At 38.7% G+C, this 68,509-nt stretch overlaps 9 protein-coding genes and 1 non-coding gene across 13 annotated transcripts; 8 read left to right on the top strand and 2 right to left on the bottom strand.

Annotated features, from left to right (window-relative positions):
• Window positions 1-6,412: 6,412 nt before the first annotated feature.
• LOC126610718 (uncharacterized) lies at window positions 6,413-6,886 on the top strand. The gene has a single exon (XM_050278834.1). The coding sequence runs from the start codon at window positions 6,413-6,415 to the stop codon at window positions 6,884-6,886; it is 474 nt and encodes a 157-aa protein (XP_050134791.1).
• Window positions 6,887-13,940: 7,054 nt separating this feature from the next.
• On the top strand, window positions 13,941-17,188 carry LOC126609616 (proline dehydrogenase 2, mitochondrial-like). The gene is made up of 4 exons (XM_050277469.1): window positions 13,941-14,599; window positions 15,751-16,396; window positions 16,488-16,728; window positions 16,832-17,188. Exons 1-4 carry the CDS (start codon window positions 14,060-14,062, stop codon window positions 16,869-16,871), a joined length of 1,467 nt encoding a protein of 488 aa, XP_050133426.1. The 5' UTR covers window positions 13,941-14,059; the 3' UTR covers window positions 16,872-17,188.
• A 790-nt stretch (window positions 17,189-17,978) lies between these two features.
• Window positions 17,979-31,671, bottom strand: LOC126609615 (probable inactive ATP-dependent zinc metalloprotease FTSHI 3, chloroplastic). 2 transcript variants are annotated; one of them, XM_050277467.1, is made up of 6 exons: window positions 31,529-31,671; window positions 30,264-31,410; window positions 20,786-21,109; window positions 19,912-20,212; window positions 19,631-19,827; window positions 17,979-18,370 (listed from the first exon to the last, which is right to left on the bottom strand). In XM_050277467.1, the coding sequence occupies exons 2-5, from the start codon at window positions 31,380-31,382 to the stop codon at window positions 19,631-19,633; spliced, it is 1,941 nt and encodes a 646-aa protein (XP_050133424.1). In that variant the 5' UTR covers window positions 31,383-31,410; window positions 31,529-31,671; the 3' UTR covers window positions 17,979-18,370. The 2 variants fall into 2 exon arrangements, with proteins under 2 accessions (XP_050133424.1, XP_050133425.1); XM_050277468.1 differs by having other exon boundaries at window positions 17,979-18,343; window positions 30,264-31,659.
• Window positions 31,672-33,433: 1,762 nt separating this feature from the next.
• Window positions 33,434-38,313, top strand: LOC126609619 (uncharacterized). The gene is made up of 9 exons (XM_050277472.1): window positions 33,434-33,698; window positions 34,638-34,858; window positions 34,996-35,191; window positions 36,180-36,350; window positions 36,432-36,548; window positions 37,341-37,538; window positions 37,629-37,688; window positions 37,781-37,879; window positions 38,005-38,313. The coding sequence occupies exons 2-9, from the start codon at window positions 34,719-34,721 to the stop codon at window positions 38,095-38,097; spliced, it is 1,074 nt and encodes a 357-aa protein (XP_050133429.1). The 5' UTR covers window positions 33,434-33,698; window positions 34,638-34,718; the 3' UTR covers window positions 38,098-38,313.
• Window positions 38,314-38,396: 83 nt separating this feature from the next.
• Window positions 38,397-38,515, top strand: LOC126612680 (5S ribosomal RNA). Its single transcript, XR_007619247.1, has one exon. It is a non-coding gene; the product is annotated as a 5S ribosomal RNA (ribosomal RNA).
• A 5,244-nt stretch (window positions 38,516-43,759) lies between these two features.
• Window positions 43,760-46,619, top strand: LOC126609618 (S-adenosylmethionine decarboxylase proenzyme-like). Of its 2 annotated transcripts, XM_050277470.1 has the most exons (4): window positions 43,760-43,930; window positions 44,052-44,134; window positions 44,801-44,955; window positions 45,050-46,619. In XM_050277470.1, exon 4 carries the CDS (start codon window positions 45,228-45,230, stop codon window positions 46,350-46,352), a length of 1,125 nt encoding a protein of 374 aa, XP_050133427.1. In that variant the 5' UTR covers window positions 43,760-43,930; window positions 44,052-44,134; window positions 44,801-44,955; window positions 45,050-45,227; the 3' UTR covers window positions 46,353-46,619. The 2 variants fall into 2 exon arrangements, with proteins under 2 accessions (XP_050133427.1, XP_050133428.1); XM_050277471.1 differs by lacking the exon at window positions 44,052-44,134.
• A 526-nt stretch (window positions 46,620-47,145) lies between these two features.
• On the bottom strand, window positions 47,146-50,746 carry LOC126609620 (uncharacterized). 2 transcript variants are annotated; one of them, XM_050277473.1, is made up of 9 exons: window positions 50,299-50,746; window positions 49,825-49,917; window positions 49,579-49,728; window positions 49,168-49,242; window positions 48,920-49,036; window positions 48,670-48,816; window positions 48,382-48,479; window positions 47,739-47,952; window positions 47,146-47,473 (listed from the first exon to the last, which is right to left on the bottom strand). In XM_050277473.1, exons 1-9 carry the CDS (start codon window positions 50,381-50,383, stop codon window positions 47,388-47,390), a joined length of 1,065 nt encoding a protein of 354 aa, XP_050133430.1. In that variant the 5' UTR covers window positions 50,384-50,746; the 3' UTR covers window positions 47,146-47,387. The 2 variants fall into 2 exon arrangements, with proteins under 2 accessions (XP_050133430.1, XP_050133432.1); XM_050277475.1 differs by having other exon boundaries at window positions 49,579-49,725.
• Window positions 50,747-52,162: 1,416 nt separating this feature from the next.
• On the top strand, window positions 52,163-52,971 carry LOC126609591 (stress-induced protein KIN2-like). The gene is made up of 2 exons (XM_050277442.1): window positions 52,163-52,307; window positions 52,532-52,971. Exons 1-2 carry the CDS (start codon window positions 52,248-52,250, stop codon window positions 52,673-52,675), a joined length of 204 nt encoding a protein of 67 aa, XP_050133399.1. The 5' UTR covers window positions 52,163-52,247; the 3' UTR covers window positions 52,676-52,971.
• A 1,199-nt stretch (window positions 52,972-54,170) lies between these two features.
• LOC126609592 (stress-induced protein KIN2-like) lies at window positions 54,171-54,994 on the top strand. Its single transcript, XM_050277444.1, has 2 exons — window positions 54,171-54,330; window positions 54,555-54,994. Exons 1-2 carry the CDS (start codon window positions 54,271-54,273, stop codon window positions 54,696-54,698), a joined length of 204 nt encoding a protein of 67 aa, XP_050133401.1. The 5' UTR covers window positions 54,171-54,270; the 3' UTR covers window positions 54,699-54,994.
• Window positions 54,995-63,122: 8,128 nt separating this feature from the next.
• On the top strand, window positions 63,123-65,374 carry LOC126611899 (pentatricopeptide repeat-containing protein At3g02490, mitochondrial-like). The gene has a single exon (XM_050280216.1). It carries the CDS (start codon window positions 63,209-63,211, stop codon window positions 65,195-65,197), a length of 1,989 nt encoding a protein of 662 aa, XP_050136173.1. The 5' UTR covers window positions 63,123-63,208; the 3' UTR covers window positions 65,198-65,374.
• The last annotated feature ends 3,135 nt before the right edge of the window (window positions 65,375-68,509 follow it).

Below are 68,509 nucleotides of genomic sequence, written 5' to 3'. Positions count from 1 at the left end.
ACACAACATCAACAAATTTTACTCCTCGGCCGACGAGTTGGCACGCCCCGCATACAACCGAAGGACGTAGTTAGCTTACTAATGTTCTGATCATCTAACTAGGTTTTTTCTTCAAAGACGACTTGACGAGCAATCCCGACAAGTGGAACAAACAGTAGGCCATAAAATGAACCGTTTGCTTGAAGCAATACAAAGCACTGGAGAGACCTATACCCAATTGCTTGAACTAATAGTTAGTAAAGTCTTTGAAGAGAAACCTGTTGATCAGGCTCCGCAGCTTCCATTTAAAAGTAATTCCCTACAGGCCGAAGTGGTGTCTACTCGGCCTAAGACCATTGACTTAGAAAAAATGGGAGGATCGAGTAGTAGGTCAGATGGATCCGACCAGAGAATGGAAGCAACACCCGTCGATATGACAGAGGTCCAACGGATGATCGATTCGGCCATGAAAAAGGGGCCGAAGTTCCCTAAATTCATCCATCTGTGTCCAGCTTATGTGGAAAGGTTCGAATATCCTAAAGGTTTCAAAATTCCAGATTTTAGCCTTTTCACTGGAGAATCGTCCTTATCCTCGTTAGAACATGTGGCTCGTTTCACCACGCAATGCGGAGATGTTAATAGTGACTTTAACAAGCTGCGGCTGTTCAACTTTTCGTTGACCGGCTCAGCATTTGCCTGGTATATCAACCTCCCACCTAATTTTGTCCAAAGTTGGGAGGAGTTGGTCGAGAAATTTCACGAGCAGTTTTATCGACCAAGGATGGAAATGTCAGTTTCTTCATTAGCAAGGATGGCTCAAACATCTGATGAGTCACCAATGGATTATCTTACCAGATTTAAATTGGCCAGGAATTGGTGCCGAGTGCCTTTACCCGAAGTCGAGTTTGTTAAACTTGCTCTAAACGGCCTCGATGTAGAATACAAAAAGAAATTCTTGGGGGTAAACTTTCGGGATATGTATGAACTAGCCCAACATGTCGAGCAATATGATTATTTGCCCCGAGAAGAGAAGATCTTGAAATCCCCATCCCGATGGACGATTTACAAAAACCCCACGGTCAGTTACGCATCGACCGAAGACGAGGAGTCTCAATATGTCAACGTGGACGTGGCCGAGATAGTAATAGATAAACCATACGTATGCAAGGCATTGCCTCAAATTAATTCCAAGGATGCCAAAACCCACTCGGCCACGGAAAGAACAGCGAAAACATCGAAAGTTTACACTTTTGATATTACAAAGGCCGAAGAAATCTTTGATCAATTACTACCAGCGAAGATCATCAAACTTCGGCCAGGGCATAACATTCCCAAGGCTGAAGAGCTTAAAGGAAAGACATATTGCAAATATCATAACTTAACCAAGCATGCCACAAACAATTATGTCATATTTCGTGATAATATCCAGAGCTGGATTGACAAAGGCAAGTTAAAGTTTCCTGAAAAACGCATGACGGTTGATACAGATCCATTCCCTTCAGCAACAGTTGGCATGGTAGACGCCCGTTTGCCCAATAGCAAAGGGAAAGAAAAGGTCGGGTTTTCCCCAGTACAACACATTCTAAAGAAAGGTTCCCAGCCTCGACTCAAGATCGACCTATTTTCCAATGCGCCACCTACCGAGCTCTCAGGACCGGCCATAGTTGAATCCATGTCAGACTCCAGCGAAGAAGAAGATGACGGGCCGATAGTTTTGTGCAGCAATTGTAAGGCACGCGTTGTTTTAACCGAGCCCAATGAGAAACTGCCTCAGACGTCGACGCCGACGTCACGACAACAATCGACGACCACGACGACACCTTCAAAGGAACCTACCTCGATCAGACGACGCCTTGATTTCGACGTACAGTTTTATAACGAGGATTATTATTCACGTAATTCCAGTAGCTCAAGCTCATCAACGAATCCAAAAACTTTCAGGCCGCGTGACCAACGTTGGTATAGCTATAATTCTCCCACCGGCATGTATACCGCGCTTTCCAAATCTTAGAAATGTCGACGTCAGCGTATAGATTGCTTGGCTCGATGGTAAGCGGCCCAGTCTGTTTCGGCCACTAAATGGCAGCCGAAAGAGACGACAGGGAGCGGAGATGATCGGCCAACCCCAACAATCATTGCTGAGTTACAGGGGCAGAAGGAAACCAATCGCGACTTCGAAACTACCATTGAAGAGTCCGAGAAGCGTATCAAACTTCTTCTTCGGCCTGGGGAGATGAAAACTCGCTTCAAGCAATTTAAGAAAGAGGCCGAAAGCCAACTGCCCTCGTTACCTTTGAGAGAACCATTAATCAGAGTTTTTCGGAATCTGCACCCCCCATTCCTCGACGAATCTTTGGAGTACATGAAAGAGTTTCATAAAAAATATTCTGCTAACAATTTGTATGGTTTGCCCAATACATGCCAAGAAGCTCTTAACCTGGCATTAACTTGCCCCGATACTGAGCAGATTATCCAAAAAACCACTGATCCAGTGATAAAAGCTAGATTCCAGCACATTCGAGAAGCTAGGGTTCTCGGCATCAAGGTCGACCCATACACGGACATTGACATAGCCGAACTCCCTTTTTCTCTCGAAGACCTTCAACACATTCGATATCACTTCGAAATCTTTTCGACCGTATCCTTATTCGGTTTAACGATCGATGAAAAAGATCGGGTGGCACGTCTGGATGCCTACCTGGATACTAGGAATACCCGGATCACCTATGAAGAACGAGTTCGTAAGATGCGGCAGGAGCAGAGTCAGACACCAGATGCATGCAAGCTCGACGACGATAGTCAAAAGGACACAGTGCCGGATTATATGGCACAAGCGCAAGAGCATGTTAAGACACACAACAATCAGGCCGAGAATGCTCTAACACACAATGCTATAGTCATCACCAACCCGGAAGATGACGACCAGGATCCAATGGGCCATTCCGTCCTTGAAAATATGGAAATCAGCATGGTCCATGTTCTACTTGCTGAATTTCAGCTGACTACACACCAACCAAGTTCCTTGGATGGTGATGTGGTTGCCGAGGAAGCAACACAAGTTGATTCATCACTACCACTGAAGATGAGTCAGCAAATGGCGACGATAAACTCAAAACAGCCTTGGACATCTTGTTTCCTCGTTCTTCCTCGACTAATCTTCAGCATTTAAAACCGTTGTATGTCACGGCCCATATTGAAGGCTACCCAATCTCCAAAATTTTTGTCGATTGCGGAGCAACGGTCAATATCATGCCTGTATCCGTCATGAAAGCATTATGACGATCCAACGACGAACTCGTTCCTTCAGGAATAACCATGAGCAGCTTTGGCGGTAACAAGTCTTAGACCAAAGAAGTACTCCCTCTCGAGGTCAACATCGCAGGTCGCAACCACATGACCGCATTTTTTATCGTCGACTCCAAGACCGAATATAATGCTTTGCTTGGTAGGGATTGGATTCATGAAGCAAATTGCATTCCTTCTTCTTTATACCAAGTTCTCATTTTTTTGGATGGTAAATCGGTCGTGGTCCACCCAGTTGATACTCAGCCGTTTGAAACCAACATGATTTAGGCCCGCTATTATGATGATCACGTCAGCTATATTACCCTACATGGTTTTAATGAAGATGGACGGCTGACTCGAATCTCAGTCTAGAAAGCCATCGAGGTAGACACTGAGACGGTTCACCAGGATTCGGTGAGACTCGGTTTGGCCAATTTACTCCCCATCACTGATGACTGACATCAAAAGTGAGAAGCGACGGGCCGCGGTTTCATCTACTATGGAATGTCTGCTGGCCCATTGGTATGCTATTTCCAAGCACCCACATTCGGGCATTAACTTAATCGAATTTTTGGCCGAGGAAGATAACGGCCCGGTACTATCGTTAGATAAAGTTCAGGTCGCACCGGCCGAACTCAAAGACAGTCGACCCCAAGTTAAGGATCCTCTAGAGGAAATAAACGTTGGAACAGCCGACGACCCTCGACCGTTATTTATTAGCGCGTTATTACCCCATACCATGAAAGTTGAACTCCGTCAATTACTTCACGAGTTTAAAGATTGTTTTGCTTTGAGTTATCATGAGATGCCAGGTCTCGATCGGACCCTAGTTGAACATGAACTACGCATCAAAGCTGGCTGCAAGCCTTTCTGCCAGCCCCATCACCGGTTCTCAACTGAAGTACAGCTCGACATAAAGGATGAACTAGTTCAACTTTTACAGGCTGGGTTTATTCGGACCGCTCGATAGGTCGAGTGGCTAGCCAATATCGTCCTAGTATTAAAGAAAAATGGCACACTCCGTATCTGCATCGATTTTTGTAACCTGAACCTGGCAACGCCCAAAGATGAGTACCCGATGCCCATCTTCGATTTGTTAATTGACTCCGCAGCACATCACGAGATTCTATCGTTCATGGATGGGCATGCCGGTTATAACCAGATTTTCATCGTCGAGGCGGATGTCCACAAGACTGCATTTCGGTGTCCCGGGGCACTTGGCACTTACGAATGGGTCGTCATGCCCTTCGACCTCAAGAACGCCAGGGTTACATACCAACGAGCTATGAACAGTATTTTCCATGATTTAATTGGTACCATCGTCGAAGTCTATATTGACGATGTAGTTGTCAAATCAACACGACGACGGACGTATTTGGATAACCTACGTCAGGCATTCTTGCGCATGTACCGGCACAATCTGAAGATGAATCCCGCCAAATGTGCTTTCGGTGTATCAGCGGGGAATTTTTTAGGATTCCTCGTCCATTACCGTGGGATTGAGGTGGACGATAACAAGGCTCGTGCAATCATTAATGCTCCACCACCGACGACCAAGAAACAATTACAGTCGTTGCTTGGTAAGATCAACTTTCTCCGATGATTCATTGCTAACTTGGTCGGGAAAATGAAAGCCTTTTCCACACTTTTGAAACTCAAGGAATCTGACACCTTCGAATGGCGTGCCAAGCATCAAGAGGCATTCACGCAAATTAAAGTCTCTCTAACGACTCCACCCGTCCTTATCCCATCACGACGGGGTCAACCTCTTAAGCTATATATCTCGACGGTCGAAGAATCCATTGGTTGCCTTCTCGCCCAAGATAATGACGCCGGGTGAGAACAAGCCATTTTTTACCTTAGTCGGAACTTCAACCCACCAGAGATTAATTACTCAGCTGTTGAGAAGCTCTGCCTGGCTTTATTTTTCGTTGCATCGAAACTACGACACTATATGCTCCCGTCAGTCACACAGGTCATCACCCAAACCGATGTCATCCGTTACATGCTCACTTGGCCGATCGTCAAGGGCCGAATCGGTAAATGGACGATGGCCATTTCCAAATTCAGCTTGCAATATGTACCCCAGAAAGTTGTCAAAGGTCAAGCCCTAGCCGATTTTTTGGCTCACCACCCTTCCCCGTACAAATTCGAGGGTAATAACGTTGACATCAATCTGATACAAACATGGGATAATTATTGGGCGATGTACTTTGATGTGTCCAGTACGTCAGTCTCGGCTGGCGTTAGGATCATTATTCAATCCCCCACTCATAATCGTTGGTATTTCTCTCTCAAGCTCGATTTCGATTGTACAAATAATCAGGCCAAATACGAAGCCCTTGTTATCAGCCTCGGCGTGCTGCACAATTTACGAGCAACTCGTGTCTTTGTGCTTGGTGACTCCGAACTTGTCATTAATCAACTCAACAGGACTTTTCGTTGCATGAGTTGTACTCTGGCACCTTTCAGCATGATTGCCAGTTATTTGGCTGAATCCTTCAATAGAATAACTTTTAAACACATTTCCCGAGTCCATAACACTGACGCCGATAAATTGGCTCAAATAGCCTCCGGAGCCCAACTCATAGGGGGTAAATTAGGCCGAGAAATACCTGTATTACGACAGGAACATTCAACCTTGATTAATCGGCAAGTTCTCCAACACGATTGCATGATTCGTACACGAGTCATGTCTTTGCCGTCGTTGTTAGAACGTAAAGACATTATCGAGGTTTGTGCCGTTGAAGAATCACCCGACGATTGGAGAATGACGATTATGCGATATATTAATAACCTCATGGAAAAACACGACTGACGGACAAGGGTTCATGCCACAAATTATGTATTATACCAGAATGAGTTATATGGAAAAGGTGAGGACGGGTTACTATTACTGTGCCTCGGCCCGTAAGAAGCTGCTCAAGTAATGGCAGAAGTGCACGAATGAATTTGTGGAGCCCACCAATCTGGACGAAAAATGCGTTGGTTACTTCGACGGCACAGCTACTTCTGGTCGAGTATTCTGAAAGATTGTATTGAGTACGTAAAAGGTTGTGTACAGTGTCAAATCCATGGGCCAATATAGAGAGTACCGGCCGAATCATTACATTCGGTCACCAAACCATGGTCGTTTCGAGGATAGGCCATGGATGTTATCGGTAAAATCACACAATCCTCTGGTGCAGCCAAACATGCGTGGATACTTGTTGCAACGGACTACTTCACCAAATGGGTCGAAGCCAAGTCATATGCCGAGCTAACGTCTAAGGAAGTTTGTAGTTTTGTTGAAGAAAACATTGTGACTAGATTCGGCGTGCCAGAAACAATCATAACAGATAACGGTACGGTTTTTACATCTGACCGATTTAAGGACTATACGGTAAATCTAAAGATTCGACTCGAGCAATCTACGCCATACTACCCGCAGGCGAATGGACAGGCCGAATTAAGTAATAAAGTTCTTATTGGTATTTTCGAAAAAATGATAAAGGAAAGGCCAGACATGTGGCATTTAAGGATAAACGAAGCATTATGGGCTTATCGAACCTCTCCACGGACAACCACCGGAACGACCCCGTACGCGTTGACTTACGGACACGACGCAATGCTGCCTGTCTAGCTAAGTGTAAACTCGTTGCGAATAATTAAACAGAGTAGTTTGTTCAGTGCCGAATACAATCAAGCCATGAGACAAGAACTAGAAGATTTGGAATACGCCCAGCTTGATGCTTATAATCTATTAGCAGCTCAAAAGAAAATCGCTGAGCGTGCATATAATCAACGAGTTAGAAAAAAAATGTTCGGCGAAGGAGAATTGGTTTGGCAAACCGTACTACCCGTAGGAACTAAAAACCCCAGGTTCAGCAAATGGTCGCCGAATTGGGAATGGCCATTCATTATTCATAAAGTCCTCAGCAATGGGGCATATCGTCTTAAAGATGGAACTGGTATTATTCACAAGTTGCTAATCAATGGAAAGTTTTTAAAGAAATACTACCCAGTCACATGGGAGATGCAAGAATAAAAGCTCATTTTATTTCATTAAGTTCATTTCATTGATAGGTCGGTTTACAATCAAATAACTCTAGGGTGATGAAGGAAGAAGAGTTCCAAGAATGGCCTTCAGCTCCAACCACCTCACCTCGCCCATTATGACCTCAGCTTGCCGGTTCTTCTTGTCCATCTTCAGCTGCTCGACTCGCTTCACGTTCGCCGCGTATTCGGTCAAGCAAGATTTGATGCCCGACTCAAAGTCCCTAACAAGCTCAGAAGCAATGGCTGACCTTTGTTTTGCTAGTTCGGCCATTTGACGGTCAATGTCAGCCAGAGCCTCTTTTTCGCCTTTAAAGCGTCGATCTTTGGACGAAGAGTGTCTTGAACAGCTGTTGCAGCTTTCAAGTCATCGTCAGCCCGAAAAGCGTTCTAAAAAATACTGAATGCTTCCCAGGTTCGTTTCAAGGATGATATAGCCTGAACGATAGCTTCGGCGCTCAGTTGACCATCAACTCTAAGGTCGTTTAGGCATGCACCCAACAAATCAAGACCTTTACGCTCGAAGACTTGTGAAGCTGAAAGAGACAAAACTTCTTGCAACCGAACAAAAGCAGTTGATTCGGCAGGTTCAGTCGTAGTTGCCGAAAAACCAGCCGCTCTAGAAGTGCTTGAGAGAAAAGCATCAAACTCGACTTCCCATGAAGGTTGCACATGAAAACAGTTTAAGCGCAAAGAAGATCACAAAAGAATATAGCAAGAAGGTTTTTGTTTTAAACCTGCCGAGATGAGACTTCAGCCATGTCTTCGGGTTCATTGCTCGAACCTAAATAACTTAATGGCCGAGCCCAATGTTTTAGACTGCTTCTTAATTCACGCAGCCGATGAAGGTTATCTACGTTCGATGGCCACTAAGGTGGCCAGGAAATATAGATAACACCTTTCGACGTATAAAATTTTCGGTGAAATGAATAACTGGGCACCTGACATTTAATATTTTCTCGTTTCAGACTTGTTATAACAAATTGACAATAAAAAATATTCGAGATTTACAAAAGTCGAGGTCACTTCTTGAGGATGGATGCCTAGGTCTTGGTCCTGATGGTGAATTGGAGTTTCTGACGTCGCTTCCGGCTCGACCATAGGCCGAGTTTAGATTCTTTCCCAACCCAAAAGTCATGTACATGTGTCATTGGGAGATATTCAGCCCATGGGCCGCACGGTCGAAGTTGGCCATATCCTATCAGAAATTGGGAATGTGGACGAATCCTGTTATGAGAAGGAGTTTCGACGGGATCAGGCTGCTGAGATTGAATACGGTCTGATAACGAGTTATGTTCAAAGTCCTAGTAGGAATAGGATTGGCCGAGATAAGGTTGGATCATGAGAAGGAGTTCTAATTTGAGAGTGATTGGAATTCAATACAGGTTGGCTGCTATAAATAGGGAGGGAAGACATCGAAACAAGCCCCTCAAATTCAACACACAAATTACCCTGCGCATTCTCTCGCTCTACGCGAAACCTCTCAACAGCCTGGAGATTTTTTTTGTTTTCCTCTTTTCACCGACATACCTTCAGTTTGGATAAACAGCATTGTGAAGGCAACTGGCGAACATCTTCAGTTTGGATAAACAGCACTGTCACCATAGAATCAGCCCACCGTGGAGCATCTTCAGTTTGGATAAACAACACTGCAACAGGGCCGACCGATTATCTATCCAAGTCTCGGTCAAGAAGGATTTTCGAATCCTTATCGGCAGAGGTCATCTCGTTAGCCTTCTCGGTGAAGCAAGGTGTTACAAGTTATTATACTCGATACATTGAACACCGAGTCGTTTATGATTGGTTATTCGCAAATAGGATTTAGAGTTCGGCATTCTGACGGCCGAACCACTTTCACAATCAAGACATATATTCGTTTTGAATATTTGTGTCCCTATACTCTAGTGTCGATTCGGCGTGCTTATACTCTCACGAATATAATCATAGTGACCGAATCCGGCGCTGACGATTTGTGAACTTCGCAGAACTAGTAGTTTTGTCTTCAAGCTCTAGAACCTGAATGCCGATAGTGTTCCTTCCTCGGCCGCAGTCGCAAGATCGAAAAGTCAGCAGCGCACCCAACGCAACATCAACAAATTTTACTCCTCGGTCGAGCTCAGCCGACGAGTTGGCACGCCCTGCATACAACCGAAGGACGTAGTTAGCTTACTAAGTACTCGGCCTACGCGCCACGTAAGCTTGGTAGTTTTTAGGGTCAACGGTTTTATTGTGGAACCTCAACTTTTTTCATGGTATCAGAATAGATTGTCCTCGTGTGAAGTCAAACGGCCACACGCACTCCACGTCACTCTGTTGTGTTATCTACGTTTTAGGCTTGTAAATTCGCCACAAGTGAGGGGGCATATTGAGAATGAATCTCACATTAATAAGAAAATGGCCCTTACATGTGCTTACAAATAGTTTGGCCCAGAGAGAGGGAAAGAAAAAAGTTGCATACTTGCATGATAAATTCACACTCTACAATTCGAATGGAAGTTGCGTGATTTTGGTAAAAGAAATGAAATAATTCTTGCTTGATCGATTCATTGGAGTGGGTTCCTCCCTTATTGTTCTTGACGACGTAGGTGATGGTAGTTTCGCGGAGTGACTGAGAAGTCGTTACTGCCTCATCAAGATGGAGATGATTCGTCAAGGAGCAGATGCGTGAAACTGAAGAGAGAAACAAGCTTGTTTTCGGTTAGCCCCCAGACTAATTAAACTAGCTTTTCGGGGGTTCTAATTATCCTGTATCAGCCATATAAAATTTGATTGACCCGTTAATTAAGCGGGTGGTTTTTAAGTACTTTCATATTCTTAATCTTATTCAATGCTTTATACAGCATGCAAAATGAGGCTTTAGTAAATTGTACGAGTGCTGATTTAATAGATTGTCTTTGAAACTTTAACATTACGTGTCAAACGAGGCCTTAATGAATTGTAAAAGTGCTTAACTTAGATAATATGAGCAGTAGTGCATTAGACTGTCTTTGGAACTTTCATTTTCAAGACATTTTTCTTAGTCTCTCCGATTACGTGCGAGAGAGAGAAAGATGATGGAGGACACGAAACACTGACGTGGACGTTTGATCATTACCCAATAATCTAGGAGCCACTAATTAATCTAACATAGGATACGTTGAGATTTTCGAACAAGGTGCATATATAACATGTTATATACTAGCAAGACACTTCGAAAAATAAAACTTTCTTTCAATGTTATAATCATGTGATGTTCCGCTTCTTATTTTGAACACATTGAAATAATCTCTTAAATACTTCATAGAGTGTGTTTGTCATGGTCGACAGCTTTAGCTATTATACAACACTAAACAATCAATTATGGATGGATAAGAGTAGAAACTTATTATACCAGCTTCATAAGAACAATAATTATATACATTTATACATTTGATTTTGTATTAAAAAAATAATTGTATTGATATGGAAAAGCGAGAGGTTGGATGAAATCTTAAAATACATTTAAACAAATTGATTTGATATTTAAGTGGGGTTTTGTTTTCTTGCTTCTTGTGATAGATACATGATGGGATTTATTTAGAACAAGTAATCTTTAAATATTTAAGGTGGAGAAAAAACCAGTATAATACAACTTTTGAGGGTTTCAAATGGCCCCATAAGAACAATTTAAAAGTCTCCAACGTATGCTGAAATAGTGGCAGTCATTTTCCGAGTTGCATTGACAGAGAATTCAAGGACAATTGAAGCTGGCTCCTCTTATGTTGTATTGGGATATAATTTTTAATCTGTTATATACACGTAATATGAACGGCAAGGAGGCAAGTTATGCTGTTCATAATATTTTTTATTTTAATACGACGACGGTACTCGGGATGACCACGGGGTGGTTTGGCGAAATTACACAATAAGTTAGTAATGATTAGGTACAAAATTCGTCTTTAATTAAACTCAGACTTGAAACTTCTCATTTATACGTGCAGCCATTAAGTTGTGAAGAGATTATTTTGCACAATAACTTGGGTAAGAATATAATACTTGGCTACTTAAAGAATGAGCATGATTTCCTACTCAAAATTGTTCGTTATCAATTCATAGGACTTCGTTTTTAGGATTAGAACTGTTCATATTAGAATCACTTAATAAAGATTGCATCTGAAAAAAAAATTAATTAAAACTAAGGTCGCTTAGTCATAGAACAGTACAAAACAGATAAACAGAATTAGTAAAAGTATTACAAACCGTCTATGTATTTGCTACAATAAATTAACTCAACCATCTTAATTTTAATTCCATTTTTGCATATTTAATCTTTACATAATGATTTATAATAGGGACACTTTGGATGCGGTCCCTAGCTATCAATATTATTTGATTGAAACCTTATTAGTTTTTAGTTTTTGATTGAGGTTCCTGATATTAATGTAATAATGTAAGTTACTATATTTTTTTAATTAAAAATTAAAAATTGAAATTTGTAATTGTTTATATTAATGAGATTTTAAATAAAACCCATAATTTATGGGATTAAAAATAATAAAATATAAATTATTCTCTCTATTATATTGTGTGTGTGTGTGTATACATATATGTATGGGTACATTAACCAAAATTAACAAAAAAAGTTATTGTACCAAAACATGGATACATTCTCAAATCAACGAAAAAGAATGTACCCATATAAGTTTAAACATGGATTAAAAAATTTGAATGGATTTTATATTAAAAAAGGGTACATTTTACATATAACAAATTGATATATTTGAGAATGGGTACATTTAAGATTAAAAAAATTGAAAAATTATATGAATGGGTACATTTAAGATTAAAAAATTGAGAATCTTTTTATATATAAAAAAAACTAATAGGTACAAACTTAATTTAATTTAATTTTTTATTATTTTGGAAATGTTTGAATTGAAAATTAATTAGAAGTTTAATAGAGGTGTGAGTATTAAACCCTAAATTAATTACTAATTTTTATATTAAAAAAATTATATAATAAACATGTAAATTCATTATCACATTAATGCTAGGGACTTGAATCAAAATTTGAGAACTAATAAGGTGTTAGTCAATGAACAGTAAAAACTAGGGACCGGATACTAATTTTTCCTTTATAATATGAACAGCTCTTATCATATACATAAAACTTTGTGATTCAAACAATAAGAGTTTTGAGTAGGATTTCCTATTCATCCTTAAGTAGTATAATATACACAAAAGTCTGTTATTCAAGCACGAAGAGTTTTGAGTATAATTTCATACTCATTGTTAAGTAATGATCAAGAATTGTTCAAATATATAATATAGTGGGTGAGATTTAGATGCCCTTCCTTTTTGGCCAATCAACATCGAATAATTATTTCGTACATGTTATGTAGCAAATCTGCAATGAAGTTTATCACGTATAGTTCATCGAAGCACAATAATTGAACACAGTATGAACAGCCTGGTTAAGAGAAGGAATAATTGAATATAAAAATCAGTTAGGCCGGTTGGCTTAATCGCTCTACTTCTCATAACTCAGCTCATGCATTTTTGCTATATGTATAAATGATAGAATTTGAGAAATCTCTTAGACTTTCTAGCGAGTGTATCCATCATTTTGCATTTGAATTCAATTTTCTCTAAATTAGTATAAAATATCATTTTGTAAAACTAAAGCACACAAAACTAAAATACGCTCTACATCCTCTCCTTTGTCCGCTCCTCTCAGTTGAGAAATTTTTAATTGTGAATGAAACACGAGTGGTATACCATGTGTTTTTATGTAAGTGGTGGAAAAATTTATCTTTTAAGTTATTAATTTTTTAACACACATATCTTATCATTTGTATAATGACACGTAGTGTACCACTCCATGTACCGGTCACATTGAAAAATCTCTCATCTTGGCTCTCTCTTTTCGAAGAAAGAGAGAGAAAGAGAAAGAGAGAGAGAGGTGAACATCGTGTTATAGTTTCTTTTTAACTAGCAAAAAAAAAAAGTTAGTATTCAAGTTTTCGGCTTCTAAACTTCCCAAAACGTATTTTGTTTTATGTTTTCAGTCCGCTATAAAACTGAAAATTGTTGCCGAACAAGCTGTTAGGTATTTAAGTTATTTCAGTTCTCTTTCCTATGATTTAGGTAAAATGGAGTTAGGTTTACACATTGCAAGAAGTTCGCATGGAGATAATCACCTACATTTAAGACTAGCTTAATTGCGAGGATATCATTTCCGGATCCTCTTAGTGAGAATCTTGAGGATTCATAAATCTGTTCATCGTATATCATGCAGTTAGTTTTTGTCAGATATTGTTTGTATTTAATTTTAAATAAAAATATTTAAAATAATTTATGATTACATAATGTACAATGAATATGATTCATGAATTCTCAAAATCGTCAAAAAATGATCCGGTGATGATCCGGATTCGTTCTTGGTAATCCTACTAGTTACTAGCCAAGTCAATCGTACTTATCTTTTTAGACCCTAATTATAGGGAAAGGGGAAACAAAGATCCTACTTTCCACCTGAGAAAAATTCTACCAAAAAATAAAATGAAAATAAAAATAGATGAGGATTCCGTGGAGCCACGTATGATCCAATCTGACAGGATTTACTCGACACCAGGTCACACCTCACCGTAAAAACTCTGAACTGCCTATATAATTAACAAGCTTCAGGTATAAGAACAATTCTAGAGAGAGGGGGAGGGAGTGCTAGAGAGAGAGAGGAGAGATTTAGGATCAAGAGAGCCAGAGAATTAGTGAATTACTCGAGACACACACCGACCATTGAATGGCAAACCGTGTAATCCCAGGAGCATCAAAACTCCTGAAAAATGTCAGGCCACTTAACTCCGCCTCCTCCACCACCATATCCGCCATTTCCCAGCCAATCGGCTTTGCCGAAAAAGCACCACACCCCACAGCCACCACCATCGACGCCGACCCCAGCCTTTCCAGCTTTGATGACGCGGACAAGCTCTTTGCCTCGGTCTCCACGTCGCGGCTGTTGAGGGCGGCTCTGAACCTCCATATGGTGGCGGTGGAACCGATGGTGGATGTTGGAATGTGGGTCATGCGTTCCAAGCTCATGCAGACTCCCTTGATCAAAGACGTGATCTTGGGGATGATACGGTCCACGATTTATGACCACTTTTGCGCCGGCGAAGACGCCGTCGCCGCCGGAAAGTCGGTGCTGGAGCTCAACGAAGCGGGGCTGAGAGGGATGCTGGTTTACGCTTTGGAGTACGCCGGTGACAACGAGGCATGTGACAAGAACTTGCAAGGCTTCTTAGACACCGCTGAATCCACCAAATCCCTGCCACCTTCTTCGGTAAGTAGTTCTCCACATCACCCCATAATAAAAAGATTTAAGATTCGATTTGTTGACTTTTCTTTGATCATATCGAAATTCTGTTTTTCTTTTCTCCTTTTTAAAAAGAGAAATGCTAAAAAAACTCTTCTAAAGTTCGACTCATGATTTAATCGTTCGAAACCCTTTTTTAAGGGAATTTTAATGAAATACTTCGGGACTATTCATTTTTAATAAAAAAATTATATTTTTACATTTCTTTGATATTATTTACTATACTTTTATTTTTTATTTTTCATTAAAACTAAAGTTTTTATTTAATTTTTTGTTAGTTTTTTTAGCTTAAAAATGAAGTTCATTAACCAATTTACTGCGTGTTTATAACAATAAACTGTGACGCGGGCCCTTCGTAGAGCATGATGTATACCCAAAAATTCCAGTGTTCTGAGTCAAAATTCTAACCTTTAGAGTTTAATTTTTCTTATGTAAAATAAGACTTAAGCTGATTTAGTAATGGTCTAATGATATTCTTTTTCACGTACAAATAAGGGATATTAGGTTTAGTTCTTACCAAATACGAGTTTAAACCGCATTATTATTAACCGTAAGGTTTAATTCACCCCCTCTTCTTAGTATATGTAATACCGTTTGTTAAAAAAAATATAATAAGACTTAATGGTTAAAATATTCCGTTACTAAATGTTAATATTGTTTCGACATGGTATACGATCAAAAAGTCTGAATCCATACCGTTGACATGTAGGATTGCGGGTCCTACTTTCTTGCTTATGCCATTTGGTTCTTTGCATGCAGCACCAAGTTGGTTTTTACTTGTGCCACTTAGTTCTTTACATGCACCACCGAGTTGTTTGGCCAACCTTGAATCTTCCATCTAGGTCTAGGGCTGTTTACATTTGATTTGGCTTCCTAGTTGCTGCCGACAAATCTTCCAACATCAATCAAACATTTACTAATTGAATCTTGATTAGTGCAATTTGCAGACCATGTGAAAGCTTGGTACGCCAATTGAGTTTGATTCTGACAGTGACTTGTCAAAAAAGCACTTTCAAGCAAAGCAGTTCTTGTTGTGATTTGTTTTTCTTCACCACTTGCTCGTGAAGTTTATTTGCGATGCTAACTGAAACTGAAAGTGATGTTTTGGCTTGTAACAGGTGAGCTTTATCATTGTGAAAATTACTGCAATTTGCCCCACCAATCTGCTTCGGCGAGTGAGTGACTTGCTGAGATGGCAACTGCAAGATCCGTCTTTCAATCTTCCATGGAAGCGAGATACGTTTCCCATTTTCTCGGAATCGAGCCCTCTCTACCATACCCTCGAAAAGCCGGAGCCCTTGACCCCGGAAGAAGAGCGTGATCTTGAATTAGTCCACCAGAGACTACTAAAACTGTCCCAAAAGTGCGCAGAAGCCAATGTGCCTCTATCCGTCGATGCAGAGTACACTTCAATTCAACCGGCCATCGATTACTTGACCTACTCCTCTGCGATCATCTACAACAAGGATGATAACCCAATTGTTTACGGGACGATTCAAGCTTACTTGAAAGATGCAAAGGAAAGATTGTTGCTGGCAACAAAGGCTGCAGATAAGATGGGTGTTTCAATGGGGTTCAAAGTGGTCAGGGGAGCTTATATGTCAAGTGAAGGAAAATTAGCTTCTTCCTTGGGCTATAAGTCTCCTATCCACGATTGCATTGAGGACACGCACGCATGCTACAACGATTGTGCTTCGTTCATGCTCGAGAGGATTGCAAATGGCTCTGATGCAGTTGTTCTTGCAACCCATAATGTTGAATCAGGTAAATAAAACTTGCAGAAAAGCTCCACTACATTGGTTTAGAGTTTTGTATCGGTGGTATGTCTGACGTGAAATGTTGAATGCAAATGTAGGGAGACTGGCAATGGCAAAAGCACATGAAATAGGGGTCGGGAAGGTGCACCAGAAGCTCGAATTTGCGCAACTGTACGGAATGGCAGAATCGCTCTCCTTCGGCCTGAAAAATTCAGGGTTTCAAGTAAGCAAGTACATGCCATTCGGACCGATACAGTTGGTGCTGCCGTACCTGTTAAGAAGGGCTGAAGAGAACAGGGGACTCCTATCCGCTTCATCTCAAGACAGACTACTCACAAGGTAAATTCAAAATCGGATAAAAACTCGTATATTCGCAGCGTAGAAGGTCAGTAAAAGATCAGTTTTATTCTAACGCCGGTTTGAACTCTTCCTTTGAATACAGGGAGGAGCTGATGAGGAGACTTAAAGCGGCAATCATCTAACGCGAAAACAACGGCTTTGTGGAACAGCAAGCTTGCTGATCCATCAACAATCTTGTAAATAGGATGATCTGTAATTGTGGTGGATTGCTCGTAAGTTAGTTGAATTAAAATGTGCATATAGGAATTAGGAAATCTGGGTTCTGTTTTCCGCATTACATTAGGTTGTTCTACTGGGCAACAGATCCATTTCTGCTTCCTAGGTCTACTTCCATGGCAATCCACCACAATCGCCGGCGCCCTATCGACCACGTTTAAGATCGTGTGGCTTCCTTCAACAGAAGGAATATGAATAAAATGTTCATGTTGCTTCCAAATTACTCAATGTGTCTGGATGACGTTTGAATAACTAGGAGTAACTAAAGGAGAACTTGGGTAAGTGTCACATCCCGACCCTAGCTCCCACCACATCTTGGGCTCAACTCTACCGAAACACGATATTGTTCGTTTTGGGTCTCGATCATGTCCTCACGGTTTTGTTTCTGGGAACTCACACGAGAACTTCCCAGTGAATCACCCATCCTGGGATTGCTCTTGCGCGAACTAGCTTAACTTCAGAGTTCCGATGAAACCCGAAGCCAGTGAGTTCCCAAAAAGCCTCGTGCTAGGTAAAGATGTGAATATACATTTAAGGCTTACATGATCCACTCTCCTGAGAGGTGTGGGATGTTACAGTAAGGCTGTTCTCTCTCACACGGGTGGGACCAGCGTAGAGTCGAGCAAAACTAAAATACACGAAATACATGAATCCCATGATTTTGGTCGGAAATGTCACGTGGTCATTCTGATCTAAATCTGCAAATTGCAATATAAAAACACATCCTTGACTCAAATTCCCAAATACTTGCAATCAAAGACATTTAAGAGTGCCTTGCGGTGGTCATCAATCAACATCTTTTCTCAGATCAACATGGGGAACGCATGGGCGGTGGGGTCTCAAGTTTCCAAACAATAAAATATTCCATTTATTTAAGGGAACTTTAACGAAAACCTTCCGATACTGTTCACTTTAACTAAAAACCACATTTTTACACTAAAAAGTCAATCATGGTACTATTCACTTTATCCTTTATTTTGTCTTTATCATTAAAACTCAAAATTTTCAAGCCCTTTTCATTAGTTTTCTTTTTATTTAATTCTTTTTTATTGTCAATAATTATAATCATGTAGATATCGTAGTTTAATACATTGGAATGATACAGCAATGTGCTTCAACCAATATTATGGGTACGGGTGAATCCAAAAATGCAACCCTCATGCTGCCTCTAACCTGGAAACATAGTTCATGTGTATCATCACGGTATGCTTTGAAATATCTGGGCATCGGGAATCTACTCGATACCTGATCGCCTCTTCGAAGTTCATGACAGTGCAAGTAAGATCCTGTATCGGCTGTCCAACTCGTAGCAGTAATATCGTTTCTCATACAGCGCCGGACCTGCATCTGAGAAGCCTCGTCGTGTAGATTCAGACTTCTGGGAAACGGTCATGGTATCATTTCACTATCACACAGGAAAACGAAACAAAATTGAGTTGAAAGACATGAGAGAGTCCAAGAGAATCTTAACATCATGACAAAATGGCATATTAGTGGGTGTCAAACTCAAAATCACACATATTATTCCAATAAACTGGGAAACTATAGGCCTGCTCGTAGTTTAGGTTGCTGACAAGATTAGCAATACATCCTAGTTGGAAAATGACATCCCGCCAACCATCATTTAATGGATTCCATGATTCCCATGATATAAGCAAGATTTACATAAACATATCAAATTATCCAAGCTTTTTAGCTTAAAATGGTTCCTGAGATTGTCATAACTCCTCACATTGGTCCCTGAGATTTAAAATCAATAGAAGCGGTCGTTGAGATTGTCCACCGTCAATCATTTTGTTCCTTCTATGAAAAAATCTCCTTTAAATTGAAGAAACCACTAGTTCAAGGGGAGGAGTTGATTTGACAAAAATACCCTCGATTTAATGGAGATTTCTCACGAAAGGACCAAAATGATTGATGGTGGACAATCTCAGAGACCACTTCTATCGGTTTTAAATATGAGGGGCCATTTGGATAAAATGCCAATTATCAATGCATGTACAGTATCTTTACAGTCTCACAGAATCTGATATCATAACTAAAAAACAAGAGCAATTTAACAATGGAACCTTGTACAAGGAACAGAAGATGTAAAATTGCAAAATCAAGACAGCTAATGATTCTCGAAAATATGAAGATAACAGATTACGGAACCAAGAAAATGTGGACAAGTTAGTGTTACTATTACTTATTCCACCTTAAGTGTGACCACTGAAGTTGGAATAGATTTGCGTGGATGAGGATTTGATTCAGTATGAACTGCTGTCGAACATCTTATAAGTCGACGATTTTCCATGAACTACAAGTCTGGACATTTCTACCAATATCGATTGGTGTCAACCTAAAATTGAAATTTGCTCCTGTGAACTATTTTTCCTGTATACAAACTTGAGCTTCTATAGACAAGGCATGACTATAGCTATGAACTTTCACTCATATGGATATAGATGACACTGAACTCGCCAGATCATGACGGAACAAAGTTTAGAGCACGGATATAGATGGTAAGTTCAGCTTTCATATATGGGATACCAAAAACTAACCATTTCAAATTAATTGACTTTATATATTAGATGATAATAACGAATATAAATCAAAATTGCTAACTTGTCAAAAATTTGTATTGTATCATTCATATCACTATCACTAGAACGTATGGACATACTCAGCTCAGAGTTTGATATCCTAGAGGCCCTTGCACTCCGTCTTGCCTTGTGTTCTTTCCCATCAGAGAAGGCATCCACGGGAACATTTTCCCAAGCTCCTTGCTTATTGTACTCGGCCTAAGTTGCTTATCATTAATTCCAAATTTTGCTCTTTCAATTGCTTCCATTACATCTTCTCTGGCCACAGTTTCACCACCTGCAACAGACCATAGATTAATAGGAAGTTGAGATCTGTGTACAATTTCAGAAAACCAAAAGATAATTTGGATGTACTGTATACCCCTACGAGCAGCAAGTAAAGCAGCTTCATTGACGATGTTTGCAAGATCAGCACCTACAAAACCTGGTGTCAGTGAAGCAATGAGATCGCAAATAAGATTAGTGTCTTCCTCCAAAGGAACTCCTCTCAAATGTACAGCCAATATCTTTCTCCTTCCTTCTTCATCTGGTTCTCCTACAACTATTTTTCTTGAGAAGCGGCCTGGCCTACAAAGGGCAGAATCCAATACTTCGGGCCTGTTTGTTGCTGCAACAACAATCACCTTTGAGTCTGACTCAAATCCATCCATTTCCGTCAGCAACTACAAGAACAGAAAAAAAAATTCAATGAAAAAACATTATCGAATTGATATTAAAATAAATTTCAAACATACATGACAGTTGACAAGATGTTCACTGAAATCCATATCTAAGATCTACCGATACAATAATGTGGTTATCCTTAATACTGCCTTCTACTATTGTACATAACAGCAGAATCGAAACAATAAGCTAATTTAACGTGTTGATACTTGATAGCTATTTAGACTTGAAAATTGAAAACAAAACTAAGGACATTAAAGGAAATACTCAATGTTCTAAGATTGAAGGTGAAAGTATAAGCTAAACGCACAGTAAATAAGCAAGAAAAGTTGGCAAGATTTTAGAGGGGACCAATATTATTTTCCCATCAAACAAAATCAAACAGGAGAGAACAAAAGAGTCTTCCCAACTACAGTGATTTGACAATTTTCAAAAAGTTTGGAAATACAAATAATGGCCCACAGATGAAATTATATACTAACAATTCCAGAAGACATTCAGAATGTGACCGCTTAAACTTTGAATGGATGTGAGAAATGCAGGATTGAAGCCAGAATTGAACCTTATATTACCTGATTCAATGTTTGGTCACGCTCATCATTGAAACTTCTGCCACGCTTCGTTCCAACTGCATCAAGCTCATCAATGAATACAATTGAAGGTGAATGTTTCCTTGCCATATTGAAAAGGTCTCTAATGCGAGCTGCTCCTCTTCCAACAAACATCTCCACAAATTCACTGGCAGAAACACTGAAAAATGGTACACCTGCTTCTCCAGCCACTGCACGGGCAAGTAATGTTTTCCCTGTTCCTGGAGGACCAACCAGCAATACACCTCTGGGTAACTTTGCTCCTAGTTTGTTGTAGTTAATAGCTCCTTGCAAGCATAAAACTATCTACAAACAAGAGAGATGTCAAGAAAATAAAGGAAGAAAATTGAATAAATAATTAAATAATAAGAATATATTTCAGTGCCTTTGTTTGTAATCACGTATACAAACAGGTCGTAAAATCCACTAAGGTAACAAACATCATAGTTCTGAGAGGCAATAATAAACTTTAGAAGGACATAAAGCTTAAAGAGATCCCGTTATACAAGACTTATGTTATTCACTTACTTGTCTAACACCTCTGAATAAAACGAGAAACATCCACAAGATTATATCTCAATAAAAGATATGCACCCTGAAAGGCTCATCGCCATGTGTGATCGGACTTGTTGCAAGCCTTGGGATACCTTCCCAGCACTGTTCTAGATACAAATTTCGATTCATGATGTGAACCAGCCTTTATATTTAACAGAAATGCACAACTTTCTCCGTAGTATATATATTTTGTTCAAACCCTTGGTGTTTCAAGCTCATGGAGATCAGAACACTCCAACAACAAGCAAAAGATGCACTGTTTTGGCTGTGATGCTCTATCTTTCTATCTAAGAACTGATAAATATGTCTTCCTAGTGTTTATAACTTGTATCAGTAAGTGTTTAAGCCAAAAGCTTCCAGGCTTTCACGGAGTACATAATTGTAGCAAGCAGAGTGATGGATATCCACAGTACCGTGATAAGAAAAGTAAGTTACCTCATTATCAACTACATAATCAAGTTAGCAATGCAAAAAAGTGTCAACAACAACAACAACAACAACAAAGCCTTTTCCCACTAAGTGGGGTCGGCTATATGAATCCTAGAACGCCATTGCGCTCGGTTTTGTGTCATGTCCTCCGTTAGATCCAAGTACTCTAAGTCTTTTCTTAGAGTCTCTTCCAAAGTTGTCCTAGGTCTTCCTCTACCCCTTCGGCCCTGAACCTCTGTCCCGTAGTCACATCTTCGAACCGGAGCGTCAGTCGGCCTTCTTTGCACATGTTCAAAATCACCGGAGCCGATTTTCTCTCATCTTTCCTACAATTTCGGCTACTCCTACTTTACCTCGGATATCCTCATTCCCAATCTTATCCTTTCTCGTGTGCCCACACATCCCACGAAGCATCCTCATCTCCGCTACACCCATTTTGTGTACGTGTTGATGCTTCACCACCCAACATTCTGTGCCATACAACATCGCTAGCCTTATTGCCGTCCTATAAAATTTTCCCTTGAGCTTCAGTGGCCTACGACGGTCACACAACACGCCGGATGCACTATTTCCATCCAGCTCGTATTCTATGGTTGAGATCTCCATCTAATTCTCCGTTCTCTTGCAAGATAGATCCTAGGTAGCGAAAACGATCGCTTTTTGTGATCTTCGCTAGATTGCTCCGGTCATTAGTGTGGATAAGTATATAAATGGATAGAGATAGGAAAGCAAACACAAGATGTACGTGGTTCACCCAGATTGGCTACGTCCACGGAATAGAAGAGTTCTCATTAATTGTGAAGGGTTTACACAAGTACATAGGTTCAAGCTCTCATTTAGTGAGTACAAGTGAATGATTTAGTACAAATGACATTAGGAAATATTGTGGGAGAATGATCTCGTAATCACGAAACTTCTAAGTATCGGAGTGTGGTGTCGTCTTGACTTGCCTTATCTGTCTCATAGGTAGATGTGGCATCTTCTCTGGAAGTACTCTTCCTCCATCCAGGGGTGGTATCTTTAACTGGTGGAGATGCACAAGGTAATGTATCAATTTCACTTGAAGCTTACTTGTAGTTTTAGGCTTGGTCAAGCGCGATACAAACCATGTAGTAGGAGTCCCCCAAGTCGCCGAGCTAGGGGGTCTGCTGAAAGAGGTGACAGACAAGGTAAGCAATCAGAGCTCCGACTGATTGTTCACTTTCTCCCCATCTTGCAGCAGCATGAAGGATAAAGAGAAGAAAAATGAGAAGAGATGATATGAGATACTTTTGCTTTTGAAGAAGTAACTTTCCACAGGCTTATTCTTAAACTGAGCTGGAGGGTTTTCTGGTTTTCTCCAGAGTATAAGACCGACTGAAGAATTTGAGGGTCAAAACAAGTCCATCAAATCTAGAGTACGTTCCACCCTGCTGATATGGGATACTTTTGCTTTTGACAGAGTAATGAATGTATCGGCACGTGTGCTGTTACGCTTGTCTCCACATGCTTCCTTGTATCCTTCGCACTTGCCCTATCTGTTCTTCAAGCAGATGCGGAATCTTCCCTGGAAACATAAGGTGTTGAAGATGAGTACTCGAGAGCAATGCCAGGTAAGTAATCAGGTAAGGGTTCCAGGCAGTCAGTTCCTGGCTGGAAGCTTGATTCCAAGTGCTGACTGATTGCTCTCTTTCTCCTTGTCTTGCAGGTAAAAACAAGGCCAAAAGAAAAGACAGAGAAAAAGCATGATATGGGATACTCTTGCTTTTAACCCTGATGATATGAGATATTCTTGCTCTAGTATAGCTTGTTTGCAGAGGTATTATCGGGGGGAAAGAAAGCTGAATATTTCGAAAGGCTTCGTTGGGAGTGCCCTCTCAGATATGATGAAGGGTTGAGCATTTTTGCAGGTCTGCCTGTCCGTTGGGGATGGAGGTCGACATATATAGGAGTCTCCCTAACAACAAGTAGTAATGCTATTCCTTTACCCTGCTTGGTCATAGCACGGTAGTGGGAGCTGCCAGTTTCACATGTTTTAACTCTGTCAGAGCACTTTGAAAAAGTGGTCTGTGGTATCTGGCTCTCGAGATTCGGAGAACGATGCCTCTTCGATTTTTGAGAAAGCAATCATGCTGGGAGTATGACTCTCGAGATTCGGAGAGCAGTGTCTCTTCGATTTTTGAGGAAGTAATCATGTTGGGAGTCTGGCTCTCGAGATTCGGAGGGCGGTGCCTCTTCGATTTTGGAGCAAGCAATCTTGTTGGGAGTGTTGTCTCGAATGTGAGTAAAGGTTGGGCATGTTTGCTAGTCTACCTTGCCACGAAGCACAAAGGTTGACACACAGGGACTTTCCAATTATCCAGCAATGGTACTGTTCCTTTACCTTCTCTTCGATTTTGAGAAAGTAGTCATGTTGGGAGTCTAGCTCTCGAGATTCGGAGGACGGTGCCTCTTCGATTTTGGAGCAAGCAATCTTATTGGGAGTGTTTTCTCGAATGTGAGTAAAGGTTGGGCATGTTTGCTAGTCTACCTTGCCACGAAGCACAGAGGTTGACACACAGGGACTTTCCAATTATCCAGCAGTGGTACTGTTCCTTTACAGTTGTGGGTAATAATATGGTAGCTAGACCTTCAAAATTTATGTGTCTAAACTTTTGTTAGTGCTGTTTCTTTGCTATTCTTTTACCTTTCTTGGTCAGAGCGATGTAGTGGGAGCTGCAAGCTTCACGTGCTCAACTTTGGCAGAGAACTTTGGCAAAGTTATTTGTGGTACCCATGAGCTATTGTTGCGTGTGGGAAGTGGGTGATTGAACAGTAAGATTCATGTGCTTTCTACTTCACCAGAAGTCTTCGACAGAATGCCCATAATTTCTGCAAAGCTGAGTGTGCGTGTGACAGGTGCTGACAAGGCTAGAAAAGTAGGTGCCTCTTCGATTTCTGAGATCGGCCCTCGTGGTCTCTGAGCAGCCCAGCTTTTGAGAAAGCGAGCGCCTCTTCGATTGATTTGGAGAACGATGCCTCATCGATTTTTGAAAAAGCAATCATGCTGGGGGTCTGGCTCTTGAGATTCGGGGAGCAGTGTCTCTTCGATTTTTGAGAAAGTAATCATGTTGGGAGTCTGGCTCTCGAGATTCGGAGGGCGGTGCCTCTTCGATTTTGGAGCAAGCAATCTTGTTGGGAGTGTTTTCTCGAATGTGAGTAAAGGTTGGGCATGTTTGCTAGTCTACCTTGCCACGAAGCACAGAGGTTGACACACAGGGACTTTCCAATTATCCAGCAATGGTACTGTTCCTTTACCCTCTCTTCGATTTTTAAGAAAGTAATCATGTTGGGAGTCTGGCTCTCGAGATTCGGAGGACGGTGCCTTTTCGATTTTGGAGCAAGCAATCTTATTGGGAGTGTTTTCTCGAATGTGAGTAAAGGTTGGGCATGTTTGCTAGTCTACCTTGCCACGAAGCACAGAGGTTGACACACAGGGACTTTCCAATTATCCAGCAGTGGTACTGTTCCTTTACCCTTGTGGGTAATAATATGGTAGCTAGACCTTCAAAATTTATGGGTCTAAACTTTGTTAGTGCTGTTTCTTTGCTATTCTTTTACCCTTCTTGGTCAGAGCGATGTAGTGGGAGCTGCAAGCTTCACGTGCTCAACTTTGGCAGAGAACTTTGGCAAAGTTATCTGTGGTACCCATGAGCTATTGTTGCGTGTGGGAAGTGGGTGATTGAACAGTAAGATTCATGTGTTTTCTACTTCCCCAGAAGTCTTTGACAGAATGCCCATAATTTCCGCAAAACTGAGTGTGCGTGTGACAGGTGCTGACAAGGCTGGAAAAGGCTGGAAAAGTAGGTGCCTCTTCGATTTCTGATATTGGCCCTCGTGGTCTCTGGGGAGCCCAGCTTTTGAGAAAGCGAGCGCCTCTTCGATTTTTGAGATCGGCCTTCGTGGTCTTTGAGCAGCCCAACTTTTGAGAAAGCAAACGCCTCTTCGATTTCTGAGATCAACCCTCGTGATCTCTAAGCAGCCCAGCTTTTGAGAAAGCAAACGCCTCTTCGATTTCTGAGCAGGCGCCTCTTCGATTTCTGAAGCTTCGTCGAGTGCAGATTTTTATAGGGGCTGGCATTAAGTTCCAAAGCACACTTGAATCTCCACCAGTAGAAGCTTCATTCTTGCACTTCTAAGATCTTGATTTGTCCGACCTCTTCTCTCTTCAACACCTTTGAAAATGTCTGGCCCCTCCGACCGTCGTTTTGACTTGAACCTTGTTGAAGAGGCAGCCCCGCCTTCTCCAGACAACATATGGCGCCCATCCTTCGTCTCCCCTACTGGTCCTCTTACCGTTGGGGATTCCGTGATGAAGAATGATATGACCGCTGCGGTGGTGGCCAGGAACCTTCTCACTCCCAAAGATAACAGACTACTTTCCAAACGGTCTGATGAGTTAGCTGTTAAGGATTCGCTGGCTCTCAGTGTTCAGTGTGCAGGTTCTGTGTCTAATATGGCCCAACGCCTATTTGCTCGAACCCGCCAAGTTGAATCATTGGCGGCTGAAGTGATGAGTCTCAAACAGGAGATTAGAGGGCTCAAGCATGAGAATAAACAGTTGCACCGGCTCGCACATGACTATGCTACAAACATGAAGAGGAAGCTTGACCAGATGAAGGAAACTGATGGTCAGGTTTTACTTGATCATCAGAGATTTGTGGGTTTGTTCCAAAGGCATTTAATGCCTTCGTCTTCTGGGGCTGTACCGCGTAATGAAGCTCCAAATGATCAACCTCTGATGCCTCCTCCTTCTAGGGTTCTGTCCAGTACTGAGGCTCCAAATGATCCCCCTCCGGTGCCTTCTCTTTCTGGGGCTCTACCGACTGCTGAGACTTCTCCTAAGCAACCTTTGTGAAGGCTCCCTCTTGTGTGCTTATTTTGACTCATGTATATGTACATATTTGTAGCTTATCGGGGATATCAATAAATAAGCTTTCCTTCATTTCAACGTATTGTGTTAAATACACCAAAGCCTTCTTCGCTAAGTTCTTTGAATTTTCTTTTGTTAAAGCTTGTATGTTGAAGCTTTCTGAGTGGAGCATGTAGGTTGGGGTAGTGTTCCCTTAATTTCCCGAGTGAGGAAAACTTCTCGGTTGGAGACTTGGAAAATCCAAGTCACTGAGTGGGATCGGCTATATGAATCTTAGAACGCCATTGTGCTCGATCCTGTGTCATGTCCTTCGTTAGATCCAAGTACTTTAAGTCTTTTCTTAGAGTCTCTTCCAAAGTTTTCCTAGGTCTTCCTCTACCCCTTCGACCCTGAACCTCTGTCCCATAGTCGCATCTTCTAATCGGAACGTCAGTAGGCCTTCTTTGCACATGTCCAAACCACCGTAACCGATTTTCTCTCATCTTTCCTTCAATTTCGGCTACTCCTACTTTACCCCGGATATCCTCATTCCTAATCTTATCCTTTCTTGTGTGCCCACACATCCAACGAAGCATCCTCATCTCCGCTACACCCATTTTGTGTACGTGTTGATGTTTCACCGCCCAACATTCTGTGCCATACAGCATCGCCGGCCTTATTGCCGTCCTATAAAATTTTCCCTTGAGCTTCAGTGGCATACGGCGGTCACACAACACGCCGGATGCACTCTTCCACTTCATTCATCCAGCTTGTATTCTATGGTTGAGATCTCCATCTAATTCTCCGTTCTTTTGCAAGATAGATCCTAGGTAACGAAAACGGTCGCTCTTTGGTATTTCTTGATCTCCGATCCTCACCCCTAACTCGTTTTGGCCTCCATTTGCACTGAACTTGCACTCCATATATTCTATCTTTGATCGGCTTAGGCGAAGACCTTTAGATTCCAACACTTCTCTCCAAAGGTTAAGCTTTGCATTTACCCCTTCCTGAGTTTCATCTATCAACACTATATCGTCTGCGAAAAGCATACACCAAGGAATATCATCTTGAATATGTCGTGTTAACTCATCCATTACCAACGCAAAAAGGTAAGGACTTAAGGATGAGCCTTGATGTAATCCTACAGTTATGGGAAAGCTTTCGGTTTGTCCTTCATGAGTTCTTACGGCAGTCTTTGCTCCTTCATACATATCCTTTATAGCTTGGATATATGCTACTCGTACTCCTTTCTTCTCTAAAATCCTCCAAAGAATGTCTCTTGGGACCCTATCATACGCTTTTTCCAAATCTATAAAGACCATGTGTAAATCCTTTTTCCCATCTCTATATATTTCCATCAATCTTCGTAAGAGATAGATTGCCTCCATGGTTGAGCGCCCTGGCATGAACCCGAATTGGTTGTCCGAAACCCGTGTCTCTTGCCTCAATCTATGCTCAATGACTCTCTCCCAGAGCTTCATTGTATGACTCATTAGCTTAATACCCCTATAGTTCATGCAATTTTGTACGTCGCCCTTATTCTTGTAGATAGGCACCAAAGTGCTCATTCGCCACTCATTTGGCATCTTCTTCGTTTTCAAAATCCTATTGAAAAGGTCAGTGAGCCATGTTATACCTGTCTCTCCCAAAAGTTTCCACACTTCGATTGGTATATCGTCTGGGCCTATTGCTTTTTTATGCTTCATCTTCTTCAAAGCTACAACCACTTCTTCCTTCCGGATTCGACGATAAAAAGAGTAGTTTCTACACTCTTCTGAGTTACTCAACTCCCCTAAAGAATCACTCATTTCATGTCCTTCATTGAAAAGATTATGAAAATAACCTCTCCATCTGTCTTTAACCGCGTTCTCTGTAGCAAGAACCTTTCCATCCTCATCCTTGATGCACCTCACTTGGTTTAGGTCCCTTGTCTTCTTTTCCCTTGCTCTAGATAGTTTATAGATATCCAACTCTCCTTCTTTGGTATCTAGTCGTTTATACATATCGTCGTAAGCCGCTAACTTAGCTTCTCTGACAGCTTTCTTCGCCTCTTGCTTCGCTTTTCTATACCTTTCACCATTTTCATCAGTCCTCTCCTTGTATAAGGCTTTACAACATTCCTTCTTAGCCTTCACCTTTGTTTGTACCTCCTCATTCCACCACCAAGATTCCTTTTGGTGTGGGGCAAAGCCCTTGGACTCTCCTAATACCTCTTTTGCTACTTTTCGGATACAACTAGCCATGGAATCCCACATTTGGCTAGCTTCCCCCTCTCTATCCCATACACATTGGGTGATTACCTTCTCTTTGAAAATGGCTTGTTTTTCTTCTTTTAGATTCCACCATCTAGTCCTTGGGCACTTCCAAGTCTTGTTCTTTTGTCTTACTCTTTTGATATGTACATCCATCACCAACAAGCGATGTTGATTAGCCACGCTCTCTCCTGGTATAACTTTGCAATCCTTACAAGTTATACGATCCCCTTTCCTCATTAGGAGAAAATCTATTTGTGTTTTTGACGACCCACTCTTGTAGGTGATCACATGTTCTTCTCTCTTCTTAAAGAAGGTGTTGGCTAAGAAGAGATCATATGCCATTGCAAAATCCAAGATAGCTTCCCCATCCTCGTTTCTCTCCCCAAAACCATGGCCACCATGAAAACCTCCATAGTTGCCTGTCTCCCTGCCCACGTGTCCATTTAAATCTCCTCCTATAAATAACTTCTCCGTCTGAGCAATTCCTTGCACCAAGTCTCCAAGATCTTCCCAAAATTTCTCCTTCGAACTCGTATCCAACCCTACTTGAGGTGCGTACGCACTAATCACATTGATAAGTTCTTGTCCTATTACAATCTTGATTGCCATGATTCTATCTCCTACCCTCTTGACATCTACAACATCTTGTACCAAGGTCTTGTCCACGATGATGCCAACACCGTTTCTCGTTCTATTTGTGCCCGAATACCAAAGTTTAAACCCTGAGTTTTCTAGATCCTTTGCCTTACTACCAACCCACTTAGTTTCTTGTAGGCACATAATATTTATCCTTCTCCTCACCATAACTTCCACTACTTCCATAGATTTTCCCGTTAAGGTTCCTATATTCCACATTCCTAAACGCATTTTGCTCTCTTGAACTCTACCCTTCTGTCCTAGCTTCTTCACCCTCCCCCGTCTAATAGGATTTAAGTACTTCTTTTGTGTGTCCCGGGTAAAGTTGATAGGAGCATATGCTCCCAAACAACTTTGAGTGGAGTCGTTCGAAAAGAAGTTTCTATGGCCCCCTTGCTCATTTAACACTGCATCCGGGTGCCGATGGAGATACAGCGACCCTTGCTCACTTATCACTGTGCTCAGGCCACACAGCGCGCCACTTACGGGTGACGCCCTAGCTTTAGCGCGATTTTGTTCTGGATTCATTTTCATAAGGATTCGACATGATCATGGAATGCCGGCTGTCGACTACCTGACGCCCTCCCCCTCCTCCTTTATCCGGGCTTGGGACCGGCCATGTAAGACATAGGCGGAGTTCAATGCAAAAAAAGTGTCGATGCATAGAAATAAAGCATGCAACATATCTAATGTATTCTAGAGAAGAGATGTGTACCTCCATAAGCTCCAATTTCGCAGCATCAACTCCCTCAACATCTTCAAATCCAACCAACTGCTTATCAGGTCGCCGCTTTCTAGCTGGGCTATTAGCAGCAGAAAGTTGACGATAAAGAAGCCACATCAATGGCATCAAAGGAATCCACAGAGATATTATAGTTATCAAAGTAGTCCTCATTGACATCAAAACTGATTGAGGAGCCGAGCTATATGTAATTCCTTTCTCTCTCATCAAACTAAGTAAAAATTTCTCATCATGATCTACTTTTCTGGTCGAATACTGCCAGCCAAGCGTAGAAGCTTGAGTCGGTGATAATTTTCTCAAAACATTCCTATTCAGTGCTTGACTAGATCGAGAACCATCATTACTTGTGACTTTATCGGCCACATTCTCACCTTCAATGCTTGGCAATTCTCCCTCAGACAATTGAGTACCCCCATCAACGCGAGAATTTGTGTTATAATATATCCGACGAGACCCCTCTTCAAGTAGAACTTTTGTAACAGACTCATTTTGAAGGCTTGTTATCAATTCTGAATATGGAACCATTTTCGGAGAGGGCACAGCGGTTAACTTCAGAAACAAATAGCAGAGCCCCAATATCACAGAAACCAAAGAAACAAGTGTCACTCTTCTCATGTTCTTTCGCAAGAAAGTCCCAACACCATTCAACACTGACTGAATTGTAACTCTTTTCACTCTCATAGCTAACCACCGCAACCTCGGGCGCAATCTCAAAGAAAATCTCCTCCTCAAAGACCTCAACTTAGTGTCTCCTTTCTTCCCCAAATGGACCTGCTTATTCGCGCTATTTGCATTCATAAATGGCTCCATTTTATTGTAACAACAGAACCCATGTCTAGATTTACAACAACTATTCAATCCCTTTAACCAAACTCCACTGTTTCCATTCATCAATGACCTAAGCTCATTGTTCCAGAACAACCCATGTTGAAAGTTTCGCAATTTACCAAAACCCATGGAACGAAAAGCAAATGAACTAGGGCAAAAACCACTACACCTTCCCAAAGACTTGGACTTTTCGCCGTGAAATTCTAATTTGTTGGGGATAGATAAGAACCCAGTATTGGAAACAACAGAAAAACAAGAAGCCATGCTTTTCTCTAGTAAAAACACTTGTCTACTGAAACAACAGAGCAAAACCCACTAACTTTATCACCACCATTGCAAAATTAACACAGAAAAACTCATAAATTTGTGTAATTTGGCAAGAAAAATGAACAAAATTCAGAAAAATAAACCTGTCAGAGCTGCTTTAGAACTCACAATTCTCAGAGCTGGGGAAGTTTGTGGGAGCAGGAAGAGTGTTTGCTAGTGATTTTTTGGAAGATGGGAGATGAAAGTGAAAGTCTTATTCTAGAATTTGCACTTTATTATCCTTAATTCTTTCCCTTCACTTTCTAACCTAAAGTTACGACTTGTCATTAATAAAAGTTTAATACCTAAAAAAAAAAAAAAAAAAAACTAATGAAAATGACGTGAAAACTTTGAGTTTTAATGATAAGGACAAAATAAAGGGTAAAGTGAATAGTACCAGGATTGACTTTTTAGTGTAAAAATGTGGTTTTTCGTTAAAGTGAACAGTACCGGGAGCTTTTCGTTAAAGTTCCCAAAAAAAAAAGGCAATAACAAAATTATCATAAATCCAAAAAAAAAAAAAAAACAAAAAACACTGTAAAATAGAAAAATTTTACCTGCATTTTCCGACTATCACTACAATCTTACTCTCCTCTCATTAGCTGTCTTTTTTTCAGAAAGTAAGCACAACATCCGTCATCAGCTCTCAAGTCGTTAATATCTTTACCATTTGATCTGAACACGCACACACTGAGCCAAAGTCAATTTCGAACTGGCTACAACCAAGTCGTCGCCATTTCGATTCTCAAATTCCACTACCAAATCCAATTCCCATTTCTAATCAATCCATACCCGCTTTAGATTTGTACCCAAGACTCGGCTACAAGATGTTCAAGCCAAATGCAACGCTTTTTACAACACGATGGAGACTTCACAAACATGTTCGTCGCGCAGATGGACACAAATAAGAGGTGTACCGTCGGGATAAAGATAAAAGGAGGTTGCGTTGGTGTAGATTTGGAGTGGGTCGGGTTGGTGTGGGGTGGGGGAGAGTTTGGTGCTGCGGATGACGTGCAGGAGGTTGCATGCGTGAGAATGATAGTGGTAGAGAAAAAGTTTTTTCTTATATTTTAATTTTTAATTTTTTAATATTTATGAGAGTGGTAGAGAAACTATTTTTTCTTATATTTAATTTTTAACTTTTCAATAGTTATGTTTTTTTGTATAGAAAAACATTTTTGATTAATTTAAAATTTTTTGTTGGGGTCAAAGGTCTGCCATGTCATTTTTTAATGGACGACTTAACAGTCAGATTAGTTTTTTGGAGTAAATCGTAATTTTAGATGTGAAATAGACGAAAACATTAAGGGTGGCGCAAACTTCACAATAACCCCTATATTATTACATGTTATGTGCTGTGATTGGTTCTTTTGTTTCTCTACCTTTGGGTATGGCTGCACAAGATTATTTTTTTTTGTTACTAAGTTGGACTAGTAGTCCCCATATTTTACTATGATATTCACTTTCATACTAAGGGTTTGTTTTCTTACATTTTCATCCTATAGATTTCTTTTTCAATTTACACACGCCCATGAAAGTATAATTGAACTCGCAAGCTAGAAAATATGAAGTGAATGTTTTTAATTAATTGAGCTGCAAACTTACACTCTTGTAATTTTATTTAATTAACATTATTAGTCCAATTTATCAAATAAGTTCGAAATAAAACGATGGATTTTACATTAGTACGAGACTATAATGCTAACAAGAAATAATCTTCCAATAAATCATTCAAAAAACCCATCGCAAAATCACTTCGAAACCGGGGGCAGCTGCCAACAAACGACGGATATATTGATGTCGTGCGATATCCAACAAACCACGCGTTCTGTTGTCGTTGGTTAAAGTTTGCCATTAAGCAACGACTCCAAAACGCCGCCATTGAGCTTCAGCCTTCAGGTTCACTAAACGGCGTCGTTTCAAGTCGGTTTCGTATGAGTCACAGTCCGTTGACGCCAAGGCACCAAACTTCCTGAATTTATGGTGGATGTAGAAATATCAGTCAATCGTATCCGATGATATTTTGATCCTAGTGAGAGAGAGAGAGAGAGAGAGAGAGAGGACGCACTCTTTCGCACACACTGCAAACACGTGTAAAGCTGCATTTGGTTTTGGAGGATGACAGAAACTACCATTCTTAGACCCTCCTCTGTCTGAATCTCATTGATTGGAAGCAGCTGAATAAACAACCACCATTTGAGCGAAAAAGGAAGCAACTTTAACGATCAGAAGAACAAGCAGAAGAAAACCCATCAAATTTATCCAATTTCCAAGGTGGGTTTTCAGTTTTTCCTGCTTTTGACTGTGGTTCCGATTTGGGTTTTTGATTTTTGCCTCATTGCGTTTCGAAATTGGTGGTTCCATGGAGATTGGTGGATGTTTGATTGTCTTCCACCCTGCCCATCTGATTTGTTTTTGTTTTTGGTTTGGTTCTGAATTTGATTTGATTTTATTTGATTTTATTTTCCTGGTATTGGGTATGCTTTTGTTTGTCCGGTTGAGATTTGGGTTGTGTTTGGATTACGGAATGGTCTCTTTGTCACCAAGTAACCAAGGAATGTATGATCACGCACCTTTGGATTTAATATCGAGGCCGGAGAATAAATGAATATGCACTTAGTGCTTTAATCTCCACCCTTATATTATATTCAATGGTGGGTCACCATAAATCTTTAGAAACCTGACGGACTCGTTTGGATTATACGTTAAATGATAGGTTGGGAACAAAGTTGTGTTGTGATTCTTTTTTTTTTTTTTTTGGTCGAAGTGTTGTGATTCTTCGATGGGGTGATAATATTTCCTCTTGTTGTATTGGTGGTATCATTTGCTAGAGCATCTTCTTATGTACGCGTCTTTGTTGTTTCTCCTGATATGCTACCCATTTTCTGTCCATGTACATTGTTGTCTCTTCAGCTGTTATACCATATTTAAAAGCTAGAGGGTATGTCATATTTGTTTACTAATGGAAGTTGTCTGCCAAACGGTTCGATAGATTATTTTAAGTTGATACTTTCGTAGCCGTCTAACTTGCAAGTCTTATTAGCAATTCGACAGCAATAGGTTGCTGTTATATTAATGGCTACAGGCTACCACAAGTTTTCGTTGGTATGCTTTTGAGTGTTTATGGAAGTGGGTTTGCTTGTATTCGTGTAATTGTGGTAGATTTTTGTGATTGTAAGCAGTATCATTTTTCCTTCATTGCACCTCTTTCAGTGTTGCCGGTCTATTTGGTCTGCGAAATTGATCAAGAAAACAATGCAATGTGGCGTGCAATAGATTCTTTGAGATAGTGGAATGGAAAACAAACTAGAAGAAGATGATGACCATGAGCCAGGTCCAGTTCCTCCACTGAGATTGGACAGATTTGGCTTCTTAAAGCCAGAAATTTCACCTGAAGGTTTAACCAAGAGCAGGTCAGCCTTTGAATATGATAGGTAAGCTTACCAATTTATCGTTTTCTGCTTTTCTATTTGTATTTGGTCATAAAAAGTTCACTTAATGAATATGAGATTCAAGCAAATTAATATTTCATCCAAGCTAATCGTATATCGTGGCTCTTCACCTTTTTCAGAGAGGAAAGAAGAGTTAGAAAATGGAGGAAGATGATTGGGGTGGGAGGGAGTGATTGGAAACATTATATTAGGAGAAAACCTCATGTTGTTAAAAGGAGAATAAGGAAAGGAATTCCTGATTGTTTAAGAGGTCTCGTTTGGCAGTTGATCTCTGGAAGTCGGGATCTGTTGCTGATGAACCCTGGGGTTTACGAGGTACATATTATTATCAGTAGTTATATCTTTATGTCATTGCTTTATGAGTTTGTAAGAAATGATTCTTTGTTTTGTTCATAAGGGAAGGATCCCCCCTTTTTGTTTACTTCTGCTATAGAATACTTACGCCTTAGTATTTTATTAAATATCAACCCATGACAGAAGGGACTGTGTACCAAATCAGATGGTTCACAGGGATGACATAGTGAATCATTTGAAACGCATAATAAATGGTATGTGGCTTCATCTGAACCATCTGGTAAATCTGGGGTTGGAAAATCTATTAAAATGCTGTTCTTTAATGAAAAGCTAAATGCTTTAGCAGTTTATAATGAAGATCACCACTGCCAAAATCCTAGCGAATTACAGAAGTTTGACAAGGCACTTTGGTGAAGTAAAATGTTTTATGTAGATTCATCTCTAATATGAGCTATGAACCAAACCTTATGTTAAACCTTTTTCTAAAAGGGCTCCAGTTGGAGAATCACAATTTTGTGAAGCGAAATTTTTTTATATAGATTATGAACTGAGTTTGCCTTGATGCATACCTGGTGGTGTTGCTAGTTAAAATGTAGCAAGGGGTTGTAGAAAGAATACTTCCGCAGTTATCATTCCTATCTTACGGTGTTCCAATCCTGCTGCCAGTCTTTGACATGGTTTGATGTTGACCAGCACTGAAAAGGAAAGCCAAAAGTCAATGTTCAAGCAATAGGATCTTTCCACCTTGAGCACTTCACGCCTTAGCTGGGTTCATGTTAGTTGAATTTAAAGAGATACCGTTTGAGTCGTTAGTGTAGAAAATGGATAACTACGTGGTGTGGGATTATTTAGGTGAGGTGGATTGTGGCTAGACAAATTTAATTACACTGCTCTTCCTTATTTGTGATTATTCTTTTTACATCCCAAGTTGGTCTATCATCTTGTGCTCTTCTTTCTTTGTGTACACTCACCCATAGTATTAAACTAAGAAGTGGTGTGGTTGTTGCAGCAATTAGTGATTTATGAGACGTCAGCTTCAGAGCTGGATATAATTCGAGATATTTCGCGAACCTTCCCTTCACATGTTTTCTTCCAGCAGAGACACGGCCCTGGTCAAAGGTCCCTCTACAATGTTTTGAAGGCGTACTCCGTATTTGACAGAGAAGTTGGATATGTTCAGGTTTGACACTGTCTGTTTGTTTGCTCTTGCAATTAGTTTATGTCAGATACTGGATAATTTTAAATGGTTAAAAGAATGCAGGGAATGGGATTTCTGGCTGGTCTGTTACTTCTTTATATGAGTGAAGAGGATGCATTTTGGTTATTAGTTGCATTACTAAAAGGAGCAGTTCATGCACCAATGGAAGGTTTATATCAGGTATAGCTCTTATGCTATATGAATATCTTGATCATATCTTTGGCGGTTTGTAGACTAATTAGATGTAATCATGCCCGCCATTACTTTACCTAAAAAGAAGAATGTTAGACCGCTATTTTATCATCTGGTCCATTTTCTGTAGTCAAAAGGAACAACAAAAACAAAAGAACTGATGTTATCAAATAAAGCAATTGGTCAAATTGGATTTAGGTGGTAAATTACAATTAATTGGGGTGAGGCTTTCTTAACGTAAACTTGTGTGTTTCGGAAAGAGTATATTGCTAGAAGGTCAACCAGTCGTAATATATATACTAGGTTTCAAAACTGTAACCTACTGCTCTAGGGTGGCGGGCCTTCATTTTATCTTTTATTATAATTTATTTTGTCTTCTAGGCTACTTGCTAAGCGCATTGGTTTCTCTTTAGGCAAATTAAAGTTTATCCATGTTTTTCTTTCTTTTCAAAGGACACGCAATCTGAGCATAGAGCCTACACCTTCGTTTTACTTTATGTATCTGTTGTTTCCAGTGCCTACACCTTTGTTTTACGTGAAGGATTTTTCCTATGTTATTTGGTGGCCTTCTGAGCTTTCTGGAGCTCTAATTCTGTTATGATGTTTTTGTTGTTGTCTTTTCTATGCCTCATATCTATTTGGGGTTTTGATCACCTTGTTCACTTTCATTTTTATCTATATGGGTTATCCGTAGTTTGTTCCTTTGTTATATTCAAAGCCGAGAAAAGGATAAAATGGCTTCAGTGCTCTTAGAAGTGTTAGTTTATGCTTGTCATGTAGGTAGGGCTACCACTGGTGCAACAATACCTTTTTCAGTTTGACCAGTTAGTAAAGGAGCACTTGCCAAAGCTGGGAGAGCATTTTACTCGAGAAATGATAAATCCAAGCATGTATGCAAGCCAGTGGTTCATAACCGTTTTCTCCTACTCTTTCCCATTCCATTTGGCTCTTCGAATTTGGGATGTCTTTCTCTACGAGGTTAGTGATTTTTAATGTGTTGTCTCTCTTCTGAAGTACCATTGGTGGTTGGAGCCTATTCTAAAAACAATCATTTTGTACTTTTCACAGGGTGTTAGAATCGTTTTCAAAGTTGGTTTAGCCTTATTAAAGTATTGCCATGACGACTTGGTGAGTATATCAGGACGGCCTTCTGCTCCGCACCATGATAACTAGAATATTGCCTTCTCATAGACTTTGTTTTCCTGTTTCTTTTTTTACAGATAAAATTACCCTTCGAGAAACTTATTCATGCTTTGCGTAACTTCCCTGACGATGCAATGAATCCGGATACTTTACTTCCATTGGCTTACTCAACCAAGGTTTTTCTCCATATCCATTTCATTGCGTCTATCATCATAATTTCTTGTTTCGTTGATGGATGAAGTTCCAATATTGTAATTTTCTGCATCATTCACGCGCAAATGTCTTTCGTTGATCTCACTAGGTATCAAGGGGTTTGGAGGAAACGAGGCAGGAGTATGAGAAGAAGAATGGAAGGGAAGGTCAGTCGCCAGAGAGTGAGAAGCAGTTGGAATGAAGGTTGTGCTCATCTCATCGGAGCGCCATATAAATTGTCCGGAAGAATGTATCATTGACAACTTGGCATCGATCGTTATTTGATAGTTTGCGTCCTTGTTTATGAACTCCCATATTCATGTTACAAACTCAAACATTGTTAGATGTGAATATTTGTTAACGTATATTAAGATGGGAAAAGCTAAAGGATATGTATAAATCTTGTAGTTCTTGCATTGATCTTGGTTGCAGCTATTCCACCTTCCACATGAACTCTGTTTTAAATTTTATTGACGATGTTTGCAAGAAAGAACTCCGAAGTTAAGCGATCATACCAACTCACATGCACAGGATCCCATCAGAACTCCGAAGTTAAGCGAGTTTGGACGAGAGTAGTACTAGGATGGGTGACCTCCTGGGAAGTCCTCGTGTTGCATCCCCCCACCTATTTTTGGGAGCAGCCTCTTCATAAATGGGGGTAAGGCTAGCCGACATTCACCTCTCCCAGACCCTGCGTAAAGCGGGAGTCTTGTGCACTGGGTACGACCTTTTATGTTTGCAAGAAATAACACATACCCCTCTGTTTATTGATGTGAATGAGATATATTTCTGATTAGACTAAGATCAGCCTTATCCCTTGAGTTAAAATTTAAAATTTCTATTTCATAAAATTTAAGTTTTAATACAGAAACTGTTTCTTTTCTCTAAGCCTTCGAGGTTAAATTTTTAGCTCGAGGTGATTAAAGAATGAATTTTAGATAATTTTTTTTCTTAAAGTAACTTATAAAAATATGTAGATTATCCTAATTTAATTTTATGAACATTTTTACTTAAAAATATTTAGATTCCGAGAAATACAGAAAAATATTTTTACCTAAAAATATAGAAAAAAAATCACTAAACCGTCACTATAAAACTCGTGAAACAATATGATAGAATGTGAAATACATGAACAAATTTCTTTTAATTATTGTAGCTATTGGATTTAAATTTGGACAGTTAGATCTTTTTTATTTTACCGTTGGATTTGATCATATTAGATCTTAGTGTTGGATTCAATGAATTTATAAACATAAAACTAAAAAAATATACATGTATAGAGGGCCAACCCACTATTTAGGGAGGAATTCTAGCCTCAACTTGCTCAAAATAAATTTTGAGTTAAAACTTATATTTGACTTAAGAATTAGAACAAATTGAAGTAGATTTAGAATTTAAAATGTGAGTTTTACTCCAGAGTTAGAGTAAGTCCAAAAGATTTACCAATCGGGACCACACAATCTTTTAAATCATAGAAGCTAAAAGCCTAGAACAATAATTTACTTTATTTCTTTATTGAGCATGAGAAAAGTTGATGCCAAATATGTGCTCGTGGCAGAAAAGACCGAAAGAGTAGTTTTCAGAATTGATACACACAGACAGACACAGCTGCCCAGCATTACTTGACCCACATGATGACGGCACCCATTGACAATTGGCATGCATGCAGGATTCCCTCCTCATTTTCTGCCTCGAGATAGAAGGAGAGGCATCAAAGATTGCTTCCAAGGTGGGAAGAAGTGAGAAGAGATCGGCTCTCCGGATCTCTTCCTTCAATGCTATCGGATCAAGTGATTTGGATCTTTAAAATTTTATTTAACAATTCATCTGTTTTGATCTTTTAAAAACTATAATAATTTTGGATCGTTAGATGAAATTTTAAAAGTCCGAATCACTTGATCTGGTGACCTTAGTAGAAGAGATCAGATCTCTTCTTGGAAGAAGTTGGAATCTGTCCTACTCCAACCAACTGTAATATTAGGCACGACTCCTTCAATGCTACTGGATCAAGTGATTTGGATCTTTAAAATTTCATCTAACAATCCATATGTTTTGATCTTTTAAAAACTATAATAATTTTGGACCGTTAGATGAAATTTTAAAAGTCAGAATCACTTGATCTGGTAACCTTAGTAAAAGTGATCGGATCTCTTCTCGGAAGAAGTTGGAATCTGTCCTACTCCAACCAACTGTAATATTAGGCACGACTTGTTACACGACTTAAAGCAAGCATGAATATAGAAGTTGATGCGTTCACAATTAACATTGCTCCAGCTTGTGTTATACTTTTTAATAGAATAATATTTTATTTTTTTTGTCAAATGATTGATTTTGTTAGATTAGCCATCATCGGAATTCGAACCCACATCATCATTTAAGGGCTCAACTTCCTTACACCATTGTAGTGAATAGGCACTTGCTTTTTTATTGAATAATATTAGGGAGATCAAAAATTTTAAACAAATTTGTAAACCAAATGATGTTATTGGTAATTGGATTATTACTTAAACGTTGATTAACATACTTATTTTTTATTGGTGACGCATTATTTGATTTAAAATTTTGGTATTCCTAGCATACTTTTTTTTTTAGTGAAAACCACCTAATGTTTATATTAACGAAACGATAACCTAGTTTTGTACTGATGAAAAAGTATTATTGTATTATTATAATTATTAAATTCAATAACTTAACTTGCTAAGAAACGTATGGTTTGACACAAATTTGTGGTTTGGCACAAATTTAGCATGAACATAATTGGGTAAACATGAACATGACATGAGTATGACATGAATATAAATACGTAGAGAAATGTTAATGAGACTCTTTCAAAGTGACTTTTCAAAAACTCTTCAAAGACTCTTCCACTTCACATTTTAATGTTAATTTTCGTGCCAACATTATAAATATTGTGCCAAAAACCTAAGATGGCAAAGAATCCATAAAGAGTCTCACTTTTAAGAAAATCACCTTAGCATTCAAATGAGTAAACATGAACGTAAAAATAACAATTAAGTATCATATGTATGTCTTTCTAATTTGAAATTGTGAATACGCCTTGGCGTTGGTGGTGATACTACTTTCTCAACTTGCTTTTACGTTGGTGAGTAGGCATTAATTGCATGCATTTGCTTAATTAGAAGATGCTTTCCAACAAACAAAAGAAATTAAAAGATGCTTGAACCTCCGAATCACGATATTAGGAGAGATGCATGCATTGCCACAAAAATTGGATGACCATTCGCCCATCTTTATATTCCAAAATATGATTTTCACAAAAATATCAAAATGATCAACGACGGAAAATTTGGGGATCAATTCTATTAATCTTAAATGTTAAAGATCATAATAAAGAGTTATGTCAAACTCAAAAAATATTTTGATTAAAATGCCAAATTAAATGAATACAAAGTTGAATTGGGTGGTGTTGCATTGCATGTGAGATGTACCTAATAAGTTTTTTTTTGTTTTGTCAAAAATATAGAAATTTATTAAAGCCGAATGACAAGGTTTACATTAGCTGCAAGAATATTAAATAAAAAATCCGGACCAATCTCATCCCAAATAAACTCGCCACCATGCTTGGTAGCAAACGAAGCTACCTCGTGAGCAGCCAAGTTACCTTCCTGCGGAACCAAGGGTGAAGCCAGACAAATTTTTGCCGGTGGGCTAGCTAAGAACTATAAAAAAAAAGTTAGTTTTTAAAAAATGACTATACGTTAATATTATAAGTAAAGCTCGTCCAATTATTCTATGTTTATCAACCTTTAATATGACAAATATATACATAAATAAACAGAAAAAAGTTAACAAGTAGTAAAACTTTTTTAACTAGATAAAAATCATGCATAAAATAATTCAAAAATTGAAACATGCAACGAATTGCTTTTGAAAAGAATTAAAAGCACTATCAAAGTAAGTAATTATTGTCACGATTAACCATAAAAGGATAGTATATGAAGTGTGTAAAATAGATTTTGTTATTTAGGAAATAAATAGTATTGGTTAATGAAGTAAATAAATAAAAAAATACATGGGCTAATAGTTAGATGAATATAAAAATAAATGAAATATAGGAAATAATTGGTTTGTACCCACAAAAGCTATCAAGGCTATAGTCCAGGATAGCCTTGTACTTCGCTCCGCCCTTGCGCGGAACGAACCTGAACTTAACAAAATCAAAATGCATAGCTAAAGAATCAATATCAAGGAGCACCCCTTTTAATATTGCATCCCTTTCCATCTGTCTATTGATCATACGAATCAAAGATTGGGAGTCAGATTCCACCTCCACCTTTGTACACCCGCTGTTCTACAAAACATCAATGGCAGCAAAGTCTCTTAACAGCCACCCAAAACCACCCAACCTTGTCTTTGAGTTCCAAGCACCATCGCAATTTCAAATTTCCAAATTTCGGCTTCTTCCAACCTCCTTGCACGCCCCTTGCCGACATAATACTTCCAGGATGCCACGGTCCCTGGTTATCAATCTTAACCATCACATCTCTAAACTCACTCACCTGCCCCCTCCACAACTCCAAAGCCTTCGTTGGATTCCACATCGTCCCACGAAAAACCATATCGTTTCTAACCTTCCAAATTCGCCAAACACCAAAAACAAATTCTTGCAAAAACTCGTCATTGGCATCCATATCATGAACCCGTGGACATGCATTTTTCCAGCACTCCCCATAGTCGCTACCCAAAATTGCAAGGGAATCAAGATGAAGAGGTGAACCAAACCAAAACATGCGACTAAAATCACAGCTAAATAAGAGATTTTTTTGTGTGATCGGTACACGGAATGGTACACCACGTGTGACTAAACAAATGGTAGGATATGTATGCTAAAAAGTTAATAACTTAAAAAATAAAATTTCTCACTATTTCTATTAAAACACGTGATATACCACTTGTGTTCTCTTCACAACTAAAAATTTCTCCAGATAAAGATGATGAGAGAGAAAGGAAATTCCTGTTTCATAATTGGGATAAGATTAGGATAAAATTTTGATGAGAAATGCAAAGGACACTCTCTCAATGTGGAAAATGCTCTCTATGTATTTTCGATCATCTTACAATTTAATGTTAATTTTCATAGTGACATTGTAAAATATTATACTAAAAGCATGAAATATCAAAATATTTACAAATAATCCTACTTTTAAGCAAATCTCCTTAACATTTCTTAAAAGCGGCACTAATTATTATTCTTTTTGGTTTGGGGTCCAAGTTGCTTGGACTAAATTGCAATTGATTTTGATACAAAATTGGGAGAATATTAAGATTCGGTCCCACGCAATCACACTGGTCCCTCTCACTACGTGGAGCCAATTCACAACTACGCCTTCTTATCCTTTCACCACGTGTCGCGACGACTCGCATTCGTCCGCAGCCAATCACCGCCCTCAAAACTCCCGAACCTCTTCTCGCCGTCGTTTCGCTTTCGCATCGCAGTCTTTTCAAAACATTGATTCCGAGACTAACCAGGATAAACTTTTAGTTACGGAACACACGGAAGATACATCACGAATTTTTATATAAATGATAAAAAAAATTAATTTTTAAATTATTAATCTTTAAACTCACATAATTCACCATTTATATAAAAATATATGATGTACTACCTCATATGATGATCATACTGAAAAATCTCTCCTATGCGACCCTGGCCCGCCTTGTACAGCGCGGGCTTCCCTATCCACGCAAACAAGGAAGGGCAGAATCGTCCGAATGATAAAATCACGGGTGGTTGCGAGTTTTTTGAGCAAATCCACATGAAGCGGATAGACAGGGTGGCATGACCGTAAATAAGGGGAAATCCCGTGGCAAACACGGCACTCTCTGACTATATAACGCAACGCCCCCTTGGGCTTCATCAACCTCCACGAAAACAACGAAGCACCGGTTTTTCAGCTCCCAAAATTTTCGTGACCTCAGTCATTTTTAGGTTTTCTGTGCGGTATAATTAGGGTTTGCATTTCGCCGATTCCTTAAGATCTTCGCCTCCTTCGTCCCGGTTTTCAAATCTTCAGGTACGATTAGTTTCCATCACTCGCCTTCGGTTGTCGATTATGTGGATTTTGCTGATTCAAATTTGCGTTTTTATGTATATCTGATTTTTTTTTTTTTTTTTTGGTTTCTGTTGGCGTTCAGGTGTTGATATTGAGATTTAAGAAGGGGAATTTTCGAAGGAGATTGTAGATTTGGTTTAGATTATTTGAAAAAAAAAAATAATTGTAAGTTTGTTTCCTTAATCTCGGTTGTTTATTTCGTTGTTTGATTTGATTATTGGTGTGATTATATGAGGAAGAAATTGTGTTCGTTGATTGATTAGGGTCAAAGTTTTATTTTTGTTGTTGAATTTCATTGATTTGGGGTTGTTTATTCTATATTCTCATGGAAAACGTAATGATTTGGTTTAGAACTTGAATGCATTATTCGCTTTCGATGTTCAATGGCAAATGTAGTAGACGATTCTATGCGTATTATCGGTATTTTTGGTCGTTTATTTAATCACATATGCATACTCCATCTTCCGCAAGACTGGGAATTCCTCAGACAGGGCCTGCTGCCACTGAGGGATCCTTGCCGCCTTACTATAATTTTTCGGCTTTGCATAAACCCCTTATTGCTGTTCGGTAAATTACAATGCTGGTTTGATTCTAATTTTGTAAACACTGATTTGTTTTGTGTACATAATTATAGCACTGTTTCGTGCTTGGATGTATGATTTTATTTAATTTCCTAGCAGAATTGGTATATTAGAGTTGGTCTATGCTAATTGTTCTTTATTGGTATAAGCAGTTGGATTCTCACTTAATTTGCGTAGATTTCTCCTTTAACCTGGATTCGTATGGCTATTACTTGTGATTTGATCCCTTTTTGGTTAATCCTTTCTGCAGGAAAATAACTGAATGAGCTAATGGAGTCAAAAGGTGGCAAAAAGGATTCTAGTAGTAGTAAATCATCATTCTACGAAGCTCCCCTCGGTTACAGCATTGAAGACGTCAGGCCTCACGGTGGAATCAAGAAATTCAGATCAGCTGCTTACTCTAACGTAAGTTTTACTGTGTGTTTCATGGTGCTTGTAATTCCTCGATTGTTTTGTATGGACTTCCTTCTAAAATTATATTGTATTGTTCTGTGTGCAGTGCGTTCGAAAGCCATCCTGACTTGTGTTAAGTCCCAACATAACCCCGTGCGATCATTAATACAGCAATCTTACTCTAGTTATTATAGTCTATTTCTTTTCCCTACTTCTCTCGCTCTCTCGTTCCCTCGCTTGTCATTTCATCTGCTGCTGCACCTCATTTGCTTACTTAAATCGAGATGGCTGTACCGGTCTCTGCAATTGGATTCGAAGGGTATGAAAAGAGGCTCGAGGTCTCTTTCTTCGAGCCTGGACTGTTCGCTGACCCTAAAGGCATGGGTCTTCGTTCTCTATCGAAAGCTCAAATAGATGAGATTCTGACACCAGCTGAGTGCACCATTGTTTCTTCACTGTCAAATGATGATATCGACTCTTACGTCCTATCCGAGTCAAGCCTGTTTGTGTACCCTTACAAAGTGATCATCAAAACCTGTGGCACAACGAAATTGCTTCGATCAATCCCTGCCATCCTCAAGTTGGCTGATACCCTCTCTCTAGCTGTAAAATCTGTGAGGTACTCTCATGGGAGCTTTATCTTTCCTGGTGCTCAGCCCTCTCCTCATCGTAGCTTTTCCGAGGAAGTAGCTGTACTTGACGGCCATTTTAGCAAGCTTGGTTTGGCAAGCAAGGCATATGTTATGGGAAGCCCTGACAAAACTCAGAAATGGCATATTTACTCTGCATCGGCGGAGCTGGCAAGCTTATTGTGGGGTTCACGCCAAACAGGCCCGACCTACACACTGGAGATGTGCATGACCGGTCTAGACAGGAAGAGGGCTTCTGTGTTTTACAAATCCGATGCAAGTTCAGCTGCTGGTATGACCGAAGAATCTGGCATCAGGAAGATCCTCCCACAATCTGATATATGCGACTTTGAGTTCGAACCTTGCGGTTACTCCATGAACTCAATTGAAGGGAATGCAGTTTCTACGATCCACGTGACACCAGAAGACGGTTTCAGCTACGCTAGCTTTGAAACAGTGGGATATAATTTCAATGATGTGAACTTGACCCTGCTGCTTTACAGGGTTCTGGATTGCTTCAAACCAGCTGAGTTCTCTGTAGCCTTGCACACCACCAGCACCGCAGGCGAAGATCTTGATGCTAAGTGCCCTCTGGACTTAAGGGGATACTGCTGCGGAGGAAGCAGCTATGAGGGTCTAGGCCTGGGTGGTGCAATCATCTACCACAGCTTTGTCAAGGATGATTCTGGTTCGCAGTCTCCAAGGTCGATTCTGAAGTGCTGCTGGAGCGAGGACGAGAAGGACGAGGAAGTTGAAGAGATAGATCTGGCCGAGATCTAGCGTTCTATTGTTCGTGTTTTTAGTAGTAATAAATAAATGAAAAAACAAATGTGACTAGGGGGTTATGTTGCAATTATAGTAGGGTATTAGTATTATGATATGCAGCTTGCTGTGCCGCTGCTGTTTTAGTTTTTGATATTGTCAATAAACCGGATCTCGGGTGGCAGCCGAGATCCGTCGTCGTTCTCAGACTTCCTGGATGCAGGAGTCTTTGTTGATCTACCTTTTTTTCTCTCTATAAGATGAATGTTATTGTTATCTATATAATTTCTGTGTTCTGACTGCGGATTATGCTATTTATTAAGTATTGGTTTAGTACCTTTTGTTCTTCCAGTTAGAAAAGAATCAAAGGATCATCATCACATGTTCATATGTGAATCATGTCATATTAATGGTCTGAGACGCTACGGTGACAGTAAATTTAGTGACAGTAATTTATTCACGTCTCGAAAATGACTTAGGTCTCAAAGAACGGACGATCTTTGGGACATGAATATTAGACCTACGATTTAAAACGTACGATCTTTGGGTTGACATGAACATGAAACGAAGATAAACACAACATGAACACGAAACGAATATAAACATAACATGAAAACCAACGAATATAAACGGGTGAGGACTAATAATCTCTTCCTCAAGGAAGCATCCTCGCTTCGAAGCTTCTTGTTTTGGGTAGAAATTTGTTGGGCATCGGGCATTCGATTTGCACAAATCCAAGGAACGCCAGATTTGACCTAAAAGGAAAAAGCCAAAAGGCATTAAGGAAGACAGAAAAGGGAGCAGAGGCCAATTTGTCTAAAAATAGCGAATATGTCATTGCCATTCGATAATCCGTAGCTTAATGTATGAAGAATGTGCATTCTCTGGTAGAAAAAGAATCGCCATGGATATCAATTACGTTTGATGAAACAAACGGAAAAATAAATACGGGGTGCAATACTGTTATGCAGCATGCATTGTACTACTCATGTCTCAACATTATGAACAAGAACAATTGATTCCTGGCTTTTCTTCGGACAAACTTTCAGGCGTTCAGTAAGGTCGAAACTTCCTAGCCGCTCTTAACTGCTGTATCCGCTTTTTATCTTGCTCAAATTTGCTCTGGAGCATCATAATTTCTGCAGGGACATATCCTATTAGCGCTTTGCTGTATTTGCACAACTTTAAGCAACAAGACTACATATAATACTCTTCCCAAAATCAAAACTATTTCATGTGTAACGTATGAAAATAAAATTCATCGGAAACTGACAACATAAGCATATGCAATATGCCACTGCATGCTCATAATGGGAGTGCTTTTCAGCATATGCAACATTTCATCTATGTCGTGTGGTTTTTCAGGTTAACACAAGATTAACTTTATATGTAAGATTAACATACCGTTTCTCTGAGCTTCTTTCCTTTGGAACCGGTAAAAATCTAGCCCAACAACTTCTGTGCGCTTCTTCTTGGCCACCTTGTCCTCCAAAGCAGCCTGGGCAACAGATCCTACTGTAATTCCACTCTCAGAATCCGTGGTCTTCTTCCTTCCTTTATGATGTACAACAACTGTCCATCCTCCGTCTGCAGCACGGGCTTCTTTCTCTTTCTTTTCCTGCATGTGCCACGCATATATGTGAACTAGTACACATTTGATCAACTGGAAAGTTACGCACAGTGAATATAAACAGATGGACATACACGAACCACACAATACCAATAAAATATAGATTACACATTCCCACATTACATGGGCATATGTGAAGAGAGATCAGAGGCAGGAATATGTAGCATACTTCCATGAAGAAATAAGTATGCGGGCCAAAATTCAAAACAAGGAAAACAATAGATCAAGCCCATCAGCTAATACCATATGTGTTTATAGATCACTCATCATACACGAAACCGTTTTTTATAGATCTTCAAGCATGTGCAAATATGTCACTTAAGACAGTATGAACAGTGTTATAAAGAGCGAAAGTCCGAACGGCTGGTTTGAATACTCCAGTTGCATGGTATTTGAAGCATGGAAGAGGAAAATTACCTGTTCCAGTTTTTCATCATGTTCAACCATAAACTGATCAATTCTTTGCTGCAGTACCTTCAACCCAGGTCTACTTTGATGGTATTCCATAATCCATTCTGAGGATTCAGAAATTCTCAATAAGAGGAGTACAGTATAAAAAAGGAAATTAATATCACATCTGTTGAATTTTGTAAAATCAAATAATTTGAAGCTTATCATCCATAGGTATTTACTTATGAATAGGTTTGTTGGCTTTAGAATATGAAAATATATACCAACGAGTAGTTTGAATTCAGTAATTCATACTTTTCATTCCTTTCGAAGAGTCCTCATCCCCAGAAGAAATAAGGTAAACATCAGCCTGATCAGCTTCTACTTCCCTTTCCAGTGTCTTCTTAGACTTTGACGAATCAAGATCCTTCTTTTTCTTTCTTGAAGCTTTCTTGGGTACACCTACATCGACAATTTATCATTACTAAAAAGTAGAAAAGTACTGATTGCAATGAAATAGTGATAACTTGGATACAAAGCAATGTTTCAAATTCAAGAATCATACCTGATATCCCTTTTGAGCTCTTCTCCTGACCAGCTTCTACTTCCTCGTCAAGTGACTTCACAAACTCTAATGAATTACGATCCTTCTTTTTCTTTTTCTTAGCTTTCTTTGACTTACCTACAATAAAGAGAGAACCTCAATGAGCACTTGACCTTATAAGTAATTGCAATAAAAATATCATCCAATGACTCTGCTCAGATCAAACAAAAGCTGCCACTTATTCATAATTTCCAATTTTGGTTCCTTACCAGCCTCAGTGAGCACTTCACCAATTTCAATCTCTTCCTGAGTTTCAAATGGGCTCTGATCGGCAACTCCATCATCTAATAGAAAGAAAATTATCTTAATTAAGTTAAAAGCAGGAAAGGATTCTATGGTCGACACTTCGAAAGCATACGTGCATTTCCATACAGCTTGAGAAAGAAAATTGGAAGCAGAGACCTTAGGTTAGAGAAAAAGAAAACAAGAAAACAACTCCGACTAACATATAAAGCAAAACAAAAAACAGACAGGCAAGATTTTGGAAATTTGTAAATTTTCAGTATTCACCCCCCAAAAGGTACTTGAATGCACCAGGACACCGTTAACAAATTACACAATAACTGTGGTTCCCCTGAAAACTATTACAGTATAATGCTACCCAACTAGTAGCAACTTACCATTTATTTCATGAAAATCATCATCAGTGTCCGTATTTGGATGATCATTCTTGCCTTCCATAGCTTCATAGTTCTTCGCATTCTTTATTTTCCTTTTATTCGTTAGTTTTGCCTTTTTCTTATCCTTGGCTGGTTTGGCTGAATTATCTACTGAAACAACAAAAGCAAACGGAGAACATTGAGTTCAATCCAAATCTATACCCCTAACAATGCACTTAACACATGAGAAACATAAATCCAATGTACCTTCAATAGAGACATGAACAACCTTTCGAGAATCAGCATCGCTTTCCTTTGCCCTTTTTCTCTTTCTAATCTCTGCAGATCCTAATTTTTTATCTGGAAACAGATAAAAACTACAAAATCACAACTTGGTAAAACTCTTCGCCGTATCAATACAGATACAGGGAGCCAAATACTGCCAAATCCAATTATCAAATAGGTTTTTGCCTCCATGATGATGAACATTGAACAATTATACATACATCCACTACATTTTAAATGCATAGTTCTTCAATTTCCCAAAGTATATAGCATCTATTTTATATCATATTATTCATCATCTAAATCAAATTTCCTCAACAATTAGTTTTTAGGTTCAAACCACCCAGAAACTTAATTCCAATTTCAACACAAAAAATTTCAAAAACCCAAGTTAGAAGCAAACTAAAACGGTAAGAGAAAAATATAACTTTTTTGATCATATGAGAAGTGACAAACCCATTTCAACAAGCTCCAAAGTTGGCTGGGCAACCTTCTTGTTCTTATGGATCTTCTTCTTGTCCTTCGTTCCCATCTTTTTCATTGACTCAGAGTGTGCAGATTAGAAAGCCGTGCTCGTTTCGGGTTGTAACGAACCCGGTTCCCAATTATCTCAAGTACCCGACTTTCCTACTCCTCAGACTCCTCTCTTCTTATCTGTAAATCTGCTGGAAACTAATGCAGAAGCAGAAGAAGAAGAAGAAGAAGAAGAAGAAGAAGAAGAAGAAAAGGGTTTTTTGGGCGGAGAAGAACGAACAAAAATATACAGAAAGTTGAAAACTTTAGAGCTGAGGTGATTGCACGTATGGAATGGAGAGGGAGAAGGAGGCTGCTGCAGCCGTGGGTTGCGCCTTGAGGGCTTTTTGTCTGGCTACGACTTGGGCTTAGGCCATCTCCAACTCCAACTGAGACTCAAACGAGCCTTTTGATGCTCTAATAAATTAATATGTTAATGAACAATACAGTGTCATATTTTTTATCATCTTCAACTGAGGGTCATAAGTCTCGTTTTAACCTTGTCACAAAAAATCGTATCAAACCGAGAGTCAAATGGCTATAGTATGAAATGCGAAGAATTAAAATAAAATGAGATAATATAGTATGAAATTGTAAAAAATATGTGAGAAATGATGTAGGAAAAAATTAGAAATTAAAAAAAAAACGTCAAATAAAAAAAATAAAAAAGTGGACTGGGCATAAAAAAACAAAAAATAGGCTGGGACAAAAAAAACCTAAGCCCTAAACCCAAATGTGGACTGGGCAAATGGAAAAAAAAAAGAAATTGGGCTAGCCAGCGGGTTGGTTGGCTGGCTGAAGATGGCCAGCCAGTTGGCCCCTTGACCTTTTTTTGTCCAATGGGGTCCAAGAGATCTTGAGTCTGGTCCTCGGTTGGAGACAATTTTCGGGCTATTTTCGGCCCTCTGGATCCTTAGGGTGGCTTTTTTCTGGTGGGTGTGGCGGGAATATAAATTGATAAATTTAATGTGCTTGTAGTGTAAATTTTGAAAATATCAGGGACTCCCATAATATTTTTGAAGTTTACTCTCTTCCCCTTTATTTTCTATTTTCCAAAAGTTTTTCAAGCTTCATTTCATGAGGGGGTGGATGGGCCGATTGGGCCACTATACATGGGTCGAGTGCGATATTTTTGCATCTTTAGATTCTTAAGTGAAGTGACACGATCATTCATGTTGAAGGATTTTTTTAAAGACGTATTCGTGTAACACAGTTTTATGTAATTCGTGTTTTGATTAGATATTCATGTATTTGTTTGAAAATTGAAATGTTCTCGTTTAAGTTTTAGAGAACCTTAGCTTGTGTTTCTATGAATTGGAAACTCAGGACATTAGAAACTATAAGTATTAATATTTGATGGGTTGTGACGTGATTTTATTGACAATTATGCATCACGTGACAATTATACAAGTGATGTACTAAGAGACAATGGTTAATTTTTGTAATAAAAGAGGTGCGTTGATAAACTGAAGTCTGGTTTTTCAATCTCCCATTGATGAAATTATTATCAAAATAATATATCAATACCACTATTTTCTTTTTTGAAAAAAAATATATATATATAGTGGTATATTGATCCCTTTGGGATGAAAATGTCAAAGCCCTAAGAACAGGAAGTTAGCAACTACCACTGGAGAAAAACAGCTTCGTGGTCAAAAGGCCCACCCCAAGTAATAACGCGACACGTGGTTGGTCCCCAGAACAATAACTCAGAGGAAGTCCGCGAGTGACTTACGCGTGGCATCACACGTGTCGAGCATTCAGGTGGTCCAAAACCCTATATAAACCTATCCTACTGTGAGTATTTCATCATCAAGCAAATCAACTACCATCTCTAAGAACTTCAATCGATTTCAAAGTGTTCTTTTTCTCCAATTTCCAACAACAAGAAAATGGCTGACAACTCCCAAAAGATGAGCTACCAAGCTGGAGAGGCCAAGGGCCAAGCTCAGGTAACCCTCACTCATCTCCATTTTTCGTTTTGAAATGTTCCGAGCGTTTTAAAATAGTCATGTATATTGCACTCGTTTTTTCTTTGTTCTTATGATTCTAGTGCATGATCGACTATTTTGGAGCGTCAATAACAGTTTTTCGTTATGTTTTCTTTTGCTTTAATATTGATTGTGCATTGAGATTGAGGTGTGTGTGTTGTATTGGATGATTTGGGATTTGACAGGAGAAGGCCAGTGGAATGATGGACAAGGCTAACAATGCCGCCCAATCTGCCAAGGAAACAATGCAGGATGCTGGCCAGAACATGCAGGCCAAGGCACAGGGAGCTGCCGATGCCGTCAAGAACGCCACCGGCATGAACAAATGAAGCGTTTTCGCATTTAGTTCTTGAACTTTTTGGGTTTTAGGGAACTTTGGAGCCTCTCCTTAGACAGCTTTTTTAGTGATTTGTTTTAATTTCTTGTTTGCAACAAAGGGAGCTTTAGCCCCTCGGCGTCTCAGTTGCTTGGAAGTTGTCGAGCTCTCAGTTGGGTGTGTGCTTCGCACTTGTTCGGTTTTCGTTTCTTTTTTCTTTTGTTAATGTTTGTCTCTCCTTTGAAGAAGGTAGAGTGGCTCCGTTCGTTGTAGTTCTCACCCAGTTAATTCATGAACTTTTCATCATTATGTGATGGCTTTTTAAAATTATATCTTCATCTTTAACGTTTATTTTAATCCTCACTTTTATATTATTTCATGATATTAAGATAATTAAAATAATTAAAGTGTTGCTAAAAGGCAGTGGTATTTTGCTTATAATAGTCAATTTTGGATCCTTAACAATACAAGCTCAATTTTGGATCCTTAACAATACAAGCTATGTCAGTTCATAAAATGAAAAATATAAATGGCCAAATTTTCCAATATAGAAGTGGATAAGATCATTGTATATAGGCACTATAACATAGATAAATGACATAGACAAAAAGATGACAAAGAATTAAAAATTATATAAAACACCAAGGGCAAAACAGTGAACAGACAAAAGATGGAGGAGGAAGAAATGAAAACCCACAAAAAAGAAATAATAATGAAGTGAAGATACAAAACCCTAGAAGCTTATGTACATGTCCATGGAGGTTTGGTTCAAAACTTCTACAGTTAAATACAAGAAAAATGAATGAAGGAATTGATAGTGCAGTGCGGGTTTGAGCAACCGATTTACCTATTTAACGGCTATATTTAACGACAATCAAGCGACGAAAGGGTGATAAGTGTTGTATTCTATTTCATTCATGTTGAGTTATGTGCTTTATGTAATTCGTGTTTTGATTAGACATTCATGTATTTGTTTGAAAATTGAAATGTTCTCGTTTAAGTTTTGGAGAACCTTAGCTTGTGTTTCTATGAATTGGAAACTCAGGACATTAGAAACTATAAGTATTAATATTTGATGGGTTGTGACGTGATTTTACTGACAATTATGCATCACGTGACAATTACACGAGTGATGTACTAAGAGACAATGGTGAATTTTTATAATAAAAGAGGTGCGTTGATAAACTAAAGTTTGGTTTTTCAATCTCCCATTGATGAAATTATTATCAAAATAATATATCAATACCACTATTTTCTTTTTTGAAAAAAAAATATATATAGTGGTATATTGATCCCTTTGGGATGAAACTGTCAAAGCCCTAAGAACAGGAAGTTAGCAACTACCGCTGGAGAAAAATAGCTTCCTGGTCAAAAGGCCCACCCCCAGTAATAACGCTACACATGGTTGGTCCCCAGAACAATAACTCAGAGGAAGTCTGCGAGTGACTTACGCGTGGCATCACACGTGTCGAGCATTCAGGTGGTCCAAAACCCTATATAAACCTATCCGACTGTGAGTATTTCATCATCAAACAAATCAACTACCATCTCTAAGAACTTCAATCGATTTCAAAGTGTTCTTTTTCTCCAATTTCCAACTAGAAGAAAATGGCCGACAACTCCCAGAAGATGAGCTACCACGCTGGAGAGGCCAAGGGCCAAGCTCAGGTAACCCTCACTTATCTCCATTTTTCGTTTGGAAATGTTCCGAGCGTTTTAAAATAGTCATGTATAATGTACTCGTTTCTTCTTTGTTCTTATGATTCTAGTGCATGATCGACTATTTTGGAGCGTCAATAACAGTTTTTCGTTATGTTTTCTTTTGCTTTAATATTGATTGTGCATTGAGATTGAGGTGTGTGTGTTGTATTGGATGATTTGGGATTTGACAGGAGAAGGCCAGTGGAATGATGGACAAGGCTAACAATGCTGCCCAGTCTGCCAAGGAAACAATGCAGGATGCTGGCCAGAACATGCAGGCCAAGGCACAGGGAGCTGCCGATGCCGTCAAGAACGCCACCGGCATGAACAAATGAAGCGTTTTCACATTTAGTTCTTGAACTTTTTGGGTTTTAGGGAACTTTGGAGCCTCTTATTGGACAGCTTTTTTAGTGGTTTGTTTTAATTTCTTGTTTGCAACAAAGGGAGCTTTAGCCCCTCGGCGTCTCAGTTGCAGGGAAGTTGTCAAGCTCTCAGTTGGGTGTGTGCTTCACACTTGTTCGGTTTTCGTTTCTTTTTTCTTTTGTTAATGTTTGTCTCTCCTTTGAAGAACGTAGAGTGGCTCCGTTCGTTGTAGTTCTCACCCAGTTAATTCATGAACTTTTCATCATTATGTGATGGTTTTTTAAAATTATATCTTCATCTTTAACTTTTATTTTAATCCTAACTTTTATATTATTTCATGATATTAAGATAATTAAAATAATTAAAGTGTTGCTAAAAGGCAGTGGTATTTTGCTTATAAAAGTCAACTTTGGATCCTTAACAATACAAGCTATTTCAGTTCATAAAATGAAAAATATAAATGGCCAAATTTTCCAATATAGAAGTGGATAAGATCATTGTATATAGGCACTATAACATAGATAAATGACATAGACAAAAAGATGACAAAGAAATAAAAATTAAATAAAACATCAAAGGCAAAACAGTGAAGATACAAAACCCTAGAAGCTTCTGTACATGTCCATGGAGGTTTGGTTCAAAACTTCTACAGTTAAATACAAGAAGAATGAATGAAGAAATTGATAGTGCAGTTAGGGTTTGAGCAACTGATTTACCTATTTAACGGCAATCAAGCGACGAAGGGGTGATAAGTGCTGTATTCTGTTTCATTCATGTTGAGTTATGTGTTTTATGTGAAGGGTACATCCCTGCATTTCTGCCAGTTCTATATAAATATTCTTTTTAAACATATATGTGTTTTACAAGGTTTAAGATTTGACATAAAATATGTTTAAGAATTGAGTCACCTTAAGGAGAATGACTTACGTGACATAAGCATGGACGAAGTTAGGATATTCAAAGTTGGGTGGTTGGATTCACCTTGTGAAATAGTTTTCTAAATATGCAAAGATATTTAGAAGATAGAAAGCTCGATGGTACAAATAAATTTTATTAATTGAAACCTCAAAGCTATGTTCAATCAATAGAAATTGAGTGAAGAATTATGAGGGTAGAAACGCAGAAAATGAAAAAATGAACAATTTAAAATGATTTTTTTTTTTTAAGTTTACACACCCCCTATGAATTCAACTACATATTCTTATGATTTTGAAACAAACTCTAAAACTTCAGTATGTAAAATATTAAAACTGAAACCTTATGCCCCTTTTTTTCATGAGTGAAAGTCAGAAACCAATAAATTGGGACCAAACGCAATGAATTAAGATAATACTACAGCAACAAAAATTCATGTCTTCAACTAACTAATAAGATTGAAGGTTGGCTATAAAAAGTTGGCAAAGCCACTGGCTAATCTGGTGGCTGATTTTGGACGAAATAATGAAATATAGATTTTAATTGCTAAATGATTAATTTATGTGATGTTTTTGCTGTGCAATTGATACTTAAATGATCAAAACCGAATAATAACTAATCAATTAGGGTATGTGGTAGCTAAGGTCCCTAAACTTTACCCCATATTTAGTTTTCTTCTTTGAACTCTCATATTAGTTTGTCTCATCCTCTAACTTAACCATGAGCTACATGAATGGTCCTTCCATCAAATCTATCTTCACTTCCACCAAATTTAAGGGTATAGTGGTCTTTTCATACAGAAAAATATTTAATTTATTTGAAAAATGAAAAGAGCTTGGCTTGTTAGAGTTAAAAGCACTATTAGAATTATGGCTATAGGACACCGATGTTTGCACACCATTTGCAATTTGTGACCATAGACATAAAGCAAGCACTCTTAGTATTTTTTGGTGTCTTTATAGTTGGATGCCGTTGATAACGGTGGCCTTCAAAATTGAGATACCAACTATTGGTGTCTATTAAATAACTTTATTTCTTAAAAATACTTTTCTTTTGCATTTTAATTTTATTATTTACTTTTTAGGCACCAAAGTGGTGCTAGTTATTTGTTTTTTTGGATACCCACTAAAATGAGTGAGAAAAGTCATGGAGTGGAGTCCATATTATAAGAATATCTTTTGGTTTTAAAGGTGGACGAATCAATGCAATTCGGATGTCTGCTTCTCAAACCTTGCCCTCTCAATTTCTCAACAGATAAAGCTCCTCGGTTCATTATTTTTTTGTCAGTTGGGTTTCGTACTATCAAATTGGGGCTGCAAGACATAGAAGTGATTTTGGGGATTTCCAACAGGTAATTTTTAGTTTCTTGTATTTAATATTCAAAATTTTTCATGTCAAAATGTTCAATTTGTTTATCATGCTTCTTCATCTGTTTGATTCTCCAATTACTCACGTTTTAGGGTTCAACTAAAGAATTTCTTTAACGGCTTCCTAGTTTCTTGCCCCTTTGTTCCCCATTTTTAAGCTTCGTTATATTAATAACTGCCCAACCGACAGTATTAAGTATATGAAATATTTTCTTCCTTCTTCTGGTGAATTATATGAACTTCTTACTATCCCATGCACCCTAAAATCTATTGCAAGTCTCATACATACAATGTAACTCATAAAATCGATTGATTTTTTGTTTTCCTGTTACAAATGATTTTTTCGTACAATATATACTCTCCCTTGTAGTTGCGTTTGTAATTTTTTGTCTCTTTATTCGCATACTATATTTACTTAATTGGTTTCAGTTACATAGTTTACTTGACTTCTTAATCATTAGGCACCTTATTGTGCCAATTCTGGAAACTATTGATTATATTCAAGCAAGATGGACAAAAGTTGGGCCACTTTGAATCCGTTTACAGAGGATTACAGAACAGGGCTAGCAAAATTTATCTCAAACTCATTAGAAGTATCTTCTCATGATGGCAACATCAAATGTCCATGTGCTAAATGCTTGAATAGGTTCTGGTTGAGTAACAATGAAGTCGAAGTGCATCTAATTGTTGAAGGTATGGATCGTTCATACTTGGAAGGCCCATGGGTATGGCATGGGGAGACATTTGGTGACCCTCTTCCAAGTAGCCAAGCTGCACAACAAATTACTAGTGTTAATACTTCTTATTGTGAACTAGGCCTGTTGCTTGAAGATATTTTCTCGGGTCCTAGTGGAATGGGTGGCATGCCTATGAAAAATCACACTGGTCAGAAAGTGTACAACATTGCAAATCTTAATAGGATCAAAGCGGTATGAATCACCTTGAAAAAAAAGATGACATTATATTCACTGTATCACCACTGATGGAAGGTTGCTTTCCACTGCTACCATGATTCACGTAACCGATTTCGTTAGATCAGGAAGGAAGCACGTTCACACCGAAACCTGGAAGATCAGATGGAAAGTGCTCATCTTTCAAGATCACATTTTTCACTGCCTCATCATAATGAGGACAGTAAATATTGATCAAGGGATTGGGTGATTGAAGAGGGTAAATGGGCATGTTATAGCCATGAAAAAAGTCGTTCCATACACCCCAAGCATCATTTGCCTTTGCAAGGGATTCGAACTGCTGATTGGTACCTGGTTGCAATGTAGGGTTTGCCTTATACTCGACTTCAACGTGAAAGTTAGCATCTAGGTAATGCCAAAAATCAGGATCTTCATGATTGGCAGTGAGTACATGGACAATGTTTTCCTGGGTGGCAACCGGGATTGCAATGTTATTGGTTGGCGCAGGAATCATTGGACCAATAACTTAATGATCAACCGCAAGAACAAGGGGTTCACTTGTGTTTCGAAACAACTATCTGCGAGCGTTTGGGAATAAAGGGGCTGTGATTTAGAGAGTTTTTGAAACTGGTGTAAGTCGCAAAAACTCTTCATTTGATATTTATAATTGAAATTTAATTCGGGTTTCAACAATTAATAGTCTCTAATGGGAGTCTCCTTACAAAATCACTGAACTTTGACCACACAATGTATATGCCAATCTCATCGACCATGAATTCTAAATCTGCCAAATTATAGACTGCCAAATTATTAACAGCTAGCCAATTTTTTTATTTGGTAATAGAAACACCTGGCCATTTTGTGTGGCTAGGGGCTTACCTCCATAAGGGTATATCATTTAATTAATGGTTGAGCGGGATTATTAGGCGGGAGGACTTCCCGCTCGCCTTAACTCTCTGCAAAAATTTAAAGATTGGATTTCAAAAAATAAATGTGTATGTCTTTATAGCTATCACTTTATACACTTATCTTGTTTAATTGCATCAAACTATCAACTCAAACAAGAAAATATCTGAGGGCAGAGAGGTTTCATTGAAGCAATTTTAGAAGGCATCTACTACACTTATCTTGTTTACCAGAAATTAATTGTAGAATTAAATATAAATGCTTTTGTTTACAGATGTTAATTTAACACACTTGTCTTGTGTTTACATGAAAGGTAGTTGACAAAGCTAATGAGGAACAATAACTCACTTGCATCAATGTCGCTTGACAATGGCATCGAAACTCAACCATCGGCATTCAACCTGATGGAACATGACCATATAGATTATTTAACGGTTCCAAATAATGTTGAAGGGGTCCTGGATGAACGTCATCTTAGGACCTATAGAGCACATGGCCCTACGGGAATAAATAGGCCATGATGGGCACCCAATGGTACAAATGAGCTGATGAAATTTAATGACAAAGGGCAGCCGGTAGAGCCTCCTCATACTGTTGCAAGATTTTCTAGGTTTTTAGGAATGCTCTCTCAAGAATCATCATATTTTTCAATTAACATAGTTGATTGGAGGAATTTCTACAAGGCTTCAAACATGGATCATGCTTGGCAGAGGATTAAGATAAATAAATAGAAGAGGCATTAATAGTTGATTGGTTTTCCTATATATATAGATAGCTAAGGGATTGTCTTTTAGTTTTAACCATCGAATAAAAAAAAACCCAAAAAATGCCATAACGTCGGCTTTTATTTCCTTTGGCAACAAGCAATTTAAAACCATAAGTTTTTAATTATGATTAATTCATTCCAATCCTACTTTGACCTCAAATGTTGTTATCCATACACAAGTTTAACTCTTTTATTTGTTATGTCAATTATTTTGCAGTTGGTCTAGAATAAATCCTGGTTCAATGTGAAAAATTTGAAATAAGAGGCACCAATTACTTAGTAAGAGGCTCCATAGACAATTAGAATAGGGTAAACAACACATTATGCACCACTAAGATGCAGCATGGTGATGTGCAACATGGTTTCTTTTAACTTTGTCTCCTTTAATTTTTATTTGTTTTAGTAGAAAAATACTTGAAACCTACTGGAGGGGTATTACAAAGTAACTGTACAGATTCATATTTCATATATTAAATGATAGTGCATAATTAACAACATCATATATATGTAAATAGGCAGGTGACTCTTGATTGGACATATGCTATAAAACTAGAATTGGAGCCAAAAATTCGTTGAGTTTGTGAGTTGAAATTAAATGATAAATGGAAGCATTACAAGGCAAGTCTCAAGAAGGCATAATATACTCCATTTTTGCACTCACCATTAGCAGAGAGGTTCCATTGTTGTGATGGCCTTGTCAACCAAGGCCAATGGAAATTGCTAATGCATCTATGGGATACTATAGATGCTCAGGTACCACACACAATCAACAAATGTTCTTCCTGTTTTATACACCATATATGCTTGATTTAGTTATGACATAATGACGTTTATAAATGTCTGGATTATATGTATTGGAAATTGTGATGAATTTCCTTCAACATAACCTAACTAAATGATAAATTTGACATATACAGAAACGTGCTACATCATCTAGAAACAATAGGAAGGCGATAAAAATAAATCACACAATTGGAACCAAGAGTTTTGCGCAAATCAGACACGAATAGTAAGGCTCTTCCAGTTGTTTTGTGTTATGTTAACTTAATTACATGTTAGTGCAAATGGAATGAAGGTGAATGTTGATGTTAAGATATGAAATAAAGTGTAAATTAGTTATTTGACATTTTATGTTTACAGGAACAAGTTAATGGAAGCAAACCGGACTGCATTACATTCTTTACGTTGACACATACTTGGAAGAGTGGGGAACCAGTGGATGCTCGGTCAGCTGAAATAATTGTAAGTATGCCATCAATTACCAGATGCTACTATTTATATGTAGGTGAGATATATAAAAGGTTTATGGATTCTGAATGATAGTGGTTTAGATTAATTGCTATTTAATGTCAATGAAACAAAGAGCATAAGCCAATGGAAGCTTGCATTAGTTAATACAGTGGAGTAATGAAAGAGATTCCCATGCATATGAGTCTACTGGTATGCACTATAGCCCGAAGAACAGAATAATCACTCATATTACTAGTATTATTGTGAAATATGGTTGGAATATCTTTGATTTAATAGAATTACAAATGTATATAGAGTGCATATACATTAGTAATTAATCTTGTCACGTAATTACAAGATGATTTCAATAGAAAGTTGAAAGTGTACGAGGATAAGAATGAGATTGTAACTGATGAGGTTCACCATATTGTGTACGCTGATGTATTGGGGCCTGAGAGAGGCAACCATGTCAGAGGGTTTGGGAAAGGTGTTGTGTGGTCTGATGTGCCAGGTATTATAACTGAAACAAGGGGAATTTCTAGAGAGGTTAAAGCACTTAGAGCATCATATGAGGAGCAAAGAAAAGCTGCTAATATTGAAATTGAGAGACTTAGGATGGAGGCAAGTGAGAGATAGGAAAGGCAAAGGATTAAGTCAACAAATGTGCTTGCACAATTGAGGGAAGAACATACCGATTCAATTGTGGCACACAAGAGATAGGTGGACTTGGAAGTGGAGACCATGAAGCGTGAAATGAGGGCTGAAATTATGTTCGCATTGAAGAAGAATGATGATGGAGACATGGTAGAACCAATGGAGTTGATGTGATTGAAGTTTGTCTCAATAGAATTGAACCATGGACTGGTTTGGAGATCCAAGCAAGTGGAGAAGTTGAAGATGAAGGTTTTGTTGTGGTGCATAATATTGGCATGGATGATGAGATTGGGTATCATCCATGCATGGTGAATGTCACTGGCATCAGTAAGTGAAAAGTTAACTATGATCCTTTTTGTGAATTTCACTTGATGAATATACTAGAAATGCCATAGGGAAGACATATAACCAATTGGGTGGATTGGAAATGTGAATCCTTTTGCAAATTTAAATTTCATGTGAATTTTATATTAAGAACATGTGTTTTAATATAGTACAGAGCTATTACTAAAATGCATGTAATACAATTCAAAATATAACCATTTGGATAATTGTATGTTGTAATTAACACCCACTTTGGTGCGTATATCTTCAAAGCCATTGATCCTGACACATAGGATTGGTGTGCGTATAAGTATGAATGGCACTAATGTTAGTTTCAAATCTAGCCACTGATAAGAGGGAGAATGAGATATTTTGAATTTTAGAAATAACTATAAAATATAAAAATGTTGTACTATTCATATACACACCAATGCAATATTGGTGGTGTTTGTAACAATATAGAATTCTACATAGGACATGTACTCTTATTTAGTGGCTGTTTGGTGGCAATTGAGGTTTGCCACCAATGTGAGTGTCCACTCTTTATAATAGACACCAATGAAAAGGGTGTCTTTTAACCAAAATTCTAGTAGTGAAGGAGTTCCTTCTCAAAATACCTCGCGGCCTATTTACAAAATTTTGAACTTGTGATGGGAACCGTTCATATTATAAATCACCAGATAAGGTCACCTCCACAAAAAAAAAATCAATTAAACTAAATCGTTTAGTCAATTCTTAAGGAGTTTTGATTATAAGCGCAAAGTATGAAAAAGTCACAAGGTATTTTTGAATTTCTATTTTATCATTTAACTTAACAGAAAATATGATGAACTTAACGAAAAAGAATATTAGTACAACAAATGACATAATTCGAGGACTGAAGAAACCATTAGTAGAGTTTAGGGACCAAAACTAAACTCTATTATAGACCGGAGACTTTTGCTATCGTTTAACCCAATTTTTTAATTTCCAAACTTTTTAATATGTGATCCATATTTGATTTTGTCTAGTTCAATAAATAAAATTTGACTTGGACCATTTTAGCTAATTTAAAAAAAAAAACTAATGAAAATGACTTGAAAACTTTGAGTTTTAATGATAAGGACAAAATAAAGGGTAAAGTGAATAGTACAATGATTGACTTTTTAGTATAAAAATGTGCTTTTCGTTAAAGTAAACAGTACCAGTGCTTTTTGTTAAAGTTCCTTGAAAAAAATTGAGGCTCATTTTTTAGTCACCGATGTGAGTGGAAATTGAAAACTAAACGAGGTTATATTTGGTATTTAACAAACTCTACAATTCTATCAAGAAAACCCTCTTCCGAAAACCCTCTTCCAAAAACCCTATTCTGTCACAGACGCAAATCCATCTATCGTCGCTACCTCAGCCGGAAAACCCTGATCCAAGCGATGAGACAGCAATGGCGTTTGCTTCTCCTCCGACCTCACCGCCGCCCTCCGCCGCACGAATTCATAAAGCCGTCGTACTCTCAGGTAAACTCCCAACCCAATCTCCATTCACGTAGCTTTTTCACTTCGTTCCACACTGATACTCTCGACCCGAAGCTTTCACCTTCGCTGCCCATTTTCAATTCCCGATTCGCAAAATCGATAAACCCTAGAAACCCCTTGTCCCGCAGCCTCTCATCTCAGCCGGCACTCGAGCTCAAGGACTCCGATCATGGAGTTATAGCTGATATTTTCGCTAGTCCTAGGGGTTCGGATCAGATTAGGAAAGCATTGGAGTCGAACAGTGTTGTGATTAGCCATGAGTTGGTGTTGAAGGTTTTGAAGAGCCTCGAGTCGAGCCCCGACGTGGCTAGGAGGTTTTTCGATTGGGTATTGTCGTGTGAAGGTGAGAGATTGAGCTCCAAGTCGTATAATTCGATGCTGAGTGTTTTGGGGGTTAATGGGTTTGTGAATGAGTTTTGGGATTTGGTTGATGTTATGAAGAAGAAAGGGTATGGTGTGTCGAAATGGGTGCAGGATAAAGCCTTGGAAAAGTTTGAGAAGGATGGGTTGGACGGTGATGCTGAGAAATTGAGAGCGTTGTTTGCATCGGGGTCTACTGACGATTCCCTGGATAAGATTTGTTCGAGAGTGTGTAAGATTGTTAGAAATGAGGTGTGGAGTGATGATATAGAGAGGCAAATACGGAATTTGAGTGTGGCGTATTCTAGCGATATGGTTAAAATGGCGTTGGAAAATCTTAGTACAGAGCCGGCAAAAGCACTGATTTTTTTTCGGTGGATGGAGGAGAGTGGTTTGTTGAAACATGATCAACAGACTTATAATGCTATGGCAAAGGTATTGGGAAGGGAAGATTGCATAGATAGGTTTTGGAAAGTTGTTGATGAAATGAGGAGCAATGGGTATGAACTGGAGCAGGAGACATATGTTAAAGTTTTAGGTCGATTTTGTAAGAGGAAAATGATGAAGGATGCTGTGGACTTGTATGAGTTTGCAATGGCTGGTTCAAATAAACCTTCGGTTCATTGTTGTACCTTTCTGTTGAGGAAAATAGCGGGTGGTAAGCAGCTGGATATGGGTCTATTTTCTAGAGTTGTGAGAATTTTTGCAGATAACGGGAATGTGTTGACAGATTCAATGCTGAATGCAGTCCTTAAGTCTCTGAATGGTGTTGGTAGATATGGAGAGTGCAATAAGGTTTTCAAAGCAATGGAGGAAGGTGGGCTTGTAGCTAGTGGTGGTTTGCAGAGTAGGATTGCATTTCGGCTTAGTAGTGCTGGCAAAAAGGGGGCAACAAGTGAATTTATTAGTAATATGGAAGCTTCTGGGCATAGTTCGGATTACAAGATATGGTCATCCTTAATTGAGGGTCACTGTGTAGCTGGTGCTCTCGACAAGGCTTCTGATTGTTTCCAAAAGATGCTTGAGAAAGAGGGGGCTGCCTCTGCTGGTTATGCTTTTGATTTATTGGTAAATGCGTATTGCAGAAAGAACAGGGCAATAGATGCATACAAGTTACTCAACGATTCGGTCAATGAAAGGCAGCTCGAGCCATGGCATACCACATACAAATTGTTGATCAGTAAGTTAATGGTTCAGGGTGGATTTAAAGATGCTCTGAATATTCTGGGTATTATGAAATACCACGGATTTCCTCCTTTTATAGATCCATTTGTTGAGTATGTATCAAAGTCTGGAACAGGTGATGATGCTTTAGCTTTTCTGAAGGCGATGACCTCAAAGCGATTTCCATCGACCACTGTCTTTCTCAATGTATTTGAAGCCTATTTCAAGGCTGGACGGCTCAGTGAAGCACAAAATTTCCTTTCCAAATGCCCAGGCTACATCCGCAACCATGCTGATGTTTTAGATCTATTCTATTCTGCTAAATCTGGAGAACGTGGTGCACCCTCCGCGGTGGCTGCTTAGGCTTTGTTAGACTGTATCTTGTAATGTATTTCGCAAGGATAGTGTAGCAGAGCGTTTGTTCAAAAAATTTTGGTTTTGAATATGTCTTTTGCTCCTCTAATATTCTAATGATTCATGGAAGTATTTTCAACTGTTCTGGTGCTGGAAAATAAAATCAATGGCATTGAAGCTTCCAGATTTTCTTCCTTTTTCTTTTCTTATGATAACATGTATGGCTATTACATCTCTGTTGAAGGCTTACTTCTTGCAAAAGTCTTTAGCATCCCTTATATTTTCCAGATATGCCTTTGAAGCTCTTGGTCTTCTGTAAGAGGTTGCGGGAGAAGCAGTGGCGAATGTTTATGTAGGGTTCGGGAGTAAGACGCCGAACTCCTAAACTTTGATTCGTCTACAATGCTAGTCATTTTCTGGAACTGATCGAAGACGTTTCCTCGCTTCATCTGAAAATCATCAGCAATGAAAGAGGACATCGAACTTGCTTTATGTTCTGCTATGGAAGCAAAGATAGGTGAGAGACCGCACCGGTTTTAGGTTTTCAGCTACGAACAAGACTTGTCCAGCCAGGGAAGAGATAAAAAATTGTATTGAAAAGCTTTCTTTCCCTGTGAGAAGCAAAGGTGAAGGGATTTTGCTTTCTCATACGTTGAATCTGCCCTTTTTCCCCCTAATTCTGTACTCCAAATGAGATTTTTGATGAGGTGAAGACTGGCATGCCAATCTGGAAGCCAAAATGGATGGAATGAGACTTTTCAATGAGCAAAACGTGATGAGTGTGACCGAACATGCCATTAGGTACAATCTGAACATGCCATTAGGCATGAAATTTTTTGTTGGAATTTTATTTTCTCGAAATTTTGCAACTTTCTGGTTTTGTGGAAAATGCAGGAAATAAACAAGACAAGTGATATTCTTACAGACAATGTGACAAAATGCCATCATCTTTTGATGATTAGTAGCAATTGCTTCCCCACACAGCTCCTATCTCTGTTTTTACAAAAAGTTGTGTGCAGTGGGGGACCAAAATTTGGACGCTTAAAAACAAACGCAAAGGATAGGAGTTTTACACTTACATCTCTCAAGTTTTAGGCCCATTAACTCTGCAGGATTACGTACATGTGAGTTAGGACAGTGTGTTCGTCAACTTACACTCAAATTTGAATTTTACTCCATGTGAGAGAGCTGAAACTCCGGAGGCAACATAAGGTGATGTCCGAACATCTTAAAAACCTTCTAATCCCGTAACGGCTTTTTACTTTCTCAGTTACATGTGAAGGAATCAAACCTTGTACTTGTCCTAATCCTAATCCGTTACCATAACCCTCCTCTCATCATTTGAGCTAACCCCGTACGCTCGCAACAAAGTTTTACTTTAGACCTAGCGTCAATGCGCGAAAATCGTATCCCACGGCTTAAACTAAAGTGACGAGCAACTCTTTGGGAGGCAAATTTTCCCACCCAAAAGGAAAAAAGAAGCCAAGGTGGGGATGAAACATTATTGTGCAACAGTTTTGTTACAGAGAGAAAAAGTTAAAGAGAGACGCGTGAGCAAATCGGCCGAATAATTTTGGTAAAAAGAAGAAATAAAGTGAGATATTTGATGAGTGATGAATCTATTGGTTTAAAGATGTTAAAAAACACGATCCATCAGAAAAACACCAAGTGGAAAAGATGGGGCATCGTGTTCCCTCAAACTTAGCTTCATCTAAGCTGTCTATCTCTGGTACTATCAATGTCTTTCGTCTTGTGAACATGTTCATCACTTTAGATTTCATGTGAATGAGACCCCACCTCACATAACTTCAGGAAATGGTCACCTTCTAGAGCCTTAGTGTCGGAATACAAGAACGTCGTCGTCTTTCTGTAAGTCGGAAAAGAAGAACATTGTCGTCCTTATACATCCCTCTATATTTATAGTATTTGAATTGAATAAATTGAAGAAAAATCACAAGGAAAAAAAACTTGAATGTGCATAAAGAGAAAAAACGAGTGCAATTTTATTTATTTATTTTTTACAGAATAACGTTGAGAAATGTAGATGATAAATGTTGTGGATGTTACACTTCTATTTATTTTATACTATATATTATGCAAAAAAGTGTTCATACATGATAATTAAGAATAATATTTTCTTTGTTGTAATATAATATCTTATGTTATCAGGCGTTCAATCTAGGTGAAAAGAAAAAAGAATAGCTTATCACCATATGAAACCAAATGATGTTCATTCTAATGGGAATCATTATGGCAATAAGGAGTGCCAGAAGATCACTCTTAGGGCCACACAAAAGATGCCCAATGTCCCTTAAAACAACACTTTTGATACCTTAACAACATAATTACTACTAATCTTTTACAGAATATCGATATCCAACACAATTAATTAAGATGTTTGTAATACACCTCTGATATATATTAACCATTAATTATACATTTAGGGCTCATAAATAGAATACTGTCAAAGAACAATTGCCATGATTAAGTTTCCCTTTGGATTCCATGCCTTGGACAATAAAAATGGAATTATGGATTACTTACTTTGTGACCAATGGTAGTGGGCATCAGATTTTTACTGTGATAAGTACAAATTTTTGTGACATATGGGGTCTAAAATTTCTCAACATTTTTGCTTTGTTGTTCTGTAATGTCAAAAATACTCAATGGCTTAGGCAAAGCACCGAAGCAAGAAGCATGTGGGTTACTTGGTTTTTTCAAAGGGGTGGAAAGTTGCAGGAGTGGAGAGGCCTAAAGGATTCTTTTCTTCCATTGATTTTGAATATATTCAAACTTCACCAAGGGTTAGGGTTTAGGGACAATTATTTCCTACTCATTTGGATGATGCCCTTGTTTCACTTTCTCTTGTTTCAATCCACCAAAGCACATAAAAACAAGAAGTAAATTATTTAAACATTACCATCCAAGTGGTTAGAAAAAAAATTATGAGTAAGAACTTTTTGCGGAAAAACCACAGTTTAATGTGTTTAGAAAAAAAACATTAATATCTAAAGAGAGGTGGTCAAATGTGTGATATACTACAAATATGGTAAGTGCAACAATTTTTTATAAGTAATTGTTATTAGTACTCCAAAAATCTCATTCTACACTTCAAGCTTCTATATTATGAAATAAAAAAACACTTGTGAGGAGTGTAGAATGAAATTTTTGGAATGCCAATAACACTTCCCTTTTTATATCGTAACTTTAATGAGTTATTTTTGCATGCACGTCAAACTTTGATTTAAAGGTAAGTATAAATGACTCTTCAAATATAACGTGCCAATTAAGTAGATTAGCAAGTCCACTAACTTGTTCAAG

Source organism: Malus sylvestris, chromosome 17, assembly GCF_916048215.2.
Source record: "Malus sylvestris chromosome 17, drMalSylv7.2, whole genome shotgun sequence".
NCBI lineage: Eukaryota > Viridiplantae > Streptophyta > Magnoliopsida > Rosales > Rosaceae > Malus > Malus sylvestris.
This window is presented reverse-complemented; position numbering and strand designations above follow the sequence as displayed.

What these genes read in the sequence shown, in the direction of transcription:
- LOC126609620 (XM_050277473.1), bottom strand. Translation starts at nt 50,383, where the DNA reads ATGAAAAAGATGGGAACGAAGGACAAGAAGAAGATCCATAAGAACAAG. An exon ending in TGTTCATGTCTCTATTGAAG is followed by an intron (nt 49,729 to 49,824) that starts GTACATTGGATT and finishes TTGTTGTTTCAG; the next exon opens with TAGATAATTCAGCCAAACCA. An exon ending in CTCTTCGAAAGGAATGAAAA is followed by an intron (nt 48,480 to 48,669) that starts GTATGAATTACT and finishes CTGAATCCTCAG; the next exon opens with AATGGATTATGGAATACCAT.
- LOC126610718 (XM_050278834.1), top strand. Translation starts at nt 6,413, where the DNA reads ATGGATGTTATCGGTAAAATCACACAATCCTCTGGTGCAGCCAAACAT.
- LOC126609615 (XM_050277467.1), bottom strand. Translation starts at nt 31,382, where the DNA reads ATGGCTTCTTGTTTTTCTGTTGTTTCCAATACTGGGTTCTTATCTATC. An exon ending in CGAAATTGGAGCTTATGGAG is followed by an intron (nt 21,110 to 30,263) that starts GTACACATCTCT and finishes TCTTGTTTGTAG; the next exon opens with ATAGTTTTATGCTTGCAAGG. An exon ending in GTGACCAAACATTGAATCAG is followed by an intron (nt 20,213 to 20,785) that starts GTAATATAAGGT and finishes CTGTTCTTGTAG; the next exon opens with TTGCTGACGGAAATGGATGG.
- LOC126609592 (XM_050277444.1), top strand. Translation starts at nt 54,271, where the DNA reads ATGGCCGACAACTCCCAGAAGATGAGCTACCACGCTGGAGAGGCCAAG. An exon ending in AGGCCAAGGGCCAAGCTCAG is followed by an intron (nt 54,331 to 54,554) that starts GTAACCCTCACT and finishes GGGATTTGACAG; the next exon opens with GAGAAGGCCAGTGGAATGAT.
- LOC126611899 (XM_050280216.1), top strand. Translation starts at nt 63,209, where the DNA reads ATGAGACAGCAATGGCGTTTGCTTCTCCTCCGACCTCACCGCCGCCCT.
- LOC126609591 (XM_050277442.1), top strand. Translation starts at nt 52,248, where the DNA reads ATGGCTGACAACTCCCAAAAGATGAGCTACCAAGCTGGAGAGGCCAAG. An exon ending in AGGCCAAGGGCCAAGCTCAG is followed by an intron (nt 52,308 to 52,531) that starts GTAACCCTCACT and finishes GGGATTTGACAG; the next exon opens with GAGAAGGCCAGTGGAATGAT.
- LOC126609618 (XM_050277471.1), top strand. Translation starts at nt 45,228, where the DNA reads ATGGCTGTACCGGTCTCTGCAATTGGATTCGAAGGGTATGAAAAGAGG.
- LOC126609619 (XM_050277472.1), top strand. Translation starts at nt 34,719, where the DNA reads ATGGAAAACAAACTAGAAGAAGATGATGACCATGAGCCAGGTCCAGTT. An exon ending in GAGAAGTTGGATATGTTCAG is followed by an intron (nt 36,351 to 36,431) that starts GTTTGACACTGT and finishes AAAAGAATGCAG; the next exon opens with GGAATGGGATTTCTGGCTGG. An exon ending in CAATGGAAGGTTTATATCAG is followed by an intron (nt 36,549 to 37,340) that starts GTATAGCTCTTA and finishes CTTGTCATGTAG; the next exon opens with GTAGGGCTACCACTGGTGCA.
- LOC126609616 (XM_050277469.1), top strand. Translation starts at nt 14,060, where the DNA reads ATGGCAAACCGTGTAATCCCAGGAGCATCAAAACTCCTGAAAAATGTC. An exon ending in AATCCCTGCCACCTTCTTCG is followed by an intron (nt 14,600 to 15,750) that starts GTAAGTAGTTCT and finishes GGCTTGTAACAG; the next exon opens with GTGAGCTTTATCATTGTGAA. An exon ending in CAAGACAGACTACTCACAAG is followed by an intron (nt 16,729 to 16,831) that starts GTAAATTCAAAA and finishes CTTTGAATACAG; the next exon opens with GGAGGAGCTGATGAGGAGAC.